The sequence below is a fragment of the Heterodontus francisci genome, chromosome 37 (assembly GCF_036365525.1).
Source record: "Heterodontus francisci isolate sHetFra1 chromosome 37, sHetFra1.hap1, whole genome shotgun sequence".
Taxonomy (NCBI): Eukaryota; Metazoa; Chordata; class Chondrichthyes; order Heterodontiformes; family Heterodontidae; genus Heterodontus; species Heterodontus francisci.
In genome coordinates this window covers 41,014,634-41,076,874 of record NC_090407.1, presented here as the reverse complement: position 1 = coordinate 41,076,874, position 62,241 = coordinate 41,014,634, and the positions used below count along the sequence as shown (strand labels likewise).

Genomic DNA, 62,241 nt, shown 5'->3' with positions numbered 1-62,241 from the left:
GTACAACTGTGATCTGCAGAAGGGTTTTTGTGCATTTATTGGAAGCAAAGTTTTGCTCCAGTAAGACGAGACCTGCAGTGCTGAGTTCTACAGAGTACAGGCGAGAAGTGGTTCCAGAAAGTGGTGGTCAGATACTTATACATTGTTTATTATTTGACCTGTCCATGTCATCACCAAAGGTGCCTTGTAAACAGGCAAAAGCTTCCAATTGAAGACATCAAACTCGGAAGTTGCATCAATGAAGGGCTGAACCCTCAGACTGTGCCCATGTAGAGTTCCTATGATTGGATTGATGAATGTAAAATGTTCATTATATGTATTATACATTGACATCAATTATAGAAAAAGCAACTGGGCAGAAATTAGACTCCAAAATGGTGAATCAACGAGTCCTGTTGGTATCTCTGTGCATTGACAGTTAGGTTTTTGTCACCTGGCTATGCCAGTACTGCTTCCACTGAATAGCCCACAGTCACTTTAACTTGAGTAAAAGGTGGGCTCCCAGTGATATTGCCACCTCCAATTGGCAACAGGGTAATGAGCTAATGCTGCAGGATTGCTATGACTGTAGCAGATTGAAGGGCCAGGCATTATCACAAACCAATTTCTCTGTTGCCAGCTGGACCAATTAGTGAAAAAATGTCAACAGAAATGCTACTGGAACAGGATGAGGAGATAAAATTTCTTGGTTATTTTGACAATTTTCCCTCTTATTACAAACTCCAGTACTTTTCCCAGTGTGGAACCAACCAAGCAATTCCCAACACATACTCCAAATCTTTTTTGATTATTGAAAAGGTTTCCTGCCCTTATTCCTCTGTTGCCAAACACACATCATCCAACTAGCTCTTCAAACTCCCATCACAGCTCCCCTCTTCTCATTTTTGAGGACTCTTACCACCTGCATACATTGCCACATGAGCTCTGAGATGATCAGCTTTTCTAACCTGTTTGATGTACATCTATTCAGCAATAGGTGATCTGCTCTGATACTGCTACTAGGATTGGGAACTCACCATGGGTTGAGTCCTGGGATGCAGACTAGAGTTTGATTGCTCCATGGCGTTGTGTGTTGAGCATTAAACCAAATGGTGATTGTAAGGCATGAAATTACACATTGAGAGTCCCCCATGGTTCAGTAATACTGAGGAGGCAACATCACACCAGGGTTTCCAAGGGGATAGCATCACATCTGCACTTCGGGGAGGCAGCACAGTAAAATGAAAGAATCTGGGCTGCTGTTATTATAAGTTTAAAAAATATTTGGATGCTAAACTTACTTTAGAATTCTGTGCTTCCCCTGCTGGAGCAATTAACATACTTCAGTTTGGTTTATCGGAGACTACCAACTAGTAACAAGTCCACTAAAAGCCTGCATGAAACATCCAAGGGTCAACTTGGCAAAGATCAATAAATAATGCCACTTGATGTGAATCATTTGGCACTGATTTCCAATTAGAGTTGCCAACAATCACTTGCCAGGCAAACTGTCAACAATTTGCTTTCTGTTCACACTACTCAAATATTAGCAGATAAAAGTTAAAACGCAGGGATTTAGGCAGGGCGCGGTACACAGGGAAATCTTTTTTGTGGTCTCATGTTCTGGTGAGTGCACGCTGGCTTCACTGATAGTATAACTAAAGTCTCAACAACATTTTATAACTTGGGATGGGACCACTTCATAACAGTTTTATGACTATCACAGTTCATTATTTACCCATTACAGATGATATTGTGTTAAGCGAGATATGCACACAAGTTGATCCAGCCAGTGGAGAAGTGAGCACCTTCAAGCCTCACCTTAATAAAAAAACAAAATCACATCTCATTTTCTATAACCATCTGCTCTTTTATTTGGTACAGTAAAGATAAGCAATATAACAATTCTAGTGGATTTGTCAAGATAGCATTCTTACCACAGCATTTCTACAACAAACGCAATTCGCACAACCCTTTTAACAGGATTTGGAAAAACTTATTTCAGCACACTTTCAATTCTTTTCCAAGCAAAAGGCCGTATCAAAAAACAAAACAGTAAAATGTATTAAATCAAGAAGCATTGCATTTATTTACAGCACTTCAGTGGTCCTAGTACAATATTACTTGAACATATCCGGAAACATTACTAATGTAATAATGCAGGCAACTATTTCACTGTGTACACAGCTTACAAGTTGCAAGGAACAACCTGGCTTAAGGATCTGTTTCATACTCGTGGAACATTAAATCTGTTCATCTTGTTCTTGCATATTATACATTTTAAAATGCAGTAGTGACTTGCTAATCTGACATGTTAAACAATTTATGTAACTCAGTATTACACAATTTAAGGTTAATTTGGTGTGTCATTCTAAGCAGAAATCAACTTTAGGCATGTGGTGGAGTCACACACAGAAAAGTTTAACTATTGGGCTAGGGACCAATAGCAACTTGCCAACAACAGTTAGTTTAGAGTGCCCAAGGAGGAAACTTTACATCAAACTGCTTGAACAGAATAGCCATCAAGACACTATTTTTGCTTCAAACAAGTTTTTAGACACAGTGAATTGAGGGGAATTTTTTTTTACTCTCAACAATTATCTGGTCACTATCATATGCCCAGGCAGCATCGAAAGGGATTTATTTTCCTTTATTGCTCCATCAACTGAATTCAAGACACTGTGCGCTTTTGCATAAAAAGGCAGGAGATGCAAGCAAACTTTAAGACTGGTTCTTTCTTTTTAAAAGTATCAACCAAGTCAATATGCACCCCTGTATGCCTGGTGCAACGTTTGAGTGACTTCATCTCTGTCCTTCTTCCTTACTGCACAACTTCCACTCTGCTGTTCACAGCAAGTTTCATCACTTCAGTGGCCCAATAGACCAGTACCTGCAACAAGAACCATACAGTGGATTACTCATTTCTTTGTGACCCAGACAGATAAGGTAATTAATGGCCCAGTGATTCAACTGATAAATATTAGCCTCAACAAGAAGAGTAGGAAAGGCCAGCTGTCTGTCCTCTATCTCTGATCAGTTACTAGATCAGAAAACCAATACCCGACATACCGGGCATATTGATATCAGGTGCACAGATATTTGACATACCAATATCTGGGGTATCAATCTGGAATTTTGATATCAATAACCTGGTGTCCCAATACCAGAAATTGATGCATTGATATCAATAACCTGGTGTAATGGTAGGGAAGTCTTGAACAAAGAACAGTACAGCACAGGAACAGGCCATTCGGCCCTCCAAGCCTGCGCCGATCTTGATGCCTGCCTAAACTAACACCTTCTGCACTTCCGGGGCCCATATCCCTCTATTCCCTTCCTATTCATATATTTGTCAAGATGTCTCTTAAACGTCGCTATCGTATCTGCTTCCACCACCTCCCCTGGCAGCAAGTTCCAGGCACTCACCACCCTCTGTGTAAAAAAACTTGCCTCGCACATCCCCTCTAAACTACTCTAAACCCTCTTGCTACAACTGTACAGGGTGTTGGTGAGTTCTGCGTAAAGTTTTGGTCTCCTTATTTAGGGAGGAATATACTTGCATTGGCGCAGTTCAGAGAAGGTTCACTAGGTTAATTCCTGGGATGAAAGGATTGTCTTATGAGGAAATGTTGAGCAGGCTGAGTCTATACTCATTGGAGTTTAGAAGAATAATAGGTGATTTTATTGAAACATAGAAAATTCTGAGTGGGCATAGTTTCAGAATAAGGAGTTGCTAAGTTAAGACAGTGATGAGGAGGAAATACTTCTTTCAGAGGATCGTGACTCTTTGGAATTCTCTATCCCAGAGCAGTGGAGGCTGAATCGATGAATATATTTCAGGCTGAGATCAACAGATGTTTTAACTATAGGGGAGTTAAGGGTTATGGGGAGGAGACAGGAAAATGGTGTTGAGGCCACGATCAGATCAGCCACGATGTTATTGAATGGTGGAACAGGCCCGAGGGGCTGTATTGCCTACTCCTGCTCCTATTTCTTATGTTATTTGGCATACCAATATCTAAGGCACCAATACCAAAACTTGGTTTAGCAATCTAATACCGATATCTAGCACATTGATATGCTATCTGGCAATCAGTACCAATATCGAGAACAATAAAGCACCCACACAAACCAGCAGGCAGGCTGCAAAATAGATTCAAATACGGTTCTGAGGTACAAATTCCTTTAAAAAAGTTAAAAAGACTCACCTTTAAAACCCTCTTCAGGCATACATACTGGGAAAAAGAAGAGAAAAGTTAATAGCTGTAAATGAAAACCTTTACCATGTAGAATACTGCACAGTACTCGTACATTTTATCAAAATGTACCAACTATAAAACATTAAATCATATTTGTATTCACTAACTGTTTAGAAATTATATTGGTGTTTTATAGCTACAAATAATCCATATTGAAATGACCAATGACCACCTCAGATATAAAATCAAGTTAGACTGTCCAGCCATAATTTATTTTCAATTAAGGTAAATTTACAAATTCGAGGCAAACAACATCCAAAATCTCCTACCTTGCATTATATCATCCATTGCTGTATAATCAGCAATTGGTTCATCAGCCTTAAGTACAAGATAATGAAACAAAGTTTAATGATTTGCCATAAATTTGCACATTAACACATGATACCTCTAATGATCAGTCAAATGGATGCAAATTTGATCTGAGCAGACAAGTTTTTTTGATGATTTTCACAAGAATTCTAAACATATTTTTATACAGTTTAAAATGCAGAAAACACGTGTTTTTGTACTGCTGGCATAGAACAGAAAATTATCGGCCAGTTAATCTTACCTGGATTGTGGTTAAACTCCTAGTCTATAATACAGGATGAAATTAGTGAAAACTTAGAAAGGATTGGGATAATTAGAAAAAGTCAACATGGATTTTTAAGAGCTAATTTAACTGATTTTTTCTGTTGTAGAAATCAAGTTTATAGATAAAGGGAATTAAATGGATGCTGTTTATATAGAAGGCAACAGTTAGGTTAGTTAAGAGATTTATGAAAATTATGGCACATGGTATCAAAAGGAATGTAGCTGCATCAACAGAGGGATGGTTCAGGCAGAGAATGCAACAAGTGGAGGTAAAAGTGGATGATTTCCAGAATGGTGGTCACGATGTACCCTAAGGATCTCTGTTGGAACCTCTTCTACTTTTACAAATCATTTTGATACAGACATTAAATGAACTATGTAAAAGTTTGACAGCCATACCAAATTAAAGTCTTGGCAAATTACATGTTAGGATGAAAAGGAGTGTGTGGATTAGCAGAGTGGGCAGATGCAGTTAAAGAGAAATGCTAATTAATACATTTTGGGGAAAACAATAAAATTAATTCAACCCTGAACAGAGTTGAACAACAGATGCAGTAGTGCAGAGAGATTTTTTTTATATATAAAAAGATAGGGGTTCAGGTAAAAAGACCATTAAAAAGTCTGGACTTTGTATATATGGCAAATCACCAGGTACCCCATTATGTGATTATTGTATGAATGGTGGAAAGGGCACAGTAAAGATTCACTTGAATTATCAGAATGAGAGGTATTAGTTATTAAGATAAGCATGAAAAATTGGATCTTTTTCACTGGAATAGAGGTGAAGGTGGATGCCAATAAAAAATGTCATATTAGTCAAAGGTTTTAGGGGTGTCATGAGTGATGTACTATTTCTACTGGTTGGCAACTCAGTAACAAGGGGGCACAAAATCAGACTGAAGAGGGAAAAATCAGAAGAATTATTTCACAAGGAGGATATTTGGAACTTGAATTATTTTACTAAAAGTGGGTATTGAGGCAGGGACTATAAGAGTTTAAAAGGGAGCTGGATAAAAATCTGAGAAGGACAAATATAAATAGATATGAGGGAAAGGTAGGGAACTGAGATTGCAGCAGACAGTGGAAGAGATAGCACAATGGGGTTAATGGCCTTTTACTAGGCTGTAAATTCTATGAATTCATGAGGTTCAATTTTTGCAGCCTTGCTTGTGGTTTCAATCTAAAGCAGTTTTGCAGGGTCAAAGGTAGTACAGAATGCTAGCTTTATTCATACTGCATTTAATGAATTATTTCTTTTAAATATACATCCTGTTACCTGCAGTATTAAATCCCCAAGTAATGGAGGGGGTCTCATCAATTTGCTGCAAGTATTTACAAACAAAAGCTGAAAGCAGGAGGACGACTAGAAGTCTGAAATGCTACCAGAGTGTAACAGAATATAAATTTAACACACACAGTTAGATAAATCATCAGAAGGTGTTTGCAACCCAGTTGGAGGTGAAACCACTGCCAGTCAGTGAAGAGGAAAACAAAATAAAATATTCTGACATTTCTATCAATGTATTGGCTCTAAATCATTGCTTTAATAAACAAATACAGGTTAACGCTACCGGTACCAGAATTGCCAATAGCTGAATAAAAGTACCTTTAACAGAATGACTGATTCTGGGATGACTCCCAAGTTGCCCAGTGTTGCAGTGTCATCAGTTAGCATCCGTCCTTCCAGTGACAAATTTTGATCAAATGGTGCAACAGAAAAGGCGTGCATGATCTGTAGAAGAGGTTTAAGTTTTAAAAAGCAACTGGAAATCAGGAATTCCTGATGTAAACAATCTACCTGATCAGCACCATCATGGGGACATTTTCAAATTTGGTGCTAGTTTATAAAGATCATAAACGTATGTACAAAACACTTTATTATTTATTCAGTAAAACTAATTGAGGAGGAAAACAGAAAATGCAATACCTTGGAGTGTCTCAAAAAAGTGCATTCTTAATACAGATCATACTTTATATGACACCTCCTACTTCAGGAAATGGAATAGCGAAAGTAATTATTTTACCAAAAAGCTCACACTATTGATATTCCTCATCGTACACCAAAATCAATAGACTAAGATCTCGATGTGTGTAGGAGTCCCATTTCATCCTGTAGAATATCAGCTTAAATTCTAGCCTGCATTATCAGTAGTTTTATCCTCTATACAATATTGATTGTATTACCACTTGGTAAACAACTAACTGTCTCTAACCATCTGAAGTGCTTTCAGTAATTCTATCACCATCATTAATCCTCAAGTGCAACCAGAATGAAGCTGCTCCCACCAATACTGCTGACTTCTGTAGGATTCAGAGAACAGCCAAACAATTTGAGTTTTGCATTTAACTGAACCCTGCAATGATTACTGCCTCATAGTCTGGTACACTACTATCTATAAACATAATGGCAGTGGGGGAAAAAAATCCCAACAGAATACACAACATAGAATTCTTCAGATTATGAAATAAAAGATCCAAAAAGCCCATTATTTTTTGACAGATTTGAACTCCATTAATCTACGTTCTTGCAATACCCCTTAATACCTTCTTTCTCCAGATACAAGTCCAGTTGCCTTTTGAAATCATTTATAATGGTTCATTTCAATGGGTCACCTGGTAACTTACTCCACAAATAAAATCAGCCACAAATCTGATAGTTACATAACAGCAGCTGTATCTCATTTAAAAATCAGCATCTCGAATTTTCTCAAACTATTTGAAGATAGTTCACCTGTATTTTCAACTCTTTGAGAGTTTGATTGGCTGACACAATGAGCTCCTTTTCTCCACGAACTCTGTGCCGTGTACTACGTCGAATTCCCTGTTTATAGTACACGCTGCTGTTACTGCCAATACAAGGGTGCGTTAGCTTCCGCCGTTTCGCTCCATTGCTCTGAAAGCAGAAGGTTTGATGTCTACTTTAGTTTTCAAGTACATGAAATAGAGAAACTTTATCTATTAATTTCTGTGTCCAATTAGTGTAAACATGGAGGGTAACGTTTCAAGTTCATAGTTTAGCATTTACAGTGATGTTGTCTATAGACTATGAGTTTCTCAGCTGTGGTCTTTCCAGCTTGCATAGATAGCTTACTCTAAATGTTTGTGTGTGTATATACGCTCACTCGCTTGTTCGTTCCCATTTCCTCTGCTCTACTCCAGGATCACTCATCTGTAATGCTTTCAAGTTCTAATTGTCTGTTTGTTTCAGATGCTGATTGACCTGCTCACAATTTCTGTTTTTGTTTCAGATTCCAGCATCTACAGCTTTTTATTTATATCTACTGAGAGCAGATGTCTTTTGCCCAAGTATCTTACCCTAATCTGAGTCATTAACAGTTAGAGGAGGCAGGGGCTGCAAGGGTACTCTCAGCATGACCCTCCTCCACAAAGTTTGATGAAGAGACTTGAACCAGCTGCATACCTACGGAATATTGTTGAAAGATCTGAATTGCCAAGTGCAAATTTGGGAGTACAAAGAGCTTGTTTATTTGACTGTGATCTTGCTAATCAACACTGGCAAGCTTGAACCACATAATCCGCTGTGTGGCAGTCAGACCTTTCCCAGTACTACCTGGAACCAAGTTCCTGTGAAGAGGCTGTTGTGAAGTCTGTTAACTGTATGCTCACTTGAATACTCAGCATAATTAACATTTGCACACAGATATTGTCTCCCAGAACCAGCCATGAGAAAGTAAACACACAATTCTTTTAATAGTACACAACAGTGCCAACCAGCTCCTTTTAGCACTCAAAGCACCTGGAGGGTGCACGAGAGCTATACGCAAACAATCAATGGTGGAGAAGCCAAATTCTAAGTTAACAGCTGGTAAATAAAAACACTACAAATTATCAATGAAAACAAAATATTCTTAGCAAAGTTTAATTTTCTTTGAGTGGCACAACACAACATAACTATCGGCGAGAAAATAAGGTATTAGTAAAAAAAAAACTGGTGAAATTAATGGAACTGAAAGTTGTTAAATCCCCTGGACTGGATAATCTACATCCCAGAGTGTTGAAAGAGGCGTCTGTACAGGTTGAGGTTGCGTTGGTGGTCATCTTTCAAAACTCTAGAGATTCTGGAACAGTTCCTGCAGATTGGAAGGTAGCAAATGTAATCCCACTATTTAAGAAAGGAGGGAGAGAGAAAACAGCGAACTACAGACCTGTTAGCCTGACATCAGTAGGGAAAATGCTAGAATCTATTATAAAGAATGAGATAACTGGACACTTAGAAAATAATGGTAGGATTGGGCAGAGTCAACATGGATTTATGAAAGGGAAATCATGATTGACAAACCTATTGCAGTATTTTGAGGATGTAACCAGCAGAATGGATAAGAAGGAACCAGTGGATGTGGTGCATTTGGATTTTCAGAAGGCTTTTGATAAGGTACCATACAAGAGGTTAGTAAGCACAATTAGAGCACATGCGATTGGGGGGGGAGGGGGGGCAATATAATGGCATGGATTGAGAATTGGCTAATGGACAGAAAACAGAGTAGGAATAAATGGGTCATTTTCAGGTTAGCAGACTGTGACTAGTGGGATACTGCAAGGATCAATGCTTGGGCCCCAGCTATTCACAATCTCTATCAATGATTTGGATGTGGGGACCAAATGTAATATTTCTAAATTTGCTGATGATGCAAAACTAGGTGGGAATATGAGTTGTGAGGAGGATGCAAACAGACTTCAAGGGGATTTACACAGGCTAAGTGAGCAGGCAAGAACATGGCAGATGAAATATATGAAAAATATGAATTTATCCACTTTGGTAGGAAAAACAGAAATAGAGTATTTCTTAAATGGAGAGAGATTGGAAAGTGTTGATGTCCAAAGGGACCTGGGTGTCCTTGTTCATAAGCCACTAAAAGCCAACATGCAGGTGCAACAAGTAATTAGGAAGGCAAATGGTATGTTGGCCTTTATTGCAAGAGAATTTGAAGTAGTAAATTCTTGCTGCAATTGTTTAGAGCCTTGGTGAGGCTGCACCTGGAGTATTGAGTAAGTTTTGGTCTCCTTACCTACGGAAGGATATACCTGCTATTGAGGGAGTGCAACAAAGGTTCACCAGAGTGATTCCTGGGATGGCAGGATTGTCCTCTGAGGAGAGATTGAGGAGACTGGGCCTATAGCCTCAGAGTTTAGAAGAATGAGAGGTGATCGCAATGAGGCATACAAAATTCTTACAGGGCTCGCCCTGATACATGGAGGAAAGATGTTTCCCCTGGCTGTGGGTTTAGAACCAGGGGGCACAGTCTCAGAATAAGAGGTAGGCCATTTAGGACTGAGATGAGGAGGAATTTCTTCACTCAGAGGGTGGTGAATCTTTGTTCATTAAATATATTCAGTCATTAAGTATATTCAGGACAGAGATCAATAAACTTCTAGATATGAAAGATATCAAGGGATATGGGGGCAATGCAAGAAAATGGTGTTGAGGTAGATCAGCCATTATCCAGTTGAATGGCAGTGCAGGCTCGAGGGGCCGAATGACCGACTCCTGCTCCTGTTTCCTATGCTCCTAAGATGACCTAAGATACAGTAAAGGATGATCACGTACTGCAGTCAAAGCAATCTCTAAAAACGTCCGTCCAATTTTCTAGTTGAATGATTTACTTCGCTCATGTTACTTAGAAGTACAAATTCAAAATAATTGACATTGTTGCAAATGCGTGATGTACTAATTTGGCATTTAGAAAATGAGCTTGTACATTATAACGGATTAACGCTATACTATTAACTGCGCATGGAATGTGGGGAGGAATAATTCCATCTCATTTAACTTGATTTTTGAATTACTTAAGTGAAAACAATAAGTTTTATTTTTGACTGTTCTTTACAGTGACACAATAAATGGGTTTACAATGCCCTTGAGCCCTGGTGTTAGCCTGAGTGTGAGTCAACCATTACGCAAACTTTACGTAATAATATTGTGCTAACCATGTACAGATGTACATCAGCATGGAAAAAGGAAATGTTTCAAATTTAAAAGAAGTTTGTTCTTAAATTACTTATTTCAGAAATCTAAGACTGCAGCTTTAAGTGCCAAATAAGGCCAATAATGTAACCGAATATCCAAGTTCAAAATAGGAATATATAAGTTATGTTTAAGAACAAAGTCAATGACACTCCCTCTGGCCACGCTTTTGCAAGGTACCAACTTAAATAGAACCAAATGACATACTACCTGGTTAAAGTCAGGATCCTTCTCTCCTTCGACTTTGCATTCCTCTCTTTCCTCCTCAGCCTCAGAACCACTCAAATTTAGCTCTGGTGCACCTTCTTTCATCACCTGAGAAATAAAGCATTGATCATGAAATATAAACTAATTATACAATAACTTAAAGATAAACCCTGTTATACTTCGTCAATCACACTATGCAGTTATTCTACTTTAAAGTCGTCAAACCGCTTGTTCCATCATTGCGACTGTCATCTTGACATTGCTCACTACAGTCTTTAAACATTCCCCTCAAACTTTTCAATCACCTCACCACTGCATTTATTGCAGTTATTAGTGAACAATCCCATTTTTAAATCTCTCACTGCAGAGGATATGAGACTGTTTTTTCAACTGTAGGACTGATTTTCATAAACTATTTCAGTTATGGAACAATGGTCCATGAAGTCAGCAAATTCCATTATTTAATTTACAGTCTTTTCATTCTATTAATTCGATCAACTATATTTCACAACCAGGCCAGGAAGATCATGAATGGCAATTGGAAGCCCAGGTTATTAGAAAGAATTTTAAATATATTTTTCACTGCATTACAACTCAGCATAGACAGGAAATGTAATCCTCAGAAGAGTTTTTAGAAAGTATAAAGAGTAGTTACATAATAAATTTTACAAAATTCAAAAGCAACCTTCAATAAAATTGCTGGCACAGGATTTCAGGGCACTGACCAGGATAAAAAAACTATTCTTACATCGTACTTTGTCAATCTATTTTGCAAAGGTCCGTAGCAGAGTACAGCATTCTTGCACAGCAATATGGAATAAGTAGTTCAGGTGCCATTGAGGCTTGGAAACAAGTCAACTTTCCATGGTTCAGATGGGGAGTGGGGCTAACTGGGATGGGCAGTTACACTGATGACAAAGGAGCCTTTTTTGGGGCAGGGGTGGGAGGGCGAAGTGTTTGAGGGGAAGGGAGAACAGAATTTAAAAAAATGTTTGCAACAGAAAAAATTATTACATTATAAATTACCGATACAAAGATATTCATGATGACAGCATATTAAATAACATATACAGTAAAATACAGAAAATGCTGGAAATACTCAGTACGTCTGACAGCATTTATGGAGAAGGAAAAAGAGTTAGTGTTTCTGGACCATGACCTTTCACTAGAACTGATGAAATTAATGAAAGGTCGCAGACCTGAAACGTTAACTCTATTTTGCTCTCCACAGATGCTGCTCAACCTGCTCAGTATTGCCAGCATTTGCGGTTTTTAATTGGAAAAACCAATCTGGTTCACTAACGTCCTTTAGGAAGGAAATCTGCTGTCCTCACATGGTGTGGCCTATATGCGACTCCAGACCCACAGCAATGCAGCTGACTCTTAGCTGCTGCTCAGTTGTAAAAACTATGACAAAGCATATTTTTTAAAAACTGGAAGGACCACCTGGCATCGATCTAGGCAGCAGATTCTGACACGACAAAGGCATGCACAGGGTAGTCGACCCTATGAAGTTCTGCTCACTAACATCTGGGGACATGTGCCAAAATAGGGAGAGATGTCCCGCAGACTAGTCAGGCAACAACCTGACAGTCACAGAATCATACCTATCAGCCAATGTCCCAAACTCCCCATCACCATCCCTGGCTAGATCCTGTTAAACCCACCAGAGGTGGTGGAACAGTAGTATACAGTGAGGATGGATTGGCCCTGGGTGTTTTCAACATTGACTCTGGACCCCATGAAGTCTCATGACGTGTGTCAAACATTGGCAAAGAAACCTCCTGCTGATTACCACCTACTGCCCCTCAGCTGATGAATAAATACTCCTCCATGTTGAAAACAACTTTGAAAAAGCACTGAGGGCAGCAAGGGCACAGCATGTACTCTGGGTGGGGGACTTCAATGTCCATTGCCAAGAGTGGCTCAGTGGCACCGTTACTGAACAAGCTGGCTGAGTCCTAAAGGACAAAGCTGCCAGACTGGGCTTGTGGCAGGTGGTGAGGCAACCAGCAGGAGAGAAAAAAAAATACTCGATCTCGTCCTGACCAATCTACCTGTCGCAGATACATCTGAACATGACAGTACGGGCAAGAGTGATAACTGCACAGTCTTTGTGGAGGTCAAGTCCTGCCTTCGCGCTGAGGACATCCTCTGTCGTATTGCGTGGCACTATCACCATGCTAGTGGAATAGATCCAGAACAGAACTGGCAGCTCAAAACTGGGCATCCACGAGGTGTTGTAGGCCATCAGCAACAGCAGAATAGTGTTCCAGCATGTCCCTCACTATACCATTAGAATCAAGCTGAAGGAACAACACTGCTTCAATGAGGAGCGTGGAGGAGCATGCCAGGAGTACCACCAAGCACACCGAAAAATGAGGTTCCAGCCTGGTGAAGCTATAGCACAAGACTACATATGCATGCTGAACAGCAGAAGCAGAGCTAAGTGATTCTATAACCAATGGATCAGATCCAGGCTCTGCAGTCCTGCCACATCCAGTTATGAATGGAGGCGGACAATTACGCAACTATCAGAAGGAGCAGGCTTCATGGACATCTCCATCCTTAATGATGGTGGAGCCCAGCAAGTGAGTGCAAAAGACGAAGCTGAAGAGTTGCAACCATATTTGGCCAGAAGCGCTGAGGGAATGAGAAGAATATAATAAGAAATAGGAGCAGGAATAAAGCGTACGGCTCCTCAAGCCTGCTCCGTCATTCAATACAATAGTGGCTGATCTGCCGCTCTCCATATCCCTCGATTCCAAGGGATCAAAAATTTCTCTCTTTCAGTCTTAAATAAATATACTCAACGATGGAGCATCCACAACCGTCTTGCATAGGCAGTTCTTAAGATTCACAACTCCTTTAGTGAAGAAATTTCTTCTCAACACAGTGCTAAATGATTGACCCTTTATCCTGAGGCTGTGCCCCCATGTTCTAGATTCCCCAGCTAGGGGGAACAACCTCTCTGTGTCTACCCTGTTAAGCCCCTTCAGAATCTTGTATGTTTTAATGAGATCACCTCTCATTCTTCTAAACTCCAGAGAATCTGGGCCCAATTTACTCAGCCTCTCATCCCAGGAACCAATTTAGTGAACCTTCGCTCCAATGCAAGTAAATCTTATGTTAGATATGGAGACCAAAACTGTGCACAGTACTCCAGGTGTGGTCTCACCAAAGTCCTGTACAATTGCAGCAAGATTTCATTATTCTTGTTCGCTAATCCCTTTGCAATAATGGCCAACATGCCATTTGCCGAATTGTCGGCTTTTAGTCCTGTACTTTTCTCCAAGTTTCTCCAATACTTTTTGTCTGCTAATGTCCATATGTTCCTCACTCTTATTAGCCCCGTGGTTACCCTCTTTATCTGAGGTGCAATTCGTGTCTTGTACTGTGAAGATGGACACCAAATATTTGTTCAACATCTCTGCCATTTCCTCATTCCCTTTATAATTTCTCCCATCTCTGTCTCTAAGTGGCCAAAATTTTTATATAATTGTAAAAGCCATTAGTCAGTTTTTATATCCTTGGCTCGTTTACTCTCATTCTATTTCTTTCCCTTTTTAACCAATGTTTTAGCTACCCTTTGCTGAGTTCTAAAACACTCCCAAACGTCAGGCTTACTACAATTCTTTGCATCATAAGCCTCATCTTTTAATCTAATACTATCTTTAACTTTAAGTAAGCCACGACGGCTCTTTCTTGATGAGTTTTTGTACTTTTAATAGAATGTATTTTAGTTTAGTTTAGAGATACAGTACTGAAACAGGCCCTTCGGCCCACCGAGTCTGTGCCGACCATCAACCACCCATTTATACTAATCCTACACTAATCCCATATTCCTACCACATCCCCACCTGTCCCTATATTTCCCAACCACCTACCTATATTAGGGACAATTTATAATGGCCAATTTACCGACCAACCTCCAAGTCTTTTGGCTTGTGGGAGGAAACCAGAGCACCCGGAGAAAACCCACGCAGACACAGGGAGAACTTGCAAACTCCACACAGGCAGTACCCAGAATTGAACCCGGGTCGCTGGAGCTGTGAGGTTGCGGTGCTAACCACTGCACCACTGTGCCGCCCCATATTTTACCCATATTTACTGGGTCGCCAGTATTTTAGTTAATCATTTTGAATTGTTTCTTTAAATGATTCCCACTGTTCATTTACCGCCATAGGTTTTAGTCTATTTACCCAATCATAGATATCAAGAAATGACTGAAGGCACTGGATACTGCAAAGGCTATGGGCCCTGACAATATTCTGGCAATAGTACTGAAGACCTGTGCTCCAGAACATGCCGCGCCCCTAGCCAAGCTGTTCCAGTATAGCTACAACACTGGCATCTATCCTGCAATGTGGAAAATTGCCCAGGTATGTCTTATACACAAAAAACAGGACAAGTCCAACCCGGCCAATTACCACTCCATTAGCCGACTCTCAATCATCAGTAAAGTGATGGAAGGTGTCATCAACAGTGCCATCAAGCGGCACTTGCTTAGCAATAACCTGCTCAGTGACGCTCAGTTTGGGTTCTGCCAGGGACACTCAGCTCCTGACCTCATTACAGCCTTGGTTCAAACATGGACAAAAAAGCTGCACTCAAGAGGTGAGGTGAGAATGACTGCCCTTGATTTCAAGGCAGCATTTGACCGAGTATGGCATCAAGGAGCCCTAACAAAACTGGAGTCAATGGGAATCAGGGGGAAAACCCTCCGCTGGTTGGAGTCATACCTAGCACAAAGGAAGATGGTTGTGGTTGTTGGAGGTCAATCATCTGAGCTCCAGGACATCACTGCAGGAGTTCCTCAGGGTAGTGTCCTAGGCCCAACCATCTTCAGCTGCTTCATCAATGACCTTCCTTCAATCATAAGGTCAGAAGTGGGGATGTTCAGCACCATTCGTGACTCCTCAGATACTGAAGCAGTCCGTGTAGAAATGTAGCAAGATTTGGACAATATCCAGGCTTGGGCTGATAAATGGCAAGTAACATTCGTGCCACACAAGTGCCAGGCAATGACCATCTCCAACAAGAGAGAATCTAACCATCTCCCCTTGACATTCAATGGCATTACCATCACTGAATCCCCCACACAACAACATCCTAGGGGCTTCCATTGACCAGAAACTGAACTGGAGTAGCCATATAAATACCATGGCTACAAGAGCAGGTCAGAGGCTAGGAATCCTGCGGCGAGTAACTCACCTCCTGACTCCATAAGCCTACCCACCATCTACAAGGCACAAGTCAGGAGTGTGATGAAATACTCTCCACTTGCCTGGATGGGTGCAGCTCCAACAACACTCAAGAAGCTCAACACCATCCAGGACAAAGCAGCCCGTTTGATTGGCACCCCATCTATAAACATTCACTCCCTCCACCACCGACTCACAGTGGCAGCAGTGTGTACCATCTACAAGATGCACTGCAGCAATGCACCAAGGCTCCTTAGACAGCACCTTCCAAACCCACGACCTCTACCAACTAGAAGGACAAGGGCAGCAAATGCATGGGAACATCACCACCTGCAAGTTCCCCTCCAAGTCACACACCATCCTGACTTGGAACTGTATCGCTGTTCCTTCACTGTCACTGGATCAAAATCCTGGAACTCCCTTCCTAACAGCACTGTCAGTGTACTTACCCCACATGGACTGCAGCGGTTCAAGAAGGCAGCTCACCACTACCTTCTCAAGGGCAATTAGGGATGGGCAATAAATGCTGGCCTGGCCATCGATGCCCATATCCCATAAATGAATAATAAAAAAAAATCAAGCTTGGCCAGCTCTCCCCTCATATCTATGTAACTGGCTTTGATTAAGTTTGACATTCCTGTTTGGGACTGAAGTATGTCACTTTCAAACTTAATGTGGAATCAATTGTATTATAATCACTTTTTCCCAAAGGATCTTTTACCATGAGATTACTAATTAAACCCACCTCATTGCACAATATTAGATCTAAAAAGCTTTATCCCTAGTTGGTTCCACAACGTATTATTCTAGGAAACTGTCACAAAAGCATTCTACAAACTCATCTTCCAGGCTACCTTTGCCAATTTGAATTGTCCAGTATAGTAATCACTATTATTACATTTCCTTTGTTGCAAATTCCAATTATTTCTTGCTTAATGCTCTCTGCAATTGTATAACTACTGTTGGGGAATTAAGGAAGTCTTAACAATGCACTTAGAAAAGCACAGTATGATTAAAACAAGTCAATATAGTTTTTACATTTAAGAAAAGATATACTTGCACTGGAGGCGGTGCAGCGAAGGTTCACTAAATTGGTTCCTGGGATGAGGGGATGATAGACTGAGTAAACTGGGCCTATACTCTCTGGAGTTTAGAAGAATGTGAGGCGATCTCAATGAAACATACAAGATTATGAAGGGGCTGGATAGGGTAGACACAGATCATTTCTGCTGGTTGGGGAATCTAAAACATGGGGACACAGTCTCAGGATAAGAGACCAATCATTCAGGACTGAGATCAGGATAAATTACTTCACTCAAAGGATTGTAAATCTTTGGAATTCTCTACACCCGAGGGTTGTGGGTGCTCCATCATTGAATACATTTAAGGCTGGGATAGACGGATTTTTGGTCTCTCAGGGAATCAAGGTGGCCGGGCAGGAAAGTGGAGTTGAAGCATAAGATCAGCCATGATTGTATTGAATGGCAGTGCAGGCTCGATGGGCCATATGGTCTACACCTGCTCCTATTTCTTGTTGGGGATGGGGGTGGGGTGGGGGGGGGGGGGGGGGGGTGGAGCTATAAACTATTTGCATCAGCGTTTTCTGATCCTGGTTATTCCTAATGTCCACCCACACAGATTCTACTTTCTGACCTTCTGAGGCAAGATCTTTTTGCACTACTGTCCTCATGTCATCCGTTGCGATCAGGTTTACTCCTCCTTTGCCATTCTGCCTGTCTTTTCAAAAGGTTATGTACCCTGGAATATTTATTTCTCAACCTTGGTCACCTTGTAACCATGTCTTTGTAATGGCAATTAGATCTAAACCATTTATGTCCATGCTGCTAGTTCATCTATCTTATTGCTCAGATAAAGAGCTTTTAATTTGTCATCCATCTCAGCCTAACCCTGAGGTCCCCCACCAACAAAGTAGCCAGACTTTATTAGCCAATTCGATTCACTTCATGTGATATCAAGAAATTGTTGAGCCCACTACATACAACAGCTATAAATCCCGACAACATCCTGGCTGCAGTGCTGAAGACTTGCTCCAGAACTAGCCGCACCTCTAGCCAAGCTATTCCACTGCAGCTACAACACTGACATTTCCTCAAAAAAAAACAAAGCGTTGGAAGGGGTCATTGAAACAAAAAATGTACAGTACAGGAGGAGGCCATTCAGTCCATCTTGCTTGTGCAGGCCGAAAAAAAGCCTCATCCCATTTTCCAGCCCTTGCTCCGTAGCCTAGTATGTTACTTCAAGTGCATAAGTAAGTACTTTTTTAAATGCAAAGAGTGTTTCTGCCTCTATCACCCTTTCAGGCAATGAATTCCAGATCCCCACCACCCTCCTGGTGAAAAGATTTCTCAACTCCCCTCTAATGCTTGTGCTAATTACTTTAAATGTATGGCCCCTTGTTATTGAACTCACTAACGGAAATAGGTCCTTCCTACTAAAGGTCTGCAAAGGAAACCCGACCTGAGCCCGAATGCCAGATCCGGAAGTGCGACCTGACCTGAACCCGACACGTCGTCGGGGTCGGGCCGGACCCAACCCTGACGATACGTGGCGGGTTCGAATCGGGTCGCACTTCCGGGTGCAGCATTCGGGCTCGGGTCGGGTTTCCTTTGCAGACCTTTACTTTCTACCCACTCTATCTCGGCCCCTCAATTTTATACACCTCAATTAAATCTGCCCTCAGTGTCCTCTGTTCCAAAGAAAACAATCACAGCCTAACCAATCTTTCCTCATAGCTAAAATTTGCCATTCCTGGCAACGCCCTCATGAATCTCCTCAGCAACTGAGCATCCACAGCCCTTTGGGGTAAGGAAGTCCAAAGATTCACCAACCTTTGAGAGAATAAATTTCTCAGCTTAGGCCTAAGTGCCTGACCCCTTATTCTGAGACTGTGGCCCTCAGGTCTAGACTCCCCAGCCAGGGGAAAACATCACCCCTACATCTACCCTGTCAATTCCCTTAAGATATATTTTCAATTGACAATCCCCTCAGCCCAGGAATCAATCTAGTCAACTTTCACTGCTATCCCTATAAAATGCAAGTATATCGTTCCTTACCTAAGGAGACCAAAACTGCAGACAGTACTCCAGGTGTAGTCTCACCAAGGCCCTATATAATGGCAGTAAGACTTCTTTATTCTATACTCCAATCTCTTTGTAGGAATCTTCCTCCAAACAAGATCAAGTGGCAGGTTGTTCAACCTTGCCAGTCTTAGAGCGAAGACCAAAGTACGGCAAGTCCTCATCAGGGAACTCCTCTTTGCTGACGATGCTGCATTAACATCCCACACAGAAGAGTGTCTGCAGAGATTCATCGACAGGATTGCGGCTGCCTGCAACGAATTTGGCCGAAGCATCAGCCTCAAGAAAATGAACATCATGGGACAGGATGTCAGAAATGCTCTATCCATCAATATCGGCGACCACGCTCTGGAAGTGGTTCAAGAGTTCACCTATCTAGGCTCAACTATCACCAGTAACCTGTTTCTCGATGCAGAAATCAACAAGCGCATGGGAAAGGAGTCCGCTGCTATGTCCAGACTGGCCAAGAGGGTGTGGGAAATTGGCGCACTGACACGGAACACAAAAGTCCGAGAGTTTCAAGCCTGTGTCCTCAGTACCTTGCTCTATGGCAGCGCGGCCTGGACAACGTATGTCAGCCAAGAACAACGTCTCAACTCATTCTATCTTCGCTGCCTCTGGAGAATCCTTGGCATCAGGTGGCAGGACCGTATCTCCAACACAGAAGTCCTTGAGACGGCCAACATCCCCAGCATATACACCCTACTGAGCCAGTGGCGCTTGAGATGGCTTGGCCATGTGAGCCGCATGGAAGATGGCAGGATCCCCAAGGACACATTGTACAGTAAGCTCGCCACTGGTATCAGACCCACTGGCCGTCTATATCTCTGCTTTAAAGACGTCTGCAAATGCAACATGAAGTCCTGTGACATTGACCACAAGTCGTGGGAGTCAGTTGCCAGTGATTGCAGAGCTGGCGGACAGCCATAAAGGTGGGCCTAAAGAGTGGCGAGTCGAAGAGACTTAGCAGTTGGCAGGTAAAAAGACAGAAGTGCAAGGAGAGAGCCAACTGTGTAACAGCCCCAACAACCAATTTTATCGGCAGCACCTGTGGAAGAGTCTGTCACTCTAGAATTGGCGTTTATAGCCACTCCAGGCGCTGCTCCACAAACCACTGACCACCTCCAGGCGATTGCCCATTGTCTCTCGAGACAAGGAGGCCAAAGAAGACTCCAATCTCTTTGTAATAAAGGCTAATGTGCCAATTACTTTCCTCATTGCTTGTTGAATCTGTGTATTAACTTTCTGTGATTTGTGCACATGATACCCAGGTCCCTCGGGTGTATTTCTGAATGCAAACATTGCTCAATCTCTTGCCTTTTAAAAAATATTCTGCTTTTCTATTTTTCCTACTGAAGTGGATAACTACATATTTCTCCACATTATATTCCATCTGCTACCTTCTTGCCTACTCACTTAACCTTTATACATCCATGTACAGGCTCTTTGTGTCCTCCTTTGTTTACTCTCCCACCTAGCTTTGTATCATCAGCAAGCTTGGATACATTACACTCTGTCCTCTCATTTAAATAGATTGTAGATAGCTGACGCCTAAGCATTGATCCTGGCAGTCGTGCAATTTACAGTCTGCAACCTGAAAATGACATTTATTCCTGCATTCTGTTCATTTAACAGTCCTCAATCCATGGTAATATATCACCCCCAATCCCATGAGTCTTAGCATCTTCCAAACCCTCGACCTCTCCCACCTAGAAGGACAAGGGCAGCAGGCACATGGGAACACCACCACCACCTGCAAGTTCCACTCCAGGCCACACACCATCCTGCATCGCCATTCCTTCACCGGTCGCTGGATCAAAATCCTGGAATTCCATTCCTAACAGCATTGTGGGTGTACCTACAGCACATGGACTTCAGAGATTCAAGGTGGTGACTCACCACCACTTTGTCAAGGGCAATTAGGGATGGGCAACTAACGCCAGTCTTGCCAGCAATGCTCACATCCCATGAATGAAAACAACATTTGTGTAATAGCCTTTTGTGTGGCACCTATTGAATGCCTTATGAAAATCCAAATATTCTACATTCACTGATTCCTCCCTTAGCTAAAATAAAAGTAAAATACTGCGGATGCTGGAAATCTGAAATAAAAACAAGAAATGCTGGAAATACTCAGCAGGTCTGGCAGCATATGTGGAGAGAGAAGCAGAGTTAACGTTTCAGGTCAGTGACCCGTCATGAGAACTGGCAAATTTTAGAAATGTGAAAGGTTATAAGCAAGTAAAGCGGGGGTGGGGCAAGAGATAACAAAGGTGAAGGTGTGAATAGGACAAGGTCACAGAACAGCTGACCAGAAGGTCGTGGAGCAAAGGCAAACAATATGTTAACGGTGTGTTGAAAGACAAAGCATTAGTACAGATAGTTTAGTTTAGAGATACAGCACTGAAACCGGCCCACCGAGTCTGTGCCGACCATCAACCACCCATTTATACTACACTAATCCCATATTCCTACCACATCCCCACCTGTCCCCATATTTCCCTACCACCTACCTATACTAGGGGCAATTTACAATGGCCAATTAACCTATCAACCTGCAAGTCTTTGGCATGTGGGAGGAAACCCACGCAGACACAGGGAGAACTTGCAAACTCCACACAGGCAGTACCCAGAATTGAACCCGGGTCGCTGGAGCTGTGAGGCTGCGGTGCTAACCACTGCGTCGCCCATTGAACAGCCGCACTCAGTCCGTTAACACCCTATCTGTACTAATGCTTTGTCTTTCAACACACCATTAACATATTGTTTGCCTTTGCTCCGTGACCTTTTGGTCAGCTATGTGGCCTGGTCCAATCTGCACCTTCTCCTTTGTTATCTCTTGCCCCACCCCCACCTCACTTGTTTATAATCTGTGACTTTTCTAATATTTGTCAGTTCCGAAGAAGGGTCACTGACCCGAAACGTTAACTCTGCTTCTCTTTCCACAGATGCTGCCAGACCTGCTGAGTGACTCCAGCATTTCTTGTTTTTGTTTCAGATTTCCAGCATTTCTTGTTTTTGTAACATATTGTTTGCCTTTGCTCCACGACCTTCTGGTCAGCTATTCTGTGACCTTGGCCTATTCACACCTTCTCCTTTGTTATCTCTTGCCCCAGCCCCGCTTTACTGGTTTACAAACTTTTACATTTCTAAAATTTGCCAGTTCTCATGACGGGTTACTGACCTGAAACGTTAACTCTGCTTCTCTCTCCAAAGATGCTGCCAGACCTGCTGAGTATTCCCAGCATTTCTTGTTTTTATTACCTCCCTTAGCTACCCTGCTAGTTACACTGTCAAAAAACTAAGATTTATCAAGCACGATTTCCCTTTCATAAAAAACTTGTTGACTCTGCCAAATCATAAGATTTAATTGCCCTGTTAGCGTATCCCTGATAACGGATTCAAGCATTTTCCCTACTATTGATATCAGGCTTAGTGGCCTATAATTCAGTGTTTACTCTCTCCCTCCTTTCTTGAATAGCAGGGTTACCTTTACCACCTTCCAAACCACAAGAACCATTCTGGAAGATCAAAACCAAAGCATCCACTATCTCTGTATGCACCCGTTTCAAAACCTTAGGATGTAGGCCATCAGGTCCAGGGGATGTCAGCTTTAAACTCCATTAATCTCTCCAGTACTATGACTTTATCAATGTCAATTTCTTGAAATTCCTCATTCTCACTAGATCCTTGGTTTCCCACTACTTCCAGAAGAGTATTTGTACTGTAAAGATAGATATAAAGTATTTGTTTAATCTCTCTACCATTTCCTTATAATTTCCCCAGTCTCTGCCTTGATAGGGGCCGCATTTACTTTTGCTAATCTCTTGTTTTTTTACATGCCTATAGAAAGAGGCCTTTGCAATTTGTTTTTGTGTCTCTTGCTAGTTTACTCTTATATTCTTTTTCCTCTATCAATTTCCTGGATATCCTTTGCTAAATTCTAAAATCCTCCCAATCCTCAGGCTTACTACTCTTTTTGGCAACATTATAAGCCTCTTCCTTTTAATCTAATACAATCTTTTTTTAAAAAAACTTTTCTTGTTAGCCACAGCTGAACCAGCATAGGAGCAATACATACATAAATGACCACAGACTGCAATTTACAAAGAAATTGTGATTTAATAGCTTCGTAGGAATATAATTAATAAAGTCTTACCTTTATACTCTCCACCACTTTACGGATATAGATAGTGGCCTGTGTATACTCTCTTAAATCGCGTTGTTGTTGACAGAGCAAGCCCTCCCGACACTCTCCACAAAGATCTACACGTTAGTAAGCAAAGAAAAAATTTGTGGCTTTTAGCTTTACAAAATACACTTGGGCTTTTGTATCAAGAGCAGGGGAGGTGAAGCTTCATGGACTCCAATGGTCTTTTCCAGTCATATCTGTTTTGCTGCTCCTACCATCTGTCCACACCCATCCTTGGTTTACAGCTTTTTCCAATGGTTATGCAGTCTCAGCAAAACCAAAACAAAATGCAACCTGATTTAGGCCCACTTTCTTTAAATGTGGGGTCAGAAGGAGCGCTCTTGCTTCTTCCAGAACCACATTCAGATAAATGCATTTCAACTTACCTTGTTAGTAACAGGTGATCCAGAGATCTGGCTTTACTGCTGGCACTGGCTGCCTCCGGTCAAGCCCATCTTGAAATGGGGGCCTTAAACAAACGTTAGGCCCCTTATTTGAATATGCAAAGATCCTTATGCCTGTTTTGGCGCAACAAGTTTTGTCATTTCCCAATTTCATGGGGAGGCACTTTTATTGAGATATGTGCATACGTTTCCTGCCAGCCAAAAGGGACATTAGTAGGACCTTCAGCACCCAAAAAACAGGCTCTGCAGAGTCAAATTTGCAAGTCTAGGTTGACTTATTTCTTGATTGCTTTCACATTCATTAGCATTTGTCAAATTAGTGTTCTATTGTATGCCACTATTGGACTCCACATGGTATTGTTATATAATCTTTTAATAGAAAGCACGAAACAAAAATTAGCTGTTTAAAATATTGTGGCAACACAAGATAATTTACAACGGTGCTTCAGTAGCTTGTTTAATAGCAGCAGCAATATTCAACCTGCATGTAACCAAGGATGATTAGATTGCTGCTTCGTTAAGCTGAAAAGACAGAGTCTGACCAACTTGATTTTATTTATTGGTTACAATGCAATGAACCTAGTATGTGGGAATATCACATATGAAAATATACATAGCTGCATTGTGAAAAGCTGGTTATGTTTTTTCCTGGAATAATATTAGTTCCAAATTCCACATAGTTAACAGGTTGTAGCTGATTAGGCACCTGTAAGTGTGAGAAAGACTGTATTTCGGATTTGTGCAAATCTTACTCTGCAGAAAGCAGAGCTGAACTTGATATGTTGACACCCTGCTGTGTGCTGCAACTCATGTTGGAACACGAGCAAAAGCTTCACTTGTACCACAGGGTTTAGACATGAGTGAGAACAGTGTGGCTACAAGAAGTGCAATTATGATGAGGGGAGTGATCAGACTAACTGCATGTTTGAAAATTCTTCACAGAGCTGGGCAAAAGAGAAAGCAGCAGACCTCTGAAGTTAGAAATTAATGTAAATCAATCAAATTAAAAAGACTACTCCAACACAACACTCATGCTGGAAAATCTGCTTACCGGGACTAGTGCTATATTCCAGTTGTACAGTGCCAGGCTCTCCAGTGTTCATCAATCGGATAACTTTAATCGTATTATCAACAACAAATAATTTGTGGATGATTTCCCATTCATTTGGCCATATAAGAGCTACACTGTGCAAAGGAAGATACAGGTTATTGAATTTTGAAAGAATGTTGAATTCAAACAACAAAACTACCAATACACAAAATCTTACGAGAGTGCAGGGATAATACTGCACTAGTGTGTCACCTCAAAAAAAATTAGACTTTTGGACAGAATATTTTTGTTCAGTCTTCTCCAATGTTATTCTTTGAATTCATTTAAGTCACTTTTCCCCATAAAATTATATAGAGTAGCCAGAACTATCTGCACCAAAGTAATGAACTTCTTGCTGCAGGTAGAATGCTCCTCATTTTTTTGAGAGAAGTTCAGCTGCCACATGCAAATACAACTGCCATCAGTGCATGTTACCAGGTTCAGTACGCCTTTAGCAATATGCATTGCAGGTTGAATATCCAAGGCATAATAGCCTCATTAGAGGCAGGCTTCCAGTTCTTTGCAACACAACAAACATTTTGATTTGTAAACTGGTATGAAAAACTGCTAACCTTAAATGAACGAAATACAGCTTTAAGACATTTCAAAGAGAACAATGGATAGACTGAGATATAGCTGGAGTGGATGAATATCTCCAGAGTTCGAGAAATCAAGGAAGAGGACTAGGCTATTCAGCCCTTCGAGCCTGTTCCAGCATTCAATTAGATCATGGCTGATCTATAGCTCAACTCCATTGACCAGCCTTTGCTTCAAATCCTTGGTCCCCTATAGCCAATAGAAATCTGTCTAAAAAGCTCCAACTGTCCTCCAGCATCCACAGTCTTTGGAGGAAGGGTTTCAGGTTTCTACTACCCTTTGGTTGGAAAAAATGCTTCTGATTTTGCTCCTGAACAGCTGAGCTCTGATTTGATTATGTCCCCTTGTTCTTGACCCTCCTACCAGAGAAAATAATTTCTCTGTACCTAACCTATCAAGTTCTTTCAACATTTTAAGCACCTCAGAGAACCCCCTAATCTTCTAAAGTCAAGGAAATACAAGCCAAGATCATGCAACTTGTCCTAACAACATCAAATCCCGGTATCATTCTGTGAATCTGCGCTGCTCTCTCACTAAAGGTCAGTAGATTCTTGCTGAGGTGTGGTGCCCAAAACTGAACATAGTACTTCAGATGGGGTCTGACCAAGGCTCTACACAATTGAAGCATAACTTTTTTCCTGTTGTATTTCCAGGGGTGAGAGCGGCCGAAGAACAAAAGGTCTGAAAATTAGTGACCAAAGACAAAAATGTCTGAAATTTTTTTTGACAAGAAATCATGTAATTACAGCACTGTTAATGATCTGTAATGAATGCATATGTTTCCAGGCTATTTCAAATGTGTAGAAGCATTAATTTTCCCTTTGTTTACTTTCGATTACCATCAAGACGGTAGACCAATGTATTTGTATAAAATCACCAAAGTGGCCTCAGCATTCCAACATTTCAGCATTTAATAGTTAGTACATCATGTAACTATGAATGAAGTAAATTTTAACACCAAAACATGACTGTGAAATCTTATTCGTAAATCTGTGCTCATTTGTTTGTCTTCACCATAACTTTAGTGGGGCCTTTGGCATCATCTTGCTGCTTCTTTGGCCTTTTTCAAGCATCCCTCAGTCCACATCTCAACGCTATCCACCCATCCGATTTTTCCTCTTGCTCTTGTTTTTTTCCCTCAATTTCTCCTTCATTTGTCAAGACAAAGCTGTTGGATCTTTCCGATGTCTGTACCTGACCATCTTTTTCTAACTGCACTCAAATCCTTTTGATTCCTGAACTTCTAATTTTGATCTAACCCACTCATTTGTCTTTCTGTCCATCCAGCTGATTCTGAACATCCTCTGCCAAACCCATATTTCATAAACTGTTATTCTCTCATCCTCTTTCTTCATAGTCCAACTCTTGCATCCATAGAGTGCAACACTCCACACTAGTGACTGTACTAGACATTTTTCCAACTTCATGCTGATGCTTTTGGACTTCCAGATGCTACATAAGTCACTGGTCACACCTCCTGCTGTAGCTAATCTAACCTGGATTTCATTTTTGGACATAACTTTGGTGTTTATCATCGAGCTAAGGTGCTTGAATTTGTCCACTGCTTGTATCTCGGTGCTTCTAATCTTGATTTTATCATTGCCATTTTGAGTCATAAAGTTGGATTTTGCCTCATTTATGTTCAGTCCAAAAGACTCACTGTGTCTTTTGACTCGGCCTACCATAGCTTCTAGCTCTTCCTTTGTTCTGGCTATGAGTGTGGTGTCGTCAGCATACCTGAGATTCCATATGCTAGGACCTCCTATGATGCAGCCACATCTCTCTGGTAACTCTCTTCCTGCACCATCCTCATTACCTTCTCTCTCACAGCACGGGTGACAGAAGACACCCCTGCTTGACTCCCTTCTCAAAATTGATTTGGTTTGTATGCTCATCACCAACTCTGACCACTCGTGAAGCATTTTTGTATAGCCGTCATGTTAGCCACGCAGGATGTCTGGGTTACACCAAAGTCTAAAAATGCCTTCCACAGAGCATCATGCTGGACAGTGTCAAAAGCTTTGGTATAGTCTATGAACATGAGCCGAAGCTGAGCTTCCTGCTTGTTTTCACATTTCTCCATGAGATTTCTGAGCATAGCGTGAGCTGTACCCTTTCCTGGAATTAAGCCAAACTGCTCCTCTGCCACTTCTCTGTTCACACAGGGGGGTGCCACTACCTAATGATGTCAAGCAGTATTTTAGATGCATGACTGATGAGACCTAGTGTACGATGTTTTGGACAGTCCTGTGTGCCTGCTATCTTGGGCACTGTGACCATTCACCTGTTGTCCATATATCATCAATAATGTCTTTCATTGCATCTACTATTTCACCTCCCACTTTTAGTGCTTCCATTGGTATTTGATCTTGTCCTCCCTTTCCACTTGATGTTCTTTATAGATTTTCTTATCTCATCTTTCAGTACCTCAGGTCCTATTCTTCTTTAACTTCCAATCTTTGTTGTTTATCTTTTCTGGTTCTTCTTCAAAAAGTTTCCTGCAGTAATTTTCCCATGTTAACCTGATCTTGTCTTCACCATATAACAAGTCTCTGTTTTTATCCTTGATATCTATTCCTGGGTTTACATATTTCTTTCTAGCTATGAGCTTGACTAGTGAATATACTTTCTTAGAGTCATACAGCATAGAAACAGGCCCTTCGGCCCACCGCGTCCATGCCGACCATAATGCCTATCTATACTCTGCTCCTTCAGCTCTTCCGCTCAGCCAGTTTTAAAAAGTTTTTATACAGGTTTTCTTCACAGCAGCACACAATGTGAAGTATTCGCTGCTTTGAACACAAATCTGTCCTCAAGTTTTACAAACATTGCAAATTGACTGGTTACCTTTTTTTTTAGCTGATAAATACAGAGCTGTAACATGGGCCTTTCTAGCTTTCTTAGCAGCAACCATCATAACTACTTTGGCAGAGCATTTTGTGGCCAGTTTCTGGTGTGAGATTTCTAGCCTCTGTTCCTCTTTTTCTTTTCTCCCTTGATGTTTCTCCTCAGCATGTTTCGTGTGAGCCGCTTGCATACCTTTCACCAACGTGCCAGTGACAGGATGACGAGTCTTGTGTCTTCTTGCAAAGTATTCCAAACTTGATTTATCCTCTGCTCTCAGTGCATATTTCAGAGCTTGGATGGCACTGCATGTGCTAACATTCATCTGGATAGTCCCTGAGTCAATGATATTAGCCACAATGCTGAAAGAACCTTCAACCATAGGTCCATGGAATCAACTCATCAAAGCAAAGACAAGTCTGCAGAGAGTGTTGTACTTGCCCCCTTGTGTACTTCATTCCACCATAAGTCTAACCTTCCTTCCTTTTTGTTTGGGAACAATGGTTTGTCTGTATGGAATTGTCTAACCTCCAGACTGAAGTTCTTCCACAGTGAGCACATTAGTGACAAGTGTTGGCAAGGATTTAATGCACCTCATACTGACACTACGTCCAACAGCAAGAGGGTCCAATGTGGACATGCGCCTCCGTAATTTGTTGTCAATGGGAAGCTTCTTCAGAATGCATGCAGCAGTGTCTATAAATGCTTGTTTTGCCTCTTGCTGAAACTTTTTGATAACTGGATCAGATCTTGATTTGCAATTATATTCTCTGCAGCCTGACCAACTAACATATTCTGTAGGGCAAGGATGTTCTTGCCTGCTTTACATCCAGTTCTGTGAGTTGTTTGCTGGTTTTGGCTCCATTAATTACAGCTGGCTTCGGAAAACATGCCAAGGACCTCCTGACTAGGTTGACCTGCTCATCATTCAGCTTGTGAATCATTGGAATTTTACTCTGAAAGAGAAGTGTATACTCCGTTAGCATAGGAAGTACACTAGCATAGAAATGTAGGGTTAGTAGCATGTACTTGCTTCTGTGAAACACTTTGTGAGATTCTTGCTTTGCACTGTTTTCCTTCTGAAGTTATATTCTTTTTGCGTTGTTCTCCTTTCACCTGCAAAATCTCAGCTTTGGATTCCTGGCTGTCGGGACATTTATGATGGATTCTTTCACATAAGTCAATGTACAGAAACCTATCTACTTCATTCAGAAATGCATGGTAAAAGATGGTGTAAGCATCCAGCATACACATAAGTATCCATAGCGACATCAAGCACCGTTGGCTGAAGAAGTCATGCGGGTCTGTTAACCACTTGAAGTCACGAAAGAGATCATGTAGCAGTCATTCAACATAAAAATCAAAGGGTTTGCAGAGCTTCTTACATGCACCGTGAACGTGGTGACATGAATCCCTATCTACATTCAGCAAATGTGCGTGCTTTTTCTCTGCGAATGCACACTTTCAAACCATTTTTTGAGCCCCTCATCACAGAGCAGGAGTCAATCTAGATAGACAGCAAATTATTCTATGGTAGTTTATGTTTGTCAAATGTTTCAGCTCGCTTTTCAAACAAGGATTCAGTGTTGATGCAAATAATTCCTACGGAATCCAGACAGTGAACCTTTCCTAGTTCTGATGAAAAGTAGCTAGCTAGAATTCCAAAAACACTGACGACTTCATTAATGCTCAGACAGAAGAAACTTATCTTCAAGTATTCTTCCAACTAACTTTTCTTGGAAGAATCTCCCAATGCCAAACCTCATTTTATATGAAGCTGATGTGTAATCTACTGAAAGTTTGCTTGATGCCTTCTGATCTTTAGAAAACTCTTTTGCAAGAGCAATGACCTTTGGTGCCATGGTAAAAGGCAGGCTGTCCTCAGCAAGAAAACCGAGAAGCATGGCTTCAAAATTTGTCCTCTGATCTTTGATCGGTACAGATGGCTTTGTGTAGGTGCGGAAACTGATGGCAATGCCCAGGTACTTCTTGTAGCAGTAGCAGCCTTGAAGGATGGATGTAGGCCATATGGTTGATCCTTCATAGTTGTTTGGCTGGGATTTTTCAGTATGCCAGCTGTAAAATTATAATAGTACCATCTTGGTTCCAAATGCAATATTGTGCACTTTTGAAGCAAAGTGCTTGAGTGATGGCAATTTCGTACAATTTTGCGTACGTAATGAATAAAACTGCACTGTACTCAGAATACAATTTCTTGAGACTTACCTGTGATAATTCGTCTTATGGAGCTTCATATTCAAGGTGCTTCGCACTCAGTGTGCTTCATAAGTGAGCTATTTCCCCGTGCACTGTAGTGTACTTCTAACCAAATCTTGCGAAAGAAGTCGGCAAGTAATAAGCCATCAACTTTTGCTTCCAGCCAGCCCCAGCGCCAGATATTCTTTAATTCCTTTACGACCTCCTTCCTAAGTTTCTTATCTCCTTCACGATCAACAATATCTTTCCTCTGGCTTGCCATGGTACACATTTTCCTTCACAAGTGCAGAGAGTAGCTGAAATAAATCAAGAGCCATTGGTTGAATACCGTACAAGTTTCCAGTCCAATGCATATCAAGCCAATCGGTAATGCGCTCGATCCTCTCCTTCCTCGATGCTCCTCGCCCTCCTTGATCGACATCTTCGATGCTCCTTGCCCTCCTCGATGCTCCTCCTAACCTCCATCTCCTATTTGCTGCTTCTCGAGGACCTCACTGCTCCAACAGGTCCCACCCTCCCACTCCTGAGCTGACCAACCATTGTTTCTGTCTCTGTGGCCAGCTGCTGATTTACTTCTCCAGGTCTCAGCTGTAATTGGACAAGCTGCAGCAGCCGAGCCTAGGAGAGAGAGAATCTGTGATTGGAGGAGCAGCTCTGTCTTTCCCGCACCTGCTGCTCCTCCAATCACTGCTGTCAGTTCTCGTTCTCAGCAACTGTCAGCTTAACTGACAGTTCTGATTTTTTTTTCAAGTCGGTCTTTTGGGTCTCAAGGTCAGAAAGGAAGAAGCCAATGGCTGATTTCCGAAACCCCAATGTCGGAAATTTCTCATCCCTGTATTTCAGCCTTTTTCAGATTCTCCTCCACCTGATGGCAGTAGTATTCTTTTTGCATTTGGAGATTCAAATCAGTGAGGAGGTATTACTCATTACCCTCATTTCAATGAAATACATTGACTAAGAAAATAATATTTAAATGTATTAGAATTATAACTTAATGAGCTGCTTAAAAAGGGATTAAATGTAGGCACGTGTTATTAAAACAATGGAATAAGACTCACTGTTTTGAATCCTCTTTGGTCATCGACTCTGCTGTAAACATAAGACCTCCATGCGGACAGAGAAGTGCATTGTTGCCCACAGATGATACAGGACTGCATTTCGTTGGCTTCCTTCAGCAAACAAAACCAAATGAATGCACAGGGGAGGGATTTACAGCAATGTAACACACTCTACATAGAGTCATTAGGCAATGAATAACAACTATCTGCTCTGAGTGAGACCATTTCCCCTCTGAATTAGATTATTAAAATGGAGATATTATTTTAAGACCTACATTGAGACTGCACCCCGAAGTGACTTTGCCTGCCTTGGTTCTGCACCTCATCTAAAAGACTGTTTTGATTTTGCATGTATTGATTTGGTTTTGATGGCACTCTGTTCTACCTATGAAGCATCACCATTGATGCCAGGTCTGTTGCTGCACTAGCCACTTATCAGTCTAGCTGAGCCATAACTTTGTTACAACTCAACATTGGCAAAGCTGAAGCCATTCTGCTCAGCTCTCACCAACAGCATGTACCTTTGGCACAAACTCCATCAACATTCCCTTGATGTTGCCCAAGATTAAGCTTGATGGTATTCAACCATAACATTCTATTAGATTTTGAGTTGACCTTCTTATCCCACAACCAAGTCATCATCCTTCAAAAATGTCCATCATGCCAGACTCAGGTCGAAGCAAACAAAGCCAACAGTGCACAGAACAATTTCTTATTTACATGTTATTTTGCAGTTCCCATGAACTATACAAATGTGGTGTTTATCCCTCTACCCCTCCCTACTCCTGCAGGGAAAGGGTGGGGGGAGGGGGGGTGGGTGGATGGGTGCAGGTGCGGGGGTAATGTCAATTTCAGCATTTGTTATTTTCAATGTTGGCATTTTAGCTTAATAATAAATGTAATTACTCCTTGTGCTTAAGACTAATATTTTTCCCAAACTAGTCTGTGTTGTAACATACGAATCAATTTGAGAGAGAATTTTATAAAGCACATGATTAACCATTTTGCCTAATATAATGGGTCATTAATGCAAGACAGGAAAAAGGAAGGAGCAAAAATAATGCTGGTCCACACACTACTACACTGGAATAATCAATTACTGCCATTATATAAATCCACTTGCAGCATTTAACTGCAGCACTCCAATGAATGTTTAGTGTATGTTTTCACTGATTTACTGGACTAATTATTTACTAGTTGCCCCACCATAAAACAATTTACACCAGCCTTAATGGAACTTAATAAACAATGAAAGGACTGTGGAAACACTAGGTGATTTACGTTCACAGTGTTATAGTGAACAACTGAATTTGTTTGCAAATGTGGTTGCATATTAATTAACATGTATGGGAACTTATTCAAAGTGTTAAGGCTGCTTACCATAAATATTGTCTTCCTCATTCTTTGAGGGTAGCTCAACCTCCACATACAAATGAAATGTCCATCATCCAAATGGAAATAACAGCACTGTCCCATTAACGCTTTGGTGCCTTATTGGTCACACAGACCTTCTCTACCCGTGCCGCGTATAGGGGCATGTTCCGGAACTGTAATCTAGTTCTTTGGAAAAGAAGTGGCAGAAAGGATTCCTCATTGATGTGGTGAGGAATTGAACACACAAAAAAGGAAACTTTCCAGTGTACAGAGTTACACAGAGGCAATTAAGGTGAAGCTTTGTATGTGGAAGTGAACTACCATCAAAAAAAAAGACAATACATCCATGGCATGTCATTTTAATAATAATGCTTCCATTATAAGTCCACAATCAAATAAATTATACCAAAGCACCACATAAAATGGAGTCAAGAAAGTCTGGGATTTAATTTGGAATCCAGTTTGCAACAGAGGAACGCTGTCACCTCGAACTATGAAGATATGCTTTGTGTTAGCAAACAGGTTAGTCTTTATAGCTACCCTGGAAGTATGCATGATGTTGCCCTTCCATGAATCTGAATCAGTTTAAATATTCCTTCCTTGATCAAAACAGTGAAAGAATACAATCATGTGGATTGTACTATGTTTAAGTAGAAAATGAAATAGCATTATTCTGGGAAGTACAGGCCAATCAGTTTAACATCCAAAGTATGGAAATGCACCAGTATTTTATTAATACTACTGTTTATCAATAGAGTTTGGAGCCTCAAGTATATGTCAATATGCTTTTAGAAGAAACTGGCGATGCCTCAGAATGTTCCCTCTAAGTTGTGCAGTAACCCAAAAGTTCCCAGGCAGGAAGTCTGCCCCTTCAAGTTATTGCTTGTGCACAGTCTCGCAAAAAAATTAAAGAACCTGTGCAATTAAACAAATCCTCTGCATACGACAATGTTGCTCACAAACCTAGTGAGATTCTTGGATTAGATCACTAAATTGGTGGGCAGCAACAACTTGAATTTATATAACACCTTTAATGTAACAAAACGCCCCAAGGTGCTTAACAAAATTGCTATCACTAAAAATATTTTTGACAGCCACAGAAGGAGTTTGACCAAAAGCTTGGTTGAAGACATAGGTTTTAAGAAGCATCTTAAAAGGAGAGGTAGAGACGGCGAAGTTTAGGCAGGGAATTCCAGAGCCTGGGGCCTAGGCAGCTGACAGCACAGTGATGGAGCGATTAAAATTGAAGATGCACAAGAGGCCGGAAGTGGAGGGATGCAGAGATCTTGAAGGCTTGTAGGGCTGGAGGAGGTGAGAGGGATAGGGAGGGGCGAGGCCATAGAAGGATTGGAAAACAAAGATGAGGATTTTAAAATTGAGGCACTGTCAGACTGGGAGAAAATGCAGATGGCAACAAGCTCAGAGATAATGGGCGAAAAAAATTTGGTTAAGGTACAGACAGCAGAGTTTTGGATAAGCCAAAGTTTATATGTAGGAGTGAAAGATGGGAGGCTGGCCAGGAGAGCACTGGAACAGTTAAGTCCAGAGGTAGCGCAAGTATGGATGAGGTAGAGTGGGAGTCAGGCAATGTTACAAGGATGGAAGTAGGCAGACGAGACGATGGAGTGGATATGTGGTCAGAAGCTCATCTCATGGTCGAACACAACACCAAATGTGCGTGCAGTTTGCCTCAGCTTCAGATAGTTGACAGGGATGGAAACAGTTGTCAGGGAATGAAGTTTGCAGCAGGAGCCTAAGACAAGAGCTTCAGTTTTCCCAATATTTAGTTGAAGGAAATTTCTGCTCATCCAATATTGGGTTTCAGACAAGCAACGTGACAAGTCAGAGTCAGTGGAGGGATCAAGAGAAGTGGTGGAGAGATAAAGCTGTGTCTTCAACGTACATGTGGAACCTGATACATTTTTGAATGATATTGCCAAGGGGTAGCATTTTATGAGAAATAGAAGGATAGATCCTTGGAGGACTCGAGAGGTTGCGGTGTGGAATTAATGTTGCAAGGATCAACAATTGATAGAATTCAATTCATTTATTTATTTTATTTATTTAGAGATACAGCACTGAAACAGGCCCTTCAGCCAACCGAGTCTGTGCCGACCATCAACTACCCATTTATACTAATCCTACATTAATCCCATATTCCTACCACATTCCCACCTTCCCTCAAATCCCCTACCACCTACCTATACTAGGGGCAATTTACAATGGCCAATTTACCGATCAACCTGCAAGTCTTTGGCTGTGGGAGGAAACCGGAGCACCAGGCGAAAACCCACGCGGTCACAGGGAGAACTTGCAAACTCAGCACAGGCAGTACCCAGAATCGAACCCGGGTCACTGGAGTTGAGAGGCTGCGGTGCTAACCACTGCGCCACTGAAGTTTAATTTCAGGCTTTTGGAAAAAAAAATTGAGCCTTGCCAAATGATCAAAAATCAATATTAAGCCAACAAATCTGATTAAGGATGGAGATGCAGCATTTGAGGTTCAGTTGAAGCAACTTATTTGAAGGTAATCTGTAAATCTTCGAGACCATATTTAGAACACTATGAGCAATTCGAGGTACACCCGGGCCACAATCCTGGCAGTTACGCCGAGATCATGCCCAGCAGTGGCCGCTAGCATCGATAAACAGACTGGGGAAACGTTTATTGACCAAAAATACTTGGAATAAAATGCATTCTAAAATCAGAAGGCTGCAGCAATGACTGCTAAAGTTGAACACTTTAGAACAGCATGTAAAAGTTAAAAAGATTTACAAAAAGAAAACGGCAAAAAAATAATTTAACTACAAGTAGTTGGACAACTTATTAGTGTTGCTGATAATAGAGGAAAATGTACTAAGGTGCAATCCAAGAACAAAGCCCAATATACAGCAAGGCCTGGGATGAAGTGGTGCTTCTATTTCTCCTGTGTGACTTAATTCTTCGACGGAGGCAGCATTCCAGCAGATTTTGCTGTTTGTATGTGGAATTGATGAATGAGAAAACCATTTGCAAAGTAAGGCCCAAGTACAAATTATACTCGAAAAGTAACTATAATTCTTTCCCTACCCACTCCCCAAAAATACGCACAGCAGTTTAAAATCTCAGGTGATTCGTTGGAACAGCAAAGTATAATTAAATAACACAGCAGAAATTATACAAAAATAAAACAAAATGTCACCTGATAAACTTTTTCCATTCTTCGACAAAAAACTGGGAAACAACGTACAGAACATCAGTCTCCTGGAAAACATATTAAGGAACTGTAAATCAAAGCCTACATGATTATGGAACTAAGTCAGTCAATCAGTCAAAGCAGTTTTCAAGTAAATTCTGTCCCACGGGAAATTACGCTCATTTCAATAAAAACTTTTAGTCATCGCGTTCCTAAAAATGTTACAATTTTAAAAATAATTTTCTTTTGTAATACACAGCAACTAATCAACGTTATAGTCAACATCTCTGTTGTTCCTTGAAAGCTTGCTGTTACCCTAGTTGAACACAGTGTTTTATCAGTTCTCCATATTATAAACATTTAAAATCACTTTGCCATAGTGGGTGGTGCCAAGCAGAGTCCAGTGTTTCTTCACAAGAGAATAAAATCAGAGTTAAGTCTCTGCAGGATGCTCTTGTGTACCAAACTGCCAACAGAATAATATTTGGCAGCCTGGGAACCAGCAATTTGCCATCAGCCCTTTCCACTGCTTTTCCTGTCCCTATTTGTGTGTTACATTTGTAACAATCCATCAGTGAGCCAAACACCACATTCTACCCTCACTATTTATGTCAAACCCCGGGCGTCCCCTTCACAACACTGCTAAATCCTAGAATCCTAGGCCAGCATTTATTGCCCATCCCTAATTGCCCTTGAATGGAGTGGCTTGTTAGGCCATTTCAGAGGGCAGTTAAGACTGGAATCACATGTAGACCAAACCAGGTAGGGGCAGCAGATTTCCTTCCCTAATGCACATTAGTGAACCAGATGGGTTTTTACAACAATCGACAATGGTTGCATGGTCACCATTAGACAAGATTTGAATTCCAGATTTATTAATTGAATTCAAATTTCACCATCTGCTGTGATGGGATTCAAACCCATGTCCCCAGAGCATTCGCCTGGGGCACTGGGTTACTAGCCTAGTGACATTAGCACTATGCCACCGCCTCCCCTAGAATAGTATCAGCTACATTTATCCGCCTCTCACTAATTACCATGATCCCACCAAACGACTCTCCAGAAACACATCTAGTTGCCTCAATCACATTTAATAAACAGCCCAGTATTACGGTCAGGTGAGGAGGGGCACAGTTACCCTCCTGCCCTTCCTCTCATTTGACCGCAACAGAGTTTATTCCTTTTTTAAACATTGGTTGTGCTTACCAGCTCAGTGAATGTTTTACCTTTTACCTTTAATGTGATCGTGAAAGAACCAATTGGACACGTTTTCTTGAGTTTAAACAACAGGTGAATTTATTATACTTAACAATCTAAAGCTGATCTAAAGCAAAAGCTACGCATTCACACACACATTCACACAAGAATCTCACACACACAAACAGATTACAGAATGAAAAGTAGATTTTGTGATTGGATTAGAGTCCAGAATAAAAAAAAAAGTCTGAGAGGTTGGATGATTGGGTGATCTTCCAGTTGAAGTTGTATTCTTGAATTCTTTGGCTGGTCAAAGTGCGCTTTGTGGCTGGCCCGCTTGGCTCAGAGTTTTCTTGGAGGCAGTCTTGTAAGTGGCTCTCTTCCCCTGGGTCTCTGTAGCAATCTGTAGGCTTGGAGGGTCCACAGTCGCAGAAGGTTTTCAAACAATGTTTTCTGAAGAGAGAAAGAGGAAGGCACACAGCCTCGCTGCTACTGCAGTCTCAGTTACTGCTGGTCTCTTTGTTCAAGGAAACACCCAGCTTTCACATAGATGGACAGACGGTCACAAGACTGCCTCAGTGTATTCTTTGGAACCTTCTAATGAGATTCAAGGTATGGAATTGGCTCCACATGCCCCAGGATGCCAATGTTTACACTTTGAAGGGTTTGCTCTTTCAAAGTCAATGTGTCAGGATCGCCTTGAATGCCATGCTAATGAAGCAGTCTTAGGTAATTCAATCTAGAGCAAGCCATTGTTCTGGGCCCAAGGTCCTCAAACTTCTGTCTCCTGTTGGAGGCCTTGAAATGTGAAAAGGTGGTTCAGATGCAAATTGCAGGGGCTATCTCAGCTGCCAGTTTTTAAAAAGTTAACTATAGGATTTTTTCCCATTAAAAGTTTAATGTAAGTTTCCAACTGATGAATTAATATTTCTCATTTGGCACATCATGTTTTCTTGACACCAGGTAATTTATTAACATCCTTTGTTCAAAGCAAGTGCTACCAGACTCGTATTCTGAATTTGGTGCTCCCTGATATTTGAATCCTATACCACCATGAGCAATGTGCCTGGATCAGCCTTTTCAATTCTCTCAGTAATTTTCAAAAGTTCAAATCAAGTCACCTCAAAAATCCTTTCTGCTCCAACAGAACCAGTCCAACTTTCATTACCATTCTTCACAAGTCTGAGACTTATATCAAGTGATGAGCTCCATTTTATGTCAACCAATTATACACCTTGCATTTGCTGACATCATAAGAACAGCAGTTTACTATTCGGCCCTTCAAGCGAGCTATGCCATTCAACATGACCATGGCTGATCTTCTACCTCAACTCTGCTTGCCTGCCTGCTCTCCATATCCCTTGATTCTGAGAAAACAAAAATCTATTGATCTCAGTCTTAAATATACTCAACGATAGAGCATCCGCAACCCTCTGGGGTAGAGAATTCCAAAGATTCACAACCTTATGAGTGAAGAAATCTGTCCTCATCTCAGTCCTAAATGATCAACCTGAGGCTGTGCTCCTGTGTTCTAGATTCCCCAGCCAGGGAAAACCACCTCTCAGATTTTAGTCTTGTGCAAGTGAATGAGTTTTGTGTAAATTAAAATCTCATCCATAGTATCTGGAAAAGGACTAACATTTCCCAGATTACTGTGCATCTATTGAACAGCTTGCTGGAGATTTTCATCTACATAATCAATTATTCGAATACACCATTTGCTTGAAGGAAAGACTAGTATTTATATAGCGCCTTTCACAACCTAGGACATCCCAAAGTGTTTTATAGCCAGTGAAATACTTCAGAAGTGCCGTCACCATTGCAATGTAGTAAATGCAGCAGACAATTTGCCCACAACAATGCCCCACAAACAATAATGGGAGAATGACCAGATAATCTGCTTTATGTTGCTCGAGGGATAAACATTGGCCAGTATACCATGAAGAATGCCCCTGCTCTTCTTCGAATAATGCATGGATCTTTTACGTCCACCTGAGGGGAAAGATAGGAGAGAATGAAGTCTTCCTCATTCAAGGCAAGAGAATGAGATTGGGATAGGGCTTTAGTATGAAGCATTCCCTCTCTATAATCCCTCCCTCCCACAGAGATCCACTTTGAGTTTCCTCACATACCAGAAGCTGATCCAATGACAGATCTTGGGTGCACTCTCCAGAAACTCCACTAAGGTGAAAGATGGCTTTTCACATTAAGTTGGATACCAATACAGAAACAAAGTCAAGCAGCAAAGTTAGTACATTTATAAGATTTTTTCAGAAGTAAGATTTGGGGCAGGGGCCCCAAGGAGAAGGAAGGAGGAGGAAGAACAACAGAGGGGACAGGAAACATTCTTCCTGGATTTTCCTTTCCATGTTAAGATGCAGGGTGCAGATGTAGCACTCTCACCTCTAGATTAAAAAAGATGAGAGTTTGAGCCCTAAATCACATTTTAAATGCAACAGGGCAGGGAGGAGGGGGGGATGGATGAGCAGGGGGGAAATGGAATTTCCGTGAAGTCAATTATACCAATGTTGCACCTTTAACAAAGTGCTCCACCCACCAATGGCCTGTAGAGGGAGTTATGCACAGGTTTCCTGGGTCTGCTCATTTGCACATCCATTGCAGTAGACTTTGTCAAAATCTGAGCAAAATAAGTGCAAGTTGCTAAACTGGATGGAAACTCACATTGCAGCCTTTAAAAACACTGTTCAGCCTGTGCACTTCAGCAGCAGACCAGAAGACAACCAGCCAAGAACAGTGGTGGACTCTCATTTCACTGAAATAACTTCACGCTATGTCTTATCAATAATTTTGAGAAGTTTGACAACATCAGCAAGGCAGCAGCTGGGCACAGCACCTAGTCAGAGAAGAACGTCGCTGAATTTCACTCATTCAGATGTAAAAGCTCTTCTGGAAGGGAGTAAAGGCAGGTGAAAGACGTGTGGGTGCCACCAAGCCACTCTGAAATGTCAATTGTGCCAACTCTCTCACCCACAGGACGGTACTACAAACGGTTACACATCCTCCATAGAGCAGACAACTACTAGGGACACCTCTGCCTTTTCTTACTTACCTATCTTTGGCACTAGGACACTCCACCCTTTTACAGCACGATAATTTTTCACAATTCACTCTGGTAAACTTGGCATCTTGCACTGTGGCTAATCCAACTCTCCTTGCATAATTCTATAATCCTTTCTCCATTAACATGACTAACGACAGCAACAAATGTCAGGTCTTTGGTCTTGCCCCATTACGATACTGGCCACCCAAGCGGAACTTGGGAGATGATATCAAGCTGACATGGAGATACAGCACCTCAGCCCCAAGATCCTTTTGTACCACATGCAGAACCAATCACTTCTCACAAATCTGAGCCTTTGTGCCACTTAGAAGAAAAGGTGACAGGCATGTGTGGGAAGCACAACATTAGGAAGCAGTAGGACAATTGTGGGTACTTCGTAATGTATGAAAATAGATTACGCAATGGCAAGGAGCTTTGTTATTCATGGAGGCTACAATCATACAGAAAATAATTAAAACATTTGGTGATAACTAATTATTCAGGTGACAATTAAAGCAATATTATGCAGGGGCAGTGAGGGCTAAAAGAAAGGTTCATGTTGTAGGATGACGAGTGATTTGAGAGAATGTCCCTTGCTTTGAAAGTGGGGAGATGGTGGTCAGACTGTGATAGTGAAGATGGACTGTGTTATGGAAGAGAATGCGCAGAGATGATCTGTGTTTTGATGGCACTTGCAACAGTCATGGAGGACTCCTGTGAGAGCACTCACCATGACCATCTACTCCATGTAGTCCTGCATTCAACTGAAGAGTCTTCTCGTCAAACTGGTCAAAGCCCTTCCTGAACTGTGAAGTCGTGAAGGACAGAACAGGCTCCAAGTATTTCAGATCTCATCTCCCATCCTGACCTGTTAGGCAGTGAGATCACTAACACCTCAACGGTCCTCTCAGTCTCATTGAGGCATGTGCCTCATTGTGGTGCTTGCACTTATGGTCACTCATCAAACTATAGTCTTACCTCGCAGCTGCCCTGCTGTAATGTCAAAAAGGTGATGAACTGCCCCTCTCTCCTACAAAGGGCAGCAGTGACTCAACAATTACACAATTGCTGCACCCTGGCTGATATTAGATCAATCCTCATAGCAGCCTGAAATGACCCTGAGCTTTGGGAGTTGGGGAGGGGTGGGGGTGGGCATGGGGAGTGTGCACAGTGGTCACTGTCATAGCAACAGAGTTACACATGCAGATGAGTGTTGCTTGAGTTCTTTCTGTAGCAGGTCTCAAGATGCTCTACTGCTTCATGGTTGAAAATGGCTCCAAATTCTCCTCAGCACCAATGTGAGCTCCTCCTCCATAATAAAAATAATGGCCAACAGGGAATGCCATAGCTACTCCTGGCAAGTCCTGAGTGCCAACTGTGGGGTCTGAAAGTTGTCTGGTGGCTGGCCCTGTGAAAAGCAAGTACAGGTATTTGCAAACAAAAAGCCTAAAAACACTCTTTAGAAATTGGTGTTCAAATGCTCCAGAATCTTTGGGCACACATACTCTGCACTTCCACCTCAATCAGGTGATCCAACACCTGCTGCAGCTCATATATTTCAGTCTAACTTACCAAGAGTGTATTAGCAGTGAAAGCCCAGGAAATTCTCAGCTGCTACACCTGGTTCACTTTGACAGATGCAAACGAGGCCAGTAGGGAATCTGCGGGTGGATTATGGGAAGGTTTTAAAAACAGTGTGACGGAACTCAGGGAATCACTTTAATGGCAGAAAATGGGCAGAAACAACTTTATTTTCCTGTGCCATTTATACACTGCTAGTGTGTTGAAAACAGCGACGAAATTCCACCCACCCAAATGCAGTGCTCTTAGAGTACTGCACTGTGGGCAGGGACATCCTGTGGATGATGCTAATCTAAGCGCAGGTGAACGTCAAAGGGTGAAACAGCACTATTTGAAGTGCAAGAAGTTCAAAATTCCTTCCTCAACCCATGCAATCATGGCAGATAAACTGGTCATTCATCCCAATGTTGTTGGTGGGACATTGCAAATGCAAAATGGCAACGACAGCGCTACTTTCTGCATTTCTAAACTAATTTTGGTGAAACACTGGCAGAGATTACAGTGATGAGGTGCTCTATAAATTCAAGTATTTAACATGTAAAATAGCCTAGCATGCACCTCTAGACCATGTTTTACATGCTTCCAACAGCCAACTTCTGTTGCATGGAAAAAGTTACCTATTTAACATGAATCATTTCTCCCACAGGTAAGCAAATAATTGCAGTTGCACAATTAAGTTATATATCAATTTTTCACATGCCAGATTCAGTAGAAACAGAAATAGATAATTTATGCTTGTTTTCCTGAATGTATAGTTAATAACAAATAGGAACATCTCGTCAAGCCCACTCACCTCAGGCCATTTGATTAGCAGCGGTCTGTTTTTATCTTGAAAAAGACACAGAAGTGCTGATTTCTGCTCATTTGCCATCATCTTGCTCAGAGTCTCATTCTCTTCACCCTCCTTTTCTAATACCTTCTCCACAAAATAAAAAGCTTGCAGTTAGACGTAGGAAGTCATGCTAAACCTTTTATAAACCACTGATTATGCTTCAGCTGGAGTACTGTGTCCAATTCTGGACACCACACTTAAGGAACAATGTCAAGGCCTTGGACAGGGTGCAGAGGAGATTTACTAAAATGGTACCATGGACGAGGGGCTTCAATTATGTGGTGAAACCAGAGAAGCTGGGTTTGTTCTGTTTGCAGCAGAGAAGGTTAAGGGGAGATTTCATACAGGTGTTCAAAATTATGAAGGATCTTGCAAGAGTAAGTGAGGAAAAACTGTTTCCAGTGGCAGAAGGGGCGGGTATCCAGAGGACATAGATTTAAGAGAAAAAGAAAAATAACCAGGAGGGAGAGGAGGATAAATGTTTTCTATGTGGCAGGTTACAGTGATCTGCAATGCATTGCCTGAAAGGGTGCTGGAAGGAGATTTAACACTAACTTCAAAAGGGAATTAGATATATACTTAAAAAGGAAACATTTCCAGAGCTATGGGAAAACAGCAGGCGATTCGGACTAACTGGATAGCCCTTTCAAAAAGCCAGCACAGGCACCATGGGCTGAATGGACTCCTACTCTAAAATTCTATGATTGTATGGTCTGGAACTATATGCAGCTCACTGCCACACAACTAATTCCAAAAGATTAAAAACTGCATCCTTTAATTACACTTCATATCCTGCAACAAACAGAGCAATTAGTGAAGAAAAAGTGACCATAGCAGCACTTATATAAAATATTTAGCTATAGGATGATTCTATAACTCGCTATGATAAAAGAGGAGGTAAAATTATATAATATTGTTTAGAGAGGAGGTTACAGGGTGACATGTTAGCTAAGTAAAGATTCTTCCCTCTAGTAGCGAAATACAGAACAAGGGAAAATAATCTTAAATTAGAACTAAACTCATCAAAGGCAGATCCAGGAAAAAAAAGTTCTCACATAAGCAGTTTGAGAAGATGTAGAACGCACTGTTCCTGAAGGCCACTGAAGGGGTGTTTACAATGACACAAAATTAAGGTGGGGGCGGTATAGTTAATAGAGAAAAATTGCAAAACAATAAAAGACGATATTAATAAACTTGCAGAATAAGCCTGTAAATGGCAAACTTATTTCAATATAGGTAAGCGAGGTGGTGCATTTTGGTCAAAACAATAAGGAAACCACATACCCCTTGGAAAATAAGAGTCTGAATGAGATAGATGAGCAAAGGAATCTAGGAATACAAATCACAAAGTAGCTACACAGGTTAATAAGGCCATTTAAAAAAAAGCAGCCAAAACACTGAGCTTCATCACTGGAGGGATAGAATTTAAAATCAGAGATGGTGCATTAAATTTGTATAGAACCTTGGTTAGACCACACTTGGAGTACTGTGCACAGTTCTGGTCTCCATAATATAAAAAGGATATAGAGGCACTGGAGAAGGTACAAATACATTTGCAAAAATGATAGAAGAACTGAGCGGTTATGTCTATCAGGAGTGATGGAACATGCTGGGGTGCTTTTCTCTAGAAAAATGAGGAGGACATGTCTTTATGGTATGAAAATGTTTAATAGGGTAGAGAGAAAATTTTTCCATTTCTGACTTGCTGTCAAATATGATTGATGAATTTTGTTGTCCTCTTCCAAGGAAGTATCTATCTTGCTATGCAAGAAACAAACCAATACCACTTATAATAATTAGGCTGAAGTTTATTTTTCTTTAGATCAAGTATTGCGATTACCTGACACTGTACACAAGGCGAATGATAATGTGGGAACTCGGGTGATTTTGGGAAATAAGCCTTTAGTCTATGCCACGTTTCAACAGACACGAGCCTTCTTTCAGTTTCAGATGTGCATAAGTCCCCTGTTGAAAAGATTTGTTAATTATTAAACTTTTTACAGTTTATTCAGTTTATTTACTAAAACAGTGATGTGATTTTGATCAAAAGCCTTCCTAGTTTCAGATATTTTCTGGGTAGCAGAAAAAGGAGTTTCACCTACAGATCCTGGGACAAAGTGGAAATTATACATTTCTTGGACCCTTACTCTGGAAGCATTGGAATTTTACCTCACGTAATTATCTCGTCATATTTTGTACTTTGAATAGGATTGAGAAACGTACAATTTTTAATAATGGATTCTTACAATTTTGATTGTTCTGACCTAAACCTTTCTATATGGTAATGACAAGGTGAAATAAAGTAATAAAATTCGAAGATAGTTAACATATATACTTTCCATGTACAACTCTGTCTACCTTTCAATTTGAGACTCCGCTTTCCTAGTTAGTATGCAGTAAGACTTCCTATGTGTGTGGTCAATTTAAAGATCACTTTGCAACATACATCCTTCACCTCAAGATAAAATTAAACAGGTGTGCAAAACAGCAGTTAGAAGCAGACAATAAAAAAAAGGTACAAGAGAGTACTTTCAGAAGATACTGCCCCACCTGTATAACTGTTCAAAGATTATTGAAAACATCAGATTAGTTAATACTTTCCTTCTCAGATATCTGCCATTTCAGTTTTTATCGCATTCCAGGACACACCTGTAATACAAACCATCAAAGCAGCTACCAGGTGTGTGACTGAAACTTGGAATGCATGTGACCAGAGAAAGGAAATTCAGCAGTGGACTTAATTACTTCCTGAAAAGTAAGGGGGTTTTGCATCATATTTTTGAAACAATTAGTTGAGGAGAATATTTAATACTCAAAATACCAAGCTATTATCCTTTATGGAGGAGTAACTTACAATTATAAGGGACAAATGAGGGCAATTTTCAGACCTTGTGCTGTCAGAGGGGAGCTTTGACCATTGAAATACTTAATTGGAAGTTTGCAAACACATTGCATGCATCCAGCCATTAATTTAAATGATTGCATGTGATGTTCCAAACTTTTAAGGTAATGGTTGAAAAATTGTGTGTGGGTTGTCAGCATTTCAGGTATGTACTCTTGGTGGGCGAGGCTCACTGCTGGGAGTGCCGAGCCAGAAACCGGCCATGAGTGTCTTCCCAGTACGACAGACTGAATCTCACTGACTAAGGAATATGTTTACTGAAATATCTTATGCCATCGTAACAATTGACAGAGACTATTTTTCCAAAGTGAAAAGTTGAAAACAATGCAAAAAATGCAGACTCTGTTTAAACATGACAGAAGAAACTTGCTCTAATTTCACACTTTATGAACTTCAAAAATTACATCAGAATGTTTTTATTTTGTAATTGGGTGGGCAGATTGATTTAATTCTGAAAAGCCAAAGCAAAGTGATGCTTCCTTTGGGCAAGAAACCCTCAACCGAAACAGGTGGCACAGTGGCGCAGTGGTTAGCACCACAGCCTCAACTCCAGCGACCTGGGTTCAGTTCTGGGTACTGCCTGTGCAGAGTTTGCAAGTTCTCCCTGTGTCCGGGTGGGTTTCCACCGGGTGCTCCGGTTTCCTCCCACAGCCAAAGACTTGCAGGTTGATAGGTAAATTGGCCAATGTAAATTGCCCCGAGTGTAGGTGGGTGGTCGGAGAATGGTGGGGATGTGGTAGGGAATATGGGGTTAATGTAGGATTAGTATAAAATGGGTTGTTGGTTGGCGCAGACTCTGTGGGCCAAAGGGCCTGTTTCAGCGCTGTATCTCAAAATAAACAATAAAATCTTCTATCCCAGCTTATTTGGACTCTTTCCTATTTGAACATAGATCTTTTGCAAAGACGTCTACAATCTAGCTTCAGTCAATGACAAAGGTGAGACATCCAATTAAGTCTTCCAAGTGTCACAATAATAATAATTAACTAAATAATTCAACCTTTTTCAGGTACTGTGTAAAAGGGAAATTTAAAATAAAACACATCAAAGCTGTAAGTGCTGGTCCATACTTTGAAATACTGGAACATGTCACAGATTGGAGTTCTACTCCCAACAGTGGATCACTGCAGGTAAAACTGAGGTCAGTGACAAAGGAGCACTGTGGATGTATGCTGGACACTGGCCAACTGTCCAGCTGGTTAATTTTAGAATCACAGAACCTTACAGTACAGGAGATGGCCATTCGGCTGTTGTGCCTGTTCTGTCGCTTTGAAAGAGCTGTTGTATTTCAACTCATACCCTCACATTTTATCTGTAACCCTGGGACTTCCGCATCCTCAAGTACCTGTCCAACTCCCTTTAGAATTATTTATAGAATCAGCTTTCATCACCTTTTCAGGTAGAGCATTCCAGATCCTAACAATTGAGTAGAAAGAAAAATTCTCCATCTTCCGTCTGGATCTTTTGCTAATGATTTTAAATCTATGATCTCTGGTTATTGACCCACTCATCAAGGGAACAGTTTTTCTCTACTCTCTACCTGTCATCACCTTGAAGACCTCTATTAGGTTACTTCTTAACCTTCTCTGTTCCAAGGAGAACAGTCCTAATTTTTCAAGCCTCTCCTCATAACTAAAGGCCCTCATCCCTTGAGAGATTCTGGTAGACCTTTTGTAAGGCCTTTACATCTTTCCTGAAGCATGGTGTCCTGAATTGTCCACAATACACCATCTGAGGCCTAACTAGTGATTTATAAGGTTCTAGCATGATGGCTTTGCTTTTATATTCTATGCCTCTATTTAATAACCGAAGTAAATTATATGTTTTTTTCCCCACCTTATCAATCTGCCCTGTCAACTTTTAAGGATTTGTGTACATGAACGCCAAGGACTCTCTGCTCATCTATACTTTTCAAAATCATGCCATTTATAGTATACTGTCTTCCCATATTAGTCCTCCAAAAGGGCATCACTTCACACTTCTCTGCATTGAACTCCAGCTGCCATGCTTCCATTCACCATCTTGCTAATGACATCCTGAAGTCGGCAACTATCCTCATCAATACCTAATACTTTGCCAAGATTTACATTATCCGCAAACTTTATAATGTTACTCCCGACATCAAAGTCAAATTCGATCATTTAAATTGCAAGAATCATGGACCCAAAACTGAATCTTGGCAAACACCACTGCAGTCTGGAGGGAGTTGCCTTGGGAGTCCTCAACGTCGATTCTGGACCCCATTGAAGTCTCATGGCATCGGGTCAAACATGGGCAAGGAAACCTCCGGCTGATTACCACCCACCGCCCTCCCTCAACTGATGAATCAGTACTCCTCCATGTTGAACAGCACTTGGAGGAAGCACTGAGGGTGGCAAAGGTGCGGAATGCACTCTGGGTGGGGGACTTCAATGTCCATCACCAAGAGGGCTCGGTTGCACCACTACTGACCGTGCTGGCTGAGTCCTAAGGAACACAGCTGCTAGACTGGGTCTGTAACAGGCGGTGAGGGAACCAAGAGGGCAAAACATACTTGACCTCATCCTCACCAATCTGCCTGCTGCAGATGCATCGGTCCATGACAGTTTTGGTAGGAGTGACCACCGCACAGTCCTTGTGTAGACAAAATACTGCCTTCACATTCAGGATACCCTCCATCGTGTTGTGTGGCACTACCACCGTGCTAAATCGGATAGATTTTGAACAGATATAGCAATGCAAAACTGGGCATCCATGAGGCGCTGTGGGCCATCAGCAGCAGCAGAATTGTACTCAACCACAATCTAACCTCATGGCCCGGCATATCCCTCACTCTACCATTACCATCAAGCTGGAAGACCAACCCTGGTTCAATGAAGAGTGCAGGAGGGCATGCCAGGAGCAGCACCAGGCATACCTCAAAATGAGGGGTCAACCCGATGAAGCTACAACACAGGACTACTTGCGTGCCAAACTGCGTAAGCAGCACGCAATAGACAGGGCTAAGCGATCCCACAACCAACGGATCAAATCTAAGCTCTGCAGTCCTGACATATCCAGTCATGAATGGTGGTGGACAATTAAACAACTAACTAGAGGAGATGGCTCCACAAATATCCCACTCCTCAATGATAGGGGAGCCCAGCACATCAGGGTAAAAGATAAGGCTGAAGCATTTGCAACAATCTTCAGCCACAAGGGCCGAGTAGATGATCCATCTCAGCCACCTCCTGAAGTCCCCAGCATCACAGATGCCAGACTTCAGCCAATTCGATTCACTCCACGTGATATCAAGAAACAAATGAAGGCACCGGATACTGCAAAGGCTTTGGGCCCTGACAATATCCCAGTAATAGTACTGAAGACCTGTGCTCCAGAACATGCCGCGCCCCTAGCCAAGCTGTTCCAGTACAGCTACAACACTGGCATCTACCCAGCAATGTGGAAAATTGCCCAGGTATGTCCTGTACACAAAAAGCAGGACAAGTCCAACCCGGCCAATTATCGCCCCATCAGTCTACTCTCAATCATCAATAAAGTGATGGACGGTGTCATCGACAGTGCTATCAAGCAGCACTACTTAGCAATAACCTGCTTAGTGACGCTCAGTTTGGGTTCCGCCAGGGCCGCTCAGCTCCTGACCTCATTACAGCCTTGGTTCAAACACGGACAAAAGAGCTGAACTCCAGAGGTGAGGTGACAGTGAGTGCCCTTAACATCAAGGCAACATTTGACCAAGTAAGTCATCAAGGAGCCCTATCAAAACTGAAGTCAATGGGAATCAGGGGGACAACTCTCCGCTGGTTGGAGTAACACCTAGCGCATAAGATGGTTGTGGTTGTTGGAGGTCAATCATCTGAGCTCCAGGTCATTGCTGCAGGAGTTCCTCAGGGTAGTGTCCTAGGCCCAACCATCTTCAGCTGCTTCATCAATTACCTTCCTTCAATCATAAGGTCAGAAGTGGGGATGTTTGCTGATGACTGCACAATGTTCAGCACCATTCGCGACTCCTCAGATACTGAAGCAGTCCGTGTAGAAATGCAGCAAAACCTGGACAATATCCAGGCTTGGGCTGATAAGTGGCAAGTAACATTTGTGCCACACAAGTGCCAGGCAATGACCATCTCCAACACAAGAGAAGCTAACCATCTCCCCTTGACATTCAAAAGGCACTATGATCACTGAATCCCCCACAATCAACATCCTAGGGGCTACCAAAGACCAGAAACTGAACTGCAGTAGCCATATAAATACCATGGCTACAAGAGCAGGTCAGAGGGTAGGAATCCTGCGGTGAGTAACTCACCTCTTGGCTCCCCAAAGTCTGTCCACCATGTACAAGGTACAAGTCAGGACTGTGATGCAATACTCTCCACTTGCCTGGATGGGTGCAGCTCCAAAAACACTCAAGAAGCTTGACACCATCCAAGACAAAGCTGCCCGCTTGATTGGCACCCCATCCATAAACATCCACCACCAATGCACAGTGGCAGCAGTGTGTACCATCTACAAGATGCACTGCAGCAATGCACCAAGGCTCCTTCGACAGCACCTTCCAAACCCACGATCTCTACCACCTGGAAGGACAAGGGCAGTAGATGCATGGGAACACCACCACCTGCAAGTTCCCCTCCAAGCCACACACCATCTTGACTTTGAACTATATCGCCGTTCCTTCACTGTCACTGGGTCAAAATCCTGGAACTCCCTTCCCTACAGCACTGTGGGTATACCTACCCCACATGGACTGCAGCGGTTCAAGAAGGCAGCTCACTACCACCTTCTCAAGGGCAATTAAGGACATGCAATAAATGCTGGCCTAGCCAGCGACACCCACGTCCCATGAATGAATTAAAAAAAAAAAAATCACCTCCCAGTCTGAAATACATCCACTCACCACCACCCTCTGCTTCCTGTCACTAAGCCAATTCCATATCCATACTGCTACTTTTCCCTTAACTCCAAGGGCTTGCATCTTATTTAATTTAATCAAACCAGTCAGACACAATTTGATTTGCACTTTCTCGAATGCCTTCTGAAAGTCCATATATACATCTACTGCACTACCTTGATCAATCTTCTCGGTTATCTCAAAGAATTCAATCAAGTTAGTCAGACGTGATTTGCCTTCAGCAAATCCATGCTGGCTCTCCTTGGTAATCCAATAACTTGCCCATCACTGACGTTAGGCTGACTGGCCTATAGTTTCCTGGTTTATCCCTCCCCCCCGTTCTTGAATAATGGAAAACTTCAACAACCCTCTATCCCTCTGGCACTACTTCTGTATACAATGAGGACAGAAAGATTGTGACCAATGCCTCTGCTATTTCTATCTTTTTTTAAAAAATCCTTTGTTATGGAGCATAGTAAGGGAAGCCTACTTCCACAGTAAGAACATCCTTAGCAGGGTCTAAAATGTGCATTTCTAAAATGGAATTTTACACTTAGTTAAAGCTACATTACTCAGCTGCTAGTCAAATAGCAAGCAAGATGGCTTCTCGCAGAGACGTTCAGTCAGTCTAACCTCAGTGGTGGGCAGACTATTGGGAAAAAATTATGAAGGACGGTATAAATCATTTAGAAAGGCATCAATTAAACAAAGACAGTCAGCAAGGATTTGCTAAGGGAATGTCTTAGCTGACTAAATAGATTGAATTTTTTGAGGAGTAACAAGGAGGGTTGATGTGGGTAGCATGTTTAACATAGTCTACGTGGATTTTAGTAAGGTTTTTGACAAGGTCCCACATGGCAGTCTGGTCAGCAAAGAACCCTTGGGTTCCAAGGGGAAGTGGCAAGTTGGATCCTAAATTGGCTGAGTGGCAGGAAGCAAAGAATAATGCTCTATCCATCTCTTTGTAACTGGAAGGCTGTTTCCAATGGTGTTTTGCAGGGCTCAGTACTGAATCCCTTGCTTTGCATGGTATATCTCAATGATTTATAATCGAATGTAGGGGACATGATTAAGAAATTTGTAGGTGATATAAAAAATGGTCATGTGGTTGAAGAAGAAGAAAGCTGTCGACTGCAGGAAGATATCAATGGACTGGTCATGTGGGCAGAAAAGTGGCAAATGGATTTCAACCTGGAGAAGTGCAAGATATTGCATTTGGGGAGGGCAAACAATTCAAGGGAATACAGAATAAATGGTAAGATACAGAGAAGTGTAGATAAACAGAAAAACAGTGAAGTGCATGCCCATAGATCCTTAAAGGTAGCAGGAAAAGTAGATACGGTGGTTAAGGAATACTTTCCTTTATTAGCTGAGGCATACAAGGGCAGGAAGGTAATGCTAGAACTGTATAAAACACTGGTTAGGCCACTGTGAGAATACTACATACAGTTCTGGTCACTGCACGACAGGAAAGACGTGATTGCACCAGAGTGGATACAGAGGAGATTTACGAGGATGTTGCCAGGACTGGAGAATTTTAGCTATGAGGAAAGATTGGACAGGCTGGGGTTGTTTTCTTTGCAACAGAGGAGGCTGAAGGGAGATATAATGGAGCCGTATAAAATTGAGGGGCCTAGATAGAGTGGACAGGAAGGACCTATTTCCTTTAGAAGAGGGGTCAATAACTAGAGGACATAGAGTTGCAGTAATTGGCAAAAGGATGAGAGGGGAGTTGAGGAAACCTTTTTTTCCACCCAGAGGGTTGTGGGGATCTGGAACTCACTGGGTGAAAGAGTAGTAGAGGAAGAAACTCGAAGCACATTAAAAAAATAATTGGATATGCACTTGATGTACCATAAGCTACAGGGCTACGGATGAACAGCTGGAAAGTGGGATTAGGCTGGATAGTTCTTTTTTGGCTGGCACAGACACGATGGGCCAAAGGGCCTTCTTCTGTGCCACAGATTTTCTATGTTTCTATGCTATATCTGTACCATTAGGGCCCAAAATACCTTTCAATGGAAAGCAGGTAACCTTTTTATTTATATTTAAAGGTCTAATGAAATTGTGTAAACGTAAGGCATTAAGATGTGCAATTTCTTAAAATCATAAGCTTGATCTTGCTGGAGAAATAAAGACGGACTCTATTATTAATGTGCATATTGGACAGCAAATTCAAGGGATTAAGAGATACACCAACTTGCATTTATCTAGCACCTTTAACGTAATAAAATGTCACAATGCATTTAAAAGGAGCATGAGCAAATAAAATTTGACAGTCACATAAAGAGATATTACAACAGGTGAGCAAAAACATGATCAAAGTAGTAGGTTTTACAGAACATTATTACGAGTGCTTCTATACTTTTAAAGTTTTTTCTTTGAGGGCTCGTAAATTTTAGAGCTGGACATTGGCTTATTCTGGAAAAACTGAAAAGACTCCATGGATGGGTTTTTACCAGGGTCACTGAGAAGTTTGGCTTTGAAAACAAACAGTTACTGGAAGGCACCTGTTTTCAAATAATAACCCAGCAGGGGTTGTTTTTGACTTGGGGAAGATGTTTACAGAGAAGTGACAGGTCAAGATTTAGAGATCAGGAGGCTTTCTCTCATGACATTGTTTATGGTTTCACTTTGGACAGTGAATTGGGGATTATGGACAATGCTTTGAAAAGACAATTCGAGAAAACGTGCCAAGAACAAACCATCCCAACTGTTCCAGCAGTTTGGAAAAAGCCTGCCAGTCTTCCATCTCTCCAGGAGCTGAAAAGCAAGTGTAAAAAGCAGACTGAAACTGTGGCTGCATTCCTCCTGTAAGGCCTGTGTCTGAACCTTTGTTGCTGCATTGCCTGGAAGCCTACCCAAACTGATCGTCAATGTTGCTTGAAAAGAACTGTTCTAGCAAGATCCCAATGACAGCCGTCTATATGCATTTGGGACCCCAAACCAAAACAAAGGACATCTTTTCATAATTTCTTCTTCAAGAATTAGCAAGTATTTAACCCAAGTGTCTTTTTGTCTTTTTTTGTAATAGAGCTCTAAAACACAAACCCCTTTATTTTTCCAGTTAACCTGCGTGTGCGCACGTGTGAGGGGCGAAGGTAAAAAAAGGAACTTTAATATTTCAATCTGTTTATGCTTTATTACTGGTTCAGACTTGTTTGATAATAAACTGATAATTTTGCTGTTTATTAAAGAAACCTGGTTGGTGTGTCTTATTCTGGGATAAAAATAGAGTCTATGATTGACCGTATCAGTCAGTGGGAAAAAATGTAAACATATGTTGTGACTTGCGGAGAAGTGGAACTAGAACAAACTGCACTCCTCCCACCTCGGTCGTAACAACATTTTAAAGGGAGAGAGAGAAATGGGAGGGGTTTAGGGAGGGAATTCCAGAGCTTACGGCCTTGGCTGCTGAAGGCACGACAGCAAATGGTGGAGTGAAAAATAATTGGGAATGTACAAGAGGCCAGAGTTTGAAAGGCACAAAGATCTCAGGAGGGTTGTTGGGCCAGAGGAGGGTAGAGATAGGGAGGGGCGAGGCCATGGAGGGATTTGAAAACAAGGATGAGAATTTTAAAATTGAGGTGTTGCCAACCAATGTAGGTCAATGAGCACAGCGGTGATGAGTGAACGGCACTTGGTTGCATAATACAATCATAGAATGGTTCTTGCACAGAAGGAAACCATTCGGGCCATCGTGCCTGTGCCAGCTCTCTGAAAGAACTCAGCTAGTCCCACTCTCCTGTCCTTTCCCTAGAGTCTTGCAAATTTTTCTCTTTAGGTGTTTATCCAATTCTCTTTTGAAATCCATGAAGGAAACTACTTCCTCACTCTTAGACAGTGCATGCCAGATCCTAACTACTCGCTACATGAAAAAGATTTTCCTCATGTCGCCACTGGTCTTTTGCCAATCAACTTAAATCCATGTTCTCTGGTTCTTGACCTTTCTGCCAATGGGAACAGTTTCTCTCCATCTACTCTGTCTTGACCTCTCATGATTTTGAACACCTCTATCAAATCTCTTCTCAACCTTCGCTTCTCTAAGGAGAACCACCTCAGCTTCTCCAATCTATCCACATAACTGAAGTCCCTCATCCCTGGAAGCATTCTGGTAAATCTTTTCTTCACCCTCTCTAATGTTATCACAACCTTCCTAAAGTACAGTTTAATTGGACACAATGCTCCAGTTGAGACCGAACCAGTGTTTTAAAAAGGTTCATCACAACTTCCTTGCTTTTGTACTCAATGCCTCTCTTTATAAAGCCTTGGATCCCATGTGCATTTTTAACCACTTTCTCAACCGGCCCTGCCACCTTCAATGATTTGTGCACATATACCCCCAGGTGTCTCTGTCCCTGTATCTGCTTTAAATTGTATCCTTTATTTTATGTTGCCTCTCCTCATTCTCCCTACCAAAATGGATTATTTCACACGTCTCTACATTAAATTTCATCTGCCATGTGCTCACCCATTTACCAGCCTGTCTATGTCCTCTTGAAGTTTGTCACTATTCTCCTCACAGTTCACAATACTTGCAAGTTTTGCACCATCTGCAAATTTTGAAATTGTGCCCTGTACTAAAGTTTAAGTCATTAATATATATCAAGAAAAGCAGTGGTCCGAATACCTACCCCTGGGGAGCAACACTGTATGTCTTCCTCCAGTCCAAAAAACAACCACTCACCACTACTCTGTTTCCTGTCACTTAGCCAACTTTCGGAACAATCCTACCACTGTCTCTTTTATTCCATGGGTTTCAACTTTGCTGGCAAGCCTATTATGTGGCATTTTATTAGGTGATCTTTTGGAAGTCCATGTACACCACACTAACTGCATTATCTTCATCAACCCTCTGTGCATCCTTACCAAAAAACTCAATCAAGTTAGTTAAATGCGATTTGTCTTTAGCAAATCTGTATTGGTTTTCTTTAATTAATCCACGCTTGTCCCCCAGATTATTGTTTCTAAAAACCTTCACACCACCAAGGTTAAACTGGCAGACCTGTAGGTGCTGGGTTTATCCTTGCACCCTTTTCTGAACAAGGGTTTAACATTTGCAATTCTCCAGTCCTCTGTCACTATTCTGGCATCAGAGTTCTGGATGAGCTCAAGTTTACACTGGGTGCAAGAACACAAGAATTAGGTACAGGGGTAGGCCATTCGGCCCCTTGAGCTAGTTCCACCGTTCAATAAGATCATGGTTGATCTGATTATAGCCTCAACTCCACTTGCCTGTCTGTCTGTCCCCCACAACCCTCGACTCCCTTGTCCATCAAAAATCTATCTTAACTCAGCCTTGAATATATTCAATGACCCAGCTTCCACTGCTCTCTTGGGAAGAGAATTCCATGCACCTCAGACCCTCAGAGAAAATAATTCCTCCTCATCTCAGTCTTAAATAGGAGACTCCTAATTTTAAAACTATATCCCCTAGTTGTTGACTCCCCCACATGGGGAAACATCCTATCAGCATGCACCCTGTCAAGTCCCCTCAGGATCTTATATGTTTCAATAAGATAACCTCACATTCTTCTAAATGCCAATCAGTATAGGCCCAACCTTTCCTCACAAGATAACCCCTTCATCCCAGGAATCAGTTGAGTGAACCTTCTCTCAACTGCTTCTAATGCAATTCTTAAGTAAGGAGACCAAAACTGTACACAGTACTCCAGGTGCCGTCTAACTAAGGCCCTCTACAGCTGGCCTTACTTCCCTACTTTTATGCTCGATTCCCCTAGTAATAAATGGCAACAGTCCATTTGTCTTCCTAATCACTTGCTGCACCTGCATACTAACTGTTTGTGATTCAAGTACAAGGGCACCCAGATTCCTCTGTACCGTAGAGTTCTGCAGTCTCTCTCCATTCAAATAATATACTGCTTTTCTGTTCTTCCTGCCAAAGTGGACAAGTTCACTTTTTCCCACATTATACTCCATATGCCAAATTTTTGCCCACTCACTTAACCTATCTAAATCCCTTTGTAGACTGTATGTCCTCGATAGCTTACTTTCCTACCTTTATCATCAGCAAGATTGTAAATAGTTGAGGCCCCAGCACTGAAACCTGTGGCACTCCACTAGTAATGGCTTTCCAACACGAAAATGACCCATTTTATCCCTACTCTCTACTTCCTTTTAGCTAACCAATCCTCTATCCATGCTAATATGTTACCCCCTACACCATGAGCTCTTATTTTATGCAGTAACCTTTGATGTGGCACCTTATTGAATGCCTTTTGGAAATCCAAGCACACCACATCTATAGATTCCCCTTTATCCACCTTGCTTGTTGCTTCCTCAAAGAACTCTAAGAAATTAGTCAACCACGATTTTCCTTTCGCAAAACCATGTTGGTTCTGCCTGATTGGATTATGATTTTCTAAATGTCCAATTATCTTCTTCTAGCATTTTCCCCATGACTGATGTTAGGCTAACTGACCTATAGTTTTCCTGCTTTCTGTCTCCCTCCTTTCTTGAATAGAGGTGCTACATTTGCGATTTTCCAATCCACTGGGATCTTTGCAGAATCTAGGGAATTTTGGAAGATCAAAACCAAAGCATCTATTATCTCTGCAGCCACTTCTTTGAAGACACTAGGATGCAAGCCATCAGGTCCAGGGGCTTGGCCAGCCATTAGTTCCAATAGTTTTCCCAGTACCTTTTCCCTAATGATTGTTTTAAGTTCCTCCCTCCCTTTTACCTCTTGATTTTCAAGTACTCTTGGGATTTTTTGTGTCTTTTACGGTGAAGACAGAGACAAAATACCTGTTCAACGCTTCCACCATTTGTTTCCATTAATTCCCCAGTCTCACCCTCTAAAGGACCAATGCTCACTTTAGCTACTCTTTTCCTTTTTAAATATTTATAGAAACTCTGAACATGTTTTTATATTTCTAGCTAGCTTTCTCTCGCACTAACTTCTCCTTCCAGTTTTTTTAAGTCATTCTTTACTGGTTTTTACAATCTGTCCAAACTGCTGACCTACTACTAATCTTTGCTGTATTGCACACTTTATTTCAATTTGATACTATCCTTAACTTCCTTAGTTAGCCACAGATAGTGCAGTCTTCTCAAAGTCCTTCTTTCTCAAAGGAACATATATTTGCTGAGTTATGAAATATCTCCTTAAATATTTGCTACTGCTTCTCTTCTGTCCTACCTTTTAATCTATTTTCCCAGTTCACTTTAACCAACTCTGTCCTCTTAACCTTGTAATTGTCTTTATTTAAGTTTAAGACACCAGTCTTAGACTAACACTTCTCACCCTCAAACTGAACATAAAATTCTTTCATGTCATGTTATGATCATTGTTGTCTAAAGGCTCCTTTACTATGTGCTCACTAATTAATTCTGTCTCATTGCACATTACCAGATCTAAAATAGCCTGCTCCCTGAATGGCACTCGAACGCACTGCTCTGAGAAATTGTCCCCAAGTACACTCCATGAACTCAACTGCCAGGTTACCTTTGCCAATCTGATTTGTCCAATCTATCTAAAGATGAAAATCACCCATGATTATTGGAGTACCTTTCTTACAAACTCCCATTATTTCTTCCTGCAGACTCTGTCCGACAGCGTCCCTACTGTTAGGGATGCCTATAAACTTCTCCCACAAGTGAATTCTTACCATTGTTATTTACTATTTCTACCCAAACTGATTCTACATCTTGATTTTCTGAACTAAGGTCATCTCTCACTACTGAACTAAGGCCATCTTTAATTAACAGAGCTACTCCACCACCTTTTCCTAGCTTCCTATCCTGCCGAAATGTCAAATATCCTTGAATATTTAGGTCCCAACTTTGATCACCTTGCAACCATGTCTCTGAAATGGCTATCAGGCCATACATATTTATTTCTATTTGTGCTATCAATTCGTCCATTTTGTTATGAATGCTGCATGCAGATACACAGCCTTTAGGTCTGTCTTTTTACCATTCTTGCAAACTCTGGCCTCATCTGCTGGTGCACTCTTCAGTTTATATGCTCTGTCCCTTCCTGCCACGCTCTGGTCATCATTACCAATAACGCTACCCTGCTCTATTGCCTTCTCCTTTCTCTTTAATTAACCACATCTCCACTCACGTCATCCCTCCCACCCATTATTTAGTTTAAAGCCCTCTCTACTGCCCTAGTTATACAACTTGCCAGAACACTGGTCCCTGCACAGTTCAGGTGAAGACCGTCCCAACTGTACAGCTCCCTCTTTCCCCAATACTGGTGCCAGTACCCCATGAATCAAAACCCATTTCTCCCACACCAATCCTTGAGTGACGCATTCAACTCTCTAATCTTATTTACCCTATGCCAATTCGCTCATGGCTCAGGTAGTAATCCAGAAATTATTACCTTTGTGGTTCTTTTATTTAATTTAGCCCCTAGCTGCTCATAATCCCTAAGCAGAACCTCTTTCCTAGTCCTATCTATGTCGTTGATACCCACATGGACCACGACCACTGAATCCTCCCCCTCCCTCTCCAAGTTCCTTTCCAGCCCCGAGCAGATGTCCTGAACCCTGGCACTGGGCAGGCAACACAGCCTTCTGGACTCACTCTCGATTGCAGAGAACTGTGTCTATCCCCCTGATTATACAGTCCCCTACCATCACTACATTACTGTTTACTCCCATTTGAATCGCTCCCTACACCACAGTGCCATGGTCAGTTCACTCATTCACCCTGCAGCCCCCTCTCATCCATACAAGTTGCAAGAACCTCAAACCTGTTGCACAATTGCAAGGTTTGAAGCTCCTCCACTTCTACATTATCGTTCCCCATACCTGCCTCACTTGCAGTCACACTCTCTTGTCCCTGGCCACGGAACAAATCAGAAGACCTTAGCCTCCTGCAACGAAGTTTCCAGGCAACTTTCTCCCTCCCTGATGCATTGCAGTGTCCAAAGCTTGGCCTCCAGCTCATTAACTCTGAGCTGAAGTTCCTCGAGCCGCAAACACTTACTGCAGATCGGTTTGCCGCGGATCACACTGGCATCCAAAGGCACAAATGAGGATTTCTACAGATGAGCCAAGGTCAGACGGAGACATGTGATTTTATGGAGGCGAAAGTCAATGGTGCTGGTGATGGGAGAGGATATGGAGTTGGAAGCACAGCTCTGAGGCAAATAGGATGCCAAGGGTGCAAACAGTCTGGTTGAACTTTCGACAGTGGACAGAGAGAGGGATAGAGTCAGTGGCTAGGGAATGCAGTTGTAATGGGGACTGAAGACCATGGCTTCGGTTTTCCCAATATTTCTGCTCATCCAGTACAAGCAACATGACTAATCAGAAGCAGTAGAAGGGTCGAGAGAGGTGATGGTGTGGTACAGCCGAGTGTTGTCAGCATACATGTGGAACCTGATCAGTTTTCAGATAATATCGCCAAGGGGGAGCATGTAGATGAAAAATAGGTGGGGGCCAGAATAGATCCTTGCAGACTGTGGAAGTAACGATGCAGGAGCTGGAAGAGAAGCCACTGCAGGTGATTCTTTAGCTTCAAATGAATAGATAGGAATAGAACCAGGCGAGGGCAGTCCCACACAGCTGGGTAACGGATGAGAGGCACTGAAGGGGATGGTGTGGTCAACCGTGTAAAAGGCTGCAGACAGATCAAGAAGGATGAGGAGGGGTTGTGTACCAAATTAATAGTCAGTCACATTGGATGTCATTTGTGACTTTGATGAAGGCCATTTCAGTGCTGCGACAGAGGTGAAAATCTGATGGAAGGGTTTCAAATATGTAGTTATGGGGAAAATAGGCACGGATTTGGGAGGCTACAACACATTCAAGGACTTGTAAGAAAAGGGAGGTCGGAGATGGAGTGGTAGTTCACAAGGACAGAGGGGTCAATTTTTCTGAGGGGCAATGGCATCAGTGGCGCAGTGGTTAGCACCACAGCCTCACAGCTCCAGCGACCCGGGTTCAGTTCTGGGTACTGCCTGTGCACAGTCTGCAAGTTCTCCCTGTGTCTGCGCCAAAGACTTGCAGGTTGATAGGTAAATTGGCCATTGTAAATTGCCCCTAGTGTAAGTAGGTGGTAGGAGAATGATGGGGATGTGGTAGAGAATATGGGATTAATGTAGGATTAGTATAAATGGGTGGTTGTTGGTCGGCACAGACTCGGTGGGCTGAAGGGCCAGTTTCAGTGCTGTATCGCTAAATAAATAAATAAATTTGAAGGGGAAGGCAACAATACCCAAGGAGGGAACTGTTAACAATATCAGCTGACATGTGGGCCAGGTAGGAAAGTGAGCAGTTTGGTGGGATAGAGTTGAGAAGCAGATGGTGCATTTCAAGGACATGTTCTTAGAGAGGGCATGAGGGGAGGTAAGAGAGAAACTAAACAGATACACGAGTTCAGTACCAGAGCAGGGGAGAACCTTGGAGGGGGGGGGGGGGGTGGAGGATTTAGGCTCGGTGGGCTAGGAGATACAAGGGATGCAGCAGATGCAGATGAACAGATGGGTCTCAACCTGAGTAATAATGAAGTCCATGAGCTCCTCACCCTTCTTGGTGAGGGTGAATGAGGCAAGTGCGAGAGAGTTAAAAAGACTGGTAGAAAAGAGAAGCCGGTGGTTATCTTTGGACTCAGTGAGCAGGACCCGACAGTACTTTGTGCTCCAGCTAGATCTGTCAATGAATTGTTAAAGTGGTTGTCTGCCTAAAACTTTCCAAGTCCTCAAGATGGGGGCTATAATCAGAGAGAGTAATAGTTTTAATGGGGATAAGGGCATCGAAGGTGGAGGTGAGCATGTCATTGAGCAGCTGCAGAAATGTCAGGAATGCAGGGCCAACTGCTAGACATTTGGGAATTTGAAAGTGCCATTTTGTGCGACTTGGAGGAGTTTTTTTTTCCCAGGGCAGATACAGAAGGAAGTAGGGTTGAGAAGGGAAAGGGAATATAAGCGAAGAGGGGTACAAAAAAGATCAGAGATGGCCTTATCTGTGATCGACACAGTGGGACTAGAGAGGCCACATGAGCTGAAAAGGCCAAGGGGGTGGCTGTGAATATTGGTAGCCGAGTTTATATTGAGGCAGAGATTAAGGAAGGAGAGGAGGGCAGTGAACTCAGGAAAGGGCATGATGAGTTGAGATGGAAGTTGAAATCACCAAGCATGAGATGTCACAGTGCAGAAATTGAATGAGAAAAGCAGTGAAGATATGTCAATGAGAAACTAGGCATGGCACTTGGGTGGGTGGTGGAGAACAGGGATTTTAAAGGAAAATGCAAGATAGGTAGATAAGGGTGAGATGCTCAGAAAAGGAGTAAGTGCCAGAAGAGTTGAAGGACAGACAAAGGTGCGATTTAGGGCTGAGGGCCACACTGTCAGTCTGGGCAGGGCAGATAGTGCAAGGTATAACTAGGTGAAAAGTCTTCATTAAGCAGGATGATGCCACTAGCTTTCAACCACGTTTTCAAAATATTTTATTTTTTAACCATGTGCCGGTTTTTCATGTAGTCAGAATTGCTCATTATTCTGTTATTAACACTCTCTTTGCACTGATGCTTTGTCTTTCACCACAAGCATTAATACACTCTTTGCCT

At 41.8% G+C, this 62,241-nt stretch overlaps 1 protein-coding gene across 1 annotated transcript; it reads right to left on the bottom strand.

The window, feature by feature from the left end:
- Positions 1–1,838: 1,838 nt before the first annotated feature.
- LOC137352268 (ubiquitin carboxyl-terminal hydrolase 48-like) lies at positions 1,839–44,896 on the bottom strand. The gene is made up of 12 exons (XM_068017560.1): positions 44,766–44,896; positions 42,887–43,009; positions 36,261–36,322; positions 31,706–31,816; positions 24,951–25,084; positions 23,463–23,569; positions 11,005–11,109; positions 7,543–7,704; positions 6,418–6,543; positions 4,508–4,556; positions 4,188–4,214; positions 1,839–2,869 (listed from the first exon to the last, which is right to left on the bottom strand). Exons 2-12 carry the CDS (start codon positions 42,965–42,967, stop codon positions 2,847–2,849), a joined length of 987 nt encoding a protein of 328 aa, XP_067873661.1. The 5' UTR covers positions 42,968–43,009; positions 44,766–44,896; the 3' UTR covers positions 1,839–2,846.
- Between the last annotated feature and the right edge of the window lie 17,345 nt (positions 44,897–62,241).

Excerpts from the sequence above, each read along its gene's own strand:
- LOC137352268 (XM_068017560.1), bottom strand. The coding sequence starts at position 42,967 with ATGATGGCAAATGAGCAGAAATCAGCACTTCTGTGTCTTTTTCAAGAT. Across the intron at positions 31,817-36,260 it reads GAATGGAAAAAGTTTATCAG|GAAGCCAACGAAATGCAGTC; the intron begins GTGACATTTTGT and ends TGTTTGCTGAAG. Across the intron at positions 4,215-4,507 it reads AATGGATGATATAATGCAAG|TATGTATGCCTGAAGAGGGT; the intron begins GTAGGAGATTTT and ends TCTTTTTCCCAG.